Source organism: Quercus lobata, chromosome 3 (genome assembly GCF_001633185.2).
Source record: "Quercus lobata isolate SW786 chromosome 3, ValleyOak3.0 Primary Assembly, whole genome shotgun sequence".
Lineage (NCBI taxonomy): Eukaryota > Viridiplantae > Streptophyta > Magnoliopsida > Fagales > Fagaceae > Quercus > Quercus lobata.
This window is the reverse complement of record NC_044906.1, coordinates 2,483,632-2,555,720: the sequence shown is the minus strand read 5'-3', so window position 1 is coordinate 2,555,720 and position 72,089 is coordinate 2,483,632. Positions and strand designations below refer to the sequence as shown.

General features: G+C 34.2%; 1 protein-coding gene, 1 long non-coding RNA gene and 1 pseudogene across 3 annotated transcripts in view; 1 reads left to right on the top strand and 2 right to left on the bottom strand.

The window, feature by feature from the left end:
- Nucleotides 1-11,172, bottom strand: part of LOC115981550 — a 112,801-nt gene extending 101,629 nt beyond the window's left edge. The window contains exon 1 of the mRNA XM_031103764.1: nt 11,075-11,172. The gene's annotated coding sequence lies outside the window, so the exon portion shown is untranslated. The remainder of the gene's footprint in view (nt 1-11,074) is intronic.
- A 4,625-nt stretch (nt 11,173-15,797) lies between these two features.
- On the bottom strand, nt 15,798-21,482 carry LOC115979552. Of its 2 annotated transcripts, XR_004089089.1 has the most exons (4): nt 21,240-21,481; nt 18,432-18,787; nt 16,453-17,315; nt 15,798-16,196 (listed from the first exon to the last, which is right to left on the bottom strand). It is a non-coding gene; the product is annotated as an uncharacterized LOC115979552 (long non-coding RNA). The 2 variants fall into 2 exon arrangements; XR_004089088.1 differs by having other exon boundaries at nt 15,798-17,315; nt 21,240-21,482.
- A 15,022-nt stretch (nt 21,483-36,504) lies between these two features.
- Nucleotides 36,505-65,592, top strand: LOC115979785 (annotated as a pseudogene).
- The last annotated feature ends 6,497 nt before the right edge of the window (nt 65,593-72,089 follow it).

The window sequence follows — 72,089 nt, the reverse complement described above, 5'->3', positions numbered from 1 at the left end:
GTCTCTTCTCTGGAAATCAAGAATGCCATTCTTTTCCCTAAAGTCTTACAAAGCTCCAGGAGTAGATGGCTTACATGCTGGGTTTTTCCAACATTTTTGGCCCACCTTTGAGCACTCAGTCACGGAGGAAATTAGAACCATCTTTGCTTCTGGTGTGATGCCAGCCTATCTAAACCAAACTCTTGTTGTTCTTATTCCTAAGAGGGTTGGTCCTGAACTTCTTGGGCACTTTAGACCGATTAGCCTATGCACAACAATTTACAAAGCTGTGACAAAGATAATCGTCAATAGAATTCGACCTTTCATGCACTAGTTGGTCTCCCCCTTTCAAACTGCCTTCATCCCTGGTCGGAAAGGCCGTGATAACATGATAATAGCCCAAGAAATCCTCCATTCCATGGGGAAAAAAAAGGGTCACACTGGTGTTATGGCCCTTAAGATTGACCTCGAGAAGGCTTTTGACAGGTTGGAATGGAGCTTCATTAGGGAAGTTTTGCTCCACTTCAATTTTCCTTCTAATCTTATTGCTTTAATCATGGAGTGTATCTCAACCTCTTTTGTTGCAATCCTCTTCAATGGAGGTAAGCTTGAGCCTTTTCTCCCTTCGCGAGGTATTCATCAGGGAGACCCCATTTCGCCATATATCTTCATTCTTTGCCTTGAATACCTCGGGCTTCTCATACATGAAAAGATCAATAATAAGGCTTGGAAAGCAGTCAAGGCCTTCAGATCTGGTCCAGCTTTTACTCATCTTTTTTTCGCTGATGACCTAATCCTCTTTGGTCAGGCTTCAGTAACCACATCAAGTGCAATAGATGATGTGCTTAATCACTTTTGCCAGCTCTCTGGGCAGAAGGTCAGCAATGATAAATCCCGGATTCTCTTCTCAAAAAACACTCCCCTTGCAACCCTAGATAGCATTTGCAACAATTTGGGTTTCTTAGAAACAACCAAGTTTGACAAATACTTGGGCTTTCCTCTTAAATTTTCTGACCGAGGCAGCTAGGATTTTGACTTTACTATTCAAAGAACCCAAGAAAAATTGGCCCGTTGGCAAGCTAATTTGCTCTCTATGGCTGGTAGACGCATCCTAATTCAAACTTCTTCCATTGCAATGGCAGATTTGTGATGCAAGGTGCCCTTCTTCCCAGCAGAGTTTGCCAAGAACTTGATAGGGCTCATCGTAACTTTCTTTGGGCCTCCACTCCCAAAAAAAGGAAAATGCACATGGTAAATTGGGATAAGATCACTCTCCCTACTGATCATGGAGTTCCTGGCATCCATGCTTCCTGACCCAGGAATCTATCTCTCTTGGCCAAGCTGAACTGGGAAATTACAAATGATGATCATTCTCCTTGGGTAAGAGTCCTAAGAGCAAAATATCTCTCCAACCATGCAATTAATAACCCTTGGTCCTCCAAAGGGACTTGCTCTCGTACTTAGGCAGGATGTAAGGCTGCAAAACCTCTTTTGGACAAAGGTCTAAGGAAATTCATTCACACGGGAATTTCTACATCCTTTTGGAGTGATACTTGGTGCTCTATAGGTCCTGTCAGGTCCATCTTCTTTGGTCCCCTCAATGTTCATGAAGAGAATAAAATGGTTTGTGCTTTTATTGACTTTAATGGTTGCTGGAACTGGGAGAGCCTCTCCTTCCCCCCCCCCCCCCACAATCCTTTATTTATATTATTCAAGCCATCCCCATCAATCTCACCTCCCCTCTCGGTGACACAACTGCATGGTCTCTCTCAAGGGATGGCAATTTCAGCTTAGCCTCGGCCTACCTTTTAGCTAAAGGGTTAAATGCTTTGAACCTGCCTACTTTCACCTCTAACTGGATCTGGAAAATGAAAGTCCTTCAGAAAATAATTATTTTCATGTGGCTTTGTTCTCACAATAGCATCCCTGTCAGAGAAGTCTTGGGTTCAAGGGGTTTAACCTTAGATCAAGCTTGCCCCCTTTACCATAGTCAAGTTGAGTCAATAAACCATCTCCTTAGAGAATGCCCTTTTGCTATAAGTTTCTGGAATCAGCTTGGTCTTCCTTCAAAAGTCATTCAGTTTTTTAGTTTTCCTCTTCTTGACTGGCTTCACCTCAATGGTACCTCCACCATCATCTCAAAACGCCATCTTATGCCATGGAAAGTCATTTTTTGTTTTGGAATTTGGTCTCTTTGGTTGAACAGGAACTCTATTGTCCATCAACGGAAGTAGGCAGCCCCCCCTCTTATTAAAGATTGCATTGCAAAAGTTGCGGAATTTTTCTTCCTCACTCAAGGAACTAACTCCAGCAGCCATAAAAGAAACTTGGTCGTCTCTTGGGCCAAACCAAATCCTGGGTGGCATAAGCTTAACACAGATGCCTCTGTATTGTCTTCTTCAAGCTTTGTGAGTGGAGGCGGCCTTCTTAGAGATTCATGTGGTTCATGGGTGCAAGGCTTCACTAAAAAAATTGGCACTACTAACTGCCTTTTGGCTGAACTATGGGCCTTAAAGGATGGCCTATCTATGGCTAGAAATATTTGTGTTGAAAAGCTCATTGTTAATGTGGATGGCATTGAAGTTGTTAGTCTGTTATCTACCACTAAAGCCACCAATCGGCTAACCCAACCCATTGTGGATACTTGCAGGACCATTCTTCAAGCTTTCCAGGAGGTCCAGCTGCAACATTGCTATAGGGAGACCAACAAAGCCGCTGATTTCCTTGCTAAACTTGGCCATAGTCTGTCTGAACCTTTTGTTTACTATATGACCCCCCCTTTTGGTATTATGGAGGTCTTATCTAATGATGCGAATGTTGTTTTGTGTAACCGAGTCACTCAGGTTGTAACTGCTGATTTTATGTAATATATTTTCCTCTCTGTTTACCAAAAAGAAAATATATATATATATATATATAAAATAAAATGTAGGGACCAAAATGAAAAAAAGCCAAAATGTAGGGACTAAAAGAAAATATGAGCCATCATGTTCAATTCACACCAGTGTCATTCATCAGTGAAAATAGAAAATTCTTGGCAACTTCTTTTGAGTTGAGAGAGCCTTAGGGCTAGGCTGTATTTTAGAGAAATTATATAGTATTCTGGTGTATAATGTCACTTGTACGTCATTTTATTAAAAGATTTTCACTTATTTAAAATTACTGAGTCAGTAATTAGTTTCTATTTAAAAAAAAAAAAATTTAACTCAGCAATTTTAAATAGGTAAGAGTCTTTCAGTGGAATGGTGGACCATGTTATTTGTCCACCAATAAAACCTTATAATTTCTCATAATTTATGTGATACACTTGTTTACGCGTAAATTTATACTCAATTGTGAGATGAGTCAAGTTCGTAAATTTTTTTTTTAGAAGAATCAAGTTCATAGTCAATTTCTTCTAAAAAAAAAAAAAAGTTCATAGTTAGTTCATAAGAAAGTTTAATATAGGTGAAAGCACATTTTGGTCCCTAAATTTTCGCACGATTCCTACTTTGGTCCCTAAATTTTATTTTTACCGCTTTTAGTCCCTGTTTAGAAAAATGCCTTCTATTTTAGTCCTTTCCGTCAGTGCTGTTAGAGCACTGACCTACGTGGCAAACGAAATTATTAAAATAATAATAAAAAATTTTATTTTGTCATTAAAAAATACCAAGTCAGCATTTAAATTTTAAAAAATAATTTATTAAATTTAACTTAATAAAAAATAAAAAACAGAAATAAAAATAAAAAATCACATTAATTAAGATTGAAATGTGTCTTGAGCAAGAACAACAAGAACACATACTCAAACCCAGAAATTAAAATTCAAAAATTAAAATTTTCAAAATCATCACATACACATGAAAGTTTGGAGATGGTGTGGAGGAGAAGACGGAGGGAACTCCGGAGAGAATCCAATACTGACAATAAACGATGGTTGGTCTTATTACGAGTTAATAATAAGATTAAGATTCCTCTCATCAAAAATCTTTTGAACTCCCAACACCAACAGTCAAGTCCTTTCCCAGGCAGACATGTTTTCTTTTCTCTCTCTGTGTGTCTGTCTGTCTCTGTCTCTCTATTTCTCCATAGAAGAAGAAGAAGAAGAAGAGGAAGAAGAAGAGAATAAAAATCTATTGCAGTTTGCAGAAGCATCAGCACCTGATTCCTAATTAGAAAAATTTAATACCCCCATTAAATCGTTGATTAATTATTATTTATTGATTTCATCTTTTTTATCTTATCCTCTCAATTCTCTTCTCATCCAGGATAAATTCTTTTTTTTTTTTCCAAAAAAATTGTTGATCAAAAAGTGGAAGTGGCAGTGGGCAACCAAATTTGTTGAAAATGATGGTGCTGTTTCTATGGTTGACGGTGTTCGTTGTTGGGTTTGCGGTTGGGGCACTGACCATTTTGGGCGCAGAAGCAGTTGGAGAATATTTTTGCAGAATATTTTTGGATTGGTTGTGAGGTATTTTTGGATTGAATTGGTAGTTTGGAGTTTTAGGATTTGATGATTTTGCTGGGTTGAGAAAATGATGATTTTGAAAATTTTAATTTTTGATTTTTAATTTCTGGGTTTGAGTATGTGTTCTTGTTGTTCTTGCTCAAGACACACTTCAATCTTAATTAATGTGATTTTTTATTTTTTATTTAGTTAAATTTAATAAATTATTATTTTAAATTTAAATGCTGACTTGGCATTTTTTAATGACAAAATAAATTTTTTTATTATTATTTTAATAATTCCGTTTGCCACGTAGGTCAGTGCCCTAATAGCACTGACGGAAAGGACTAAAATAGAAGGCGTTTTTCTATACAGGGACTAAAAGCGGTAAAAATAAAATTTAGGGACCAAAGTAGGAATCGTGCGAAAATATAGAGACGAAAATGTGTTTTTTGCCTTTAATATAATATAATTGTAAGGACTGAAAACGTATTGGCTCCAAAACCGGGTTGGATCCAAACTCTAACGACCCAAACAATAAATTTTTAGAGCGTGGGTAGAAGAGCTAGATATATCCCAAAAGAAGAACGATTAGGCTTAGAGATTTAAGATGGTTTGACACAAATAAGATTATCAAACTTGCCCTTGGAACAAACTCAGTTCTTGTTCATAGGGATTTTCTTAAGACAGAAATTGTACAATACTTTCTTTTTCTCTCTTCTTTCTTTTTTCTTTTAGTGTACTCTTCCGGGTTATATGCTTGCAATCTTGGTGTCATCCTTACCACACACGTGTAGGTTAGATCAGGGGAACTCCTTCATGTCCGATTCAGCACCTCCTAAAACCATCAATCAGTAGCTGTAAGGCTGCTTGATCACTATTCAGGCATCACTTCTGCATTAATGCGGCCAGAGAGTTGGTTGGAAGGCATTAAATGCGGAGGTAGCAGCTTTTTGTAGATATTTGTTTGCCTTTCTTTTTTTACTCCTGGTCCAACGCCCTACCCTTTGTTGTGGTGTAACTCTGAAGTAAGTCTATGATGGTGTGACACTCAGATTCAACTCGGACACAAGTTGCCAAGAAGACTTTTGTCCTCGGATACTTATTGTACTCATCTCACATTGTCTCTACTCCTCTCTTAACTTTGTTCTCTTCACAGTATTATTTGGGCCTCCTCGGATGGTCAAATGTCCTCGGATATGGCCATAGGCCCAGTTATTATTGCTTTTAACAATACTTCCTTGTCAATTGGCCCCCACAATAATACATATTCTTTTTTGTATTTCTTTTTTGAATATGAAATTTTATAATTATGAAAATTAGTAATTTATATTTATTATGAATGTGTTTGTATATAGATCTATATATCATAATATTAGTAATTTATAATGATTATTGTAGGGCCCAATAATTTGTGGCCCTGGCCCATTTTTACGTTGGGGCCCAAGGCATGAGCCGAGGAAAGGTATAGTCGAGGATAGGTAACAAAATTCCAAATAATCTTGAGACGCAGCCGAGGATGATTCTATCCTCGGCATATCCGATGTCCCCATGGAAGAAAGGGCAAAAACGGTATAGGAACAGTGTGGGAAAAGATCTAAAAATATCTATGTCAATAGAGAAGGAGACGCTGGATAGTTTAACGACCAAGGACAAAGGGAAAACTGCCATTACTGCCAGTCAATACTCTGCACCTGGCAGAGTCATACTCTTCAACTTTTACAACCACCCCCAACCACTCTAGGTATGGGCTGACAGGACAGGTCTTAAGTCTTAGGAAAGTGAGCTTATACGTGGACGCTGGTGAGAGGATAAATGCCCATATAAAAGGATAAGAGAGGCAGTGTGAGAGGGGGGGGACAACCCGTCCTCCCAGCCATGGTGTCCTAGAAACAAGGAGAATAATAAGAGCATAGAGCTCCCCAGATTCCTCGGTCGAGATTCGCTGACCGGAGCCAACCCGAACTACCGTCCAGTGACCAAGACCTAGCCTTTCAAACCCACGCTCTATAAGTGATATTGTTTGGGCCTTTTTATGTGCGAAGCCAACATTATTATGGGTCGTTACAAATTGTGTCCTTACAATTGGCACCGTTTGTGGGGAAGGCTTGTGTCTTGGCACAGGTGGTGGGTTGAGACAGTCCCTCACATCATTTCCAACAGCCGGATGCAGTGTTCTAGCATAAAGTTCCACTAGGGGCTACGTTTCTTCACTAGGTCCTGCACTTCGTAGCGTCAGCAGCATGGATGGTTCTAGGGGCTTGGCTGAGAAGCTAATCCCCCTAAACCAAGGTCCCACGCCATAGCTGAGGGGTTAATTCCCCCAACTACTTAAAAATCAAGTTTTGGATAGAACCAAGGTATTGCATGGTCCTCGGACTCAAACCTATGGGAAAACCAACTACTTAAAAATCAAGTTTTGGACAGAACCAAGGTATTGCATGTTCCTCGGACTCAAACCTATGGGGAAACGAACTACTTAAAAAATAAAGTTTTGGACAGAATCAAGGTATTGCATGGTCCTCGGACTCAAACCTATGGAAAAGTCAGCTACTTAAGAAGAATTCTAAGTCGCTCAGTCCTCGGACCAAATACCAGAAAAGGGTAAGGCTATGAAGGTCATTAGGAAGATGGCGAAACGCCTTATTTCTCAGTGACCTGTAGGGGCTGTTCATTTTGGGTTATATATCCTCGGACAATTACTTCCTACACGACACCGAGCATTCGGCCATCATTTCGTTCAAGTTTGGGGTATACAGCCCATTTTCAGGTCGGTCTTATTGTACACGATAGCTCCAATAAGTTCATAATAACATCTTTTTTCTTAATAAGGGGTTTCGGCCCTAAGTATTGTTTTCTTAAGTCGGTATTATTATACCAAACAGCTCTAATAAGCTCATCATAATATCTTTTTCTTTTTTCTTAAATAAGGGTTTATGCCCTAAGTATCATTTGTCCAAATCAGCATTATTATGCCGGATAATTTCAATAAACGCAGAGCAAGGTCTTTTTATTAACTGGGATTTCAGCCCTAAGCATCGTTCGGAATGTAAAAATAAAAAAGAAATCATCTGGTAGACGTCTATTCACGGCATAATCATTTCAGAAAGAAGAGGTGGAATATACGAAATAAAGAAATGATGACTTTTATTAATATAAAAAGGTATTATAGCGTACAATGAAGGGCTTAAACAAGCCTATATGAAAAACGAATTACAAAAACAATAAAGAAAAAACAAAACAAACAAACAGCCAGAAGTCTTCTTAAGCTCTGCTTCGAAGTCTTTCCAAATTCTACCCCAGTGGCACCCATATTGAGAGGAGGACCTCCCTTGGTGGGAGAGGAGAAGAAGAGGAAGAAGGAAAAGCACCAGGATGGATCTGGTGATGGGAAAGAAGAAGAAGGGAGGTAAAATGAGGCACCAGTGAAGGAAGAAAGGAAGAAGCAGGGATACTTTGTCCCTGCGTCAGTCCTAACTCCTAACACGCTGGTGTCATGTTAGCTATGCTCATAAGAGAGCGGCTGGTACTGATAATGGGTGACCCCAGCTCTGTCGCACCAAAAGTTTGACGCGACGAGCCCCTGCTTCGGATTTTCGCTGAAGGGAGGATGAGAGGTATCTTGAGTCTCTGCCATCCCTGTCCTGACCGAGCCATCTGAAGTTTCGGAGGGACAGAACGCTTCTGAGAAGAATGTGATCTTTTCATCCCTCCTTCTACTTCAAATGTGTCACACTATAAGATTTGGCTATGCTGATAAGGAAGACTTTGAGCACAGCTTGAGGGTTGAGGCTTTAGGAAGGTTAAAGAGTCTTTACGCGAAGGGAATACCCTCTCGTTTGGCCTCTTATATGGAAGGTGAATTTGATGGCATTTAATCCGTACATATCTCCAAGAAGATCTGCAATTAAAGTAGCGTCTGTTCAACTCCCCGATGTCATCTGTAACTGTTAGATTTAATTGGCCTCGTAAAAGAAATTTATTAAAGACGCGTCTCATACACTGAAGCGACGGGAGTGCATCGTGTGTAAATCTAGAAGGATGTCTCGTAACCCGGCGCATTTCCTAAGCAGATGAAGAGACGCCGACATTAATGAAGGGCAGAGCTAAAAGAATCGTAATAAAGGCGTGGCAACATCAAAACCCTCCTCTCCGACCAAGAGGTCGGACAGCAGGATTTTGAGGGGCTATTGTAGGGCCCAATAATTTGTGGCCCTAGCCCATTTTTACGTTGGGGCCCAAGGCCCGAGCCGAGGAAGGGTATAGCCGAGGATGGGTAACAAAAGTCTTAAGACGCAGCCGAGGATGATTCTGTCCTTGGCATATCCGATGTCCCCCTTGAAGAAAGGGAAAAAACGGTATAGGAACAGTGTGAGAAAAGATCTAAAAATATCTATGTCAATAGAGAAGAAGACGCTGGATAGTATAACGACCAAGGACAAAGGGAAAGCTGCCATTACTGCCAGTCAATACTCTGCACCTGGCAGAGTCATATTCTTCAGCTTTTACAACCACCCCCAACCACTCTAGGTATGGGCTGACAGGACAGGTCTTAAGTCCTAGGAAAGTGAGCTTATACGTGGACGCTGGTGAGAGGATAAATGCTCATATAAAAGGATAAGAGAGGCAGTGTGAGAGGGGGGGGGGGAGGGGACAACCCGTCCTCCCAGCCATGGTGTCCTAGAAACAAGGAGAATAATAAGAGCATAGAGCTCCCCAGACTCCTCGGCCGAGATTTGCTGACCGGAGCCAACCCGAACTACCGTCCAGTGACCAAGGCTTAGCCTTTCAAAACCACGCTCTATAAGTGATATCGTTTGGGTCTTTTTTCGTGCGAACCCAACATTATTATAGGTCGTTACAAATTGTGTCCTTACAATTATGTATGTATATGAAATTATAAATTTCACTACTTAAATAGAATATAATGTAGCAAAATTCTAATGAAATGTTTAAATATATAATAAAATTAAAATTATATATATGTGCAAAATTGTAAGACTATAAAATCATGTGTGGCATAATGTTATAATATCAACTGAAAGTAAAACACTCTCAATTCTTTATATATTATAGATTATAGATTTGTAAACAAAAATATAGATTTTTTTTTTAAACCAAAATATAGATTAATGTTAATTGTATATAATACTATATATTATATATAAATATATAAAAATATATTAATATAAATGTAGTATGTAATTGTGTAAATTTGTAAATAAATTCCTAAGATATCAAATTATTATTTATAATTTATTGATAGTGTAAGTAGTAATTTTTAATGATACAATGCTAGTAAACCTAATTTTAATAAGTTTATAAATGAAAATGAATTTATATAAGTAACTCAAATATTATAATTTCAATAATAATTTACTTATTACTTTTTAGTATCGATTTGTGAAAAGATAAAAAGTTTTTGTCATATCAATTACTATATATGGGAGAAAAAAAAAGTCAAGTAGTTTGTGAACAAGTTGGAGCTCATTCGACAATAAAATAAATCAAACTTGAAATGGTGTGTTTTTGGCATCAGCATATTTACAAATTACAACTTCTTTTTTATCTGACATATTAAAACCCAAAATACAATAAATTTTTGACTTACCTGACCATATATGAAGCCCATTTTTATTTAAGGACCTTTGTAGGTTTAAAAACTATTTCTCTTCCTCATCCCTTCATAATCACTATGTGGTTCCATGAGGTGCTTGATTAAGGGAGGAATTGGCGGTTTTCTTAAACTAATTTTTCTATATCACAATGGTATTAATATGAAAATTATAGGAAGCACACCCTTGATCGGCATGGTATTCACTTTCTTCTTTTCTTTTACTGAAACATGGTATCCACTTGCAAAAAATTTCTACGTCATAAAATAATATCTTGTTTCATACACTAAATCATCCTTTTAACTTCATTATTTTTTTTGAGACTTTTTAACCTATAACGTTCGCTCCTGATGATAGTTTTTTATCATCAAACTAAGACATCAATTAGTTTTTGGTATAGGTGGGGATTGATCCCCAGATTTCCTATTCAATCATCAGAGAGTTTACCAGTTGAGATAACTGAAACTCACAAATCATCCTTTAACTTAGTATCGGAGAAAATTACATTCAGTTTTGCTACTGTGCATGACATCTTTTAGTCTAGTTCACATGAGAAAAACAATTCTACGACCCCACTTTTTACCGCAATTTGATTACATGAGTGACTATAATTGGTAAACGGTTTACGAAAATAATAAAATAGTTTTTTAATGTGTTAAAAATTAAAATGACATATTTTTGTAACTACTGTGCTCTTAGTCAACATTAGATGGGTTAAGTGAGAACTGAAAGAACGGTTAATTGTGTCTTTTACTATCTATACATGTGTGCTCTTTGTTACTTGTAGTCTTATTAAATTTTGCATTAACTAGTGCACCAAACTTTGACGACAATCCTAACTACTAACTTGGTGCACCTATGGTACACATTCATTGGTAACAGAATCTATCATGTGACGAGTTAATATAACTGAATACGTATTTTTGTTAGAGATATTTAAGATCTAATTATTAAATTTAGAAATATTTTTAAAAAAATGACGTGTCTTCACATGTGCATGCATTTCTTCTACAAAGTAATTATGATGTGAGTAAATCAGGTCAAGTGAAGTTACCAAAAAATTCAGGCCATGTATGAGCAAAGACCAAAGCAAGTCAAGACACACGAAGCAAGTCAATCCCAGCAACTACAAAATTTGACTTGTGGCCCTTCATCTTAACTGTTTTCGCTGGCCTGTTTATAAGTTGAAAGTGACAGTGTGTTAGCCTAATATGAGCTTATTTTCGGTAGAGAATTATGCATAAGACCATATAAAAAAAATAAAAAATTCTAATTATTCGTCAGGAGAGATAGTGAATGAACATGCATAGGACCAGTGCATTCTTTTTCACAGGTCATAAAATGGGCTTGGCCCACAACTGAAAGAGATAATGACTGGATATCCATTAACCAATTTTTAAATTTCTTTTCTTTTTCAATTAATTTCTAAATTTTAGTTGATCTGATACAAGCCAAAAGAAAATAGAGATTCGTTATTAAAAAAAAAAAAAATTCTTCATAATGATATGGTCACGTTGGAGTAGAATAGTCAAATTTCATAATGCAAACTGGAAGCAAACTATTGAGAGAACTATTCCCGGTTCATTACCCAAGAATATATACCAACTTCATCAATTCAACTCAACTCTCACAAGCCCATACACAGCTTCAAACAAACTCAAAGCCAGACCCAATTAAAAGGCACAAACTGACCAAATCAACTAAATCAGCCAACCCATATGACAAAAGTGGATATCCAATAAATCAAAACTAAGCAACCAAAGCCCAATGAAATCTTAAGTCCAACCTGGAATTAAGACTAAAAATACATCAAACCAAGTTCTCACATCCTTCACTGTTTTCATCAACCATCTTTTAGCAACCTGATCCGATAAATCAAGAACCACCATATGATATTTTGCAAGCAAATTTGGAGTCCTATACTTGATCGACTTGAAAGCTGAAACTCCATGAAACAAATTTGTGATAACATATATGATATACCAGGACAATTCTTCCCTAAGTAACTCAAAATTGGGGGTAGGGTGTTGAATGTAACCCAAGACAGATGACAACATCGGATTAAAAACAAAGGCATTCAGCAAAAAAGATTAAAAAGAAAGGCAATTTTTTTATACAAGTATTCAAAAATTATGGGGGGGAGAGAGAGAGTTAACCCAAGTTCCAACATTGTCAACTAAGAAGAGTTTCATTTTCTGCGTTTCCACTCTACCCAATTCTTGAATTTTTATTATTATATTTTTCTCAGTTTAGAAGCTTCATGAGCCAGCCTCTGTTTTCGTAGGCCTGGTGAATTGATATAATGCTGAACTTAATTCCCTGGTTCACTCCTCTTCTCGTACCGCTTACTCAAATATATAATTCAACTGCAAGCTGCATGTTTGCTTGTTTCCTTTCTCTTCATCAAATTGCCCTTAATTTTATAAAAAACAGAGATAATAGAGGGTCCAGATCTACAAGAACAGAAAAGATTTGTGCTTTCTTAATCTAATTTTTTTTTATTTACCTTACTCCTAATAGGGATATAGTTAAGAAAGTTCTATAAAATTTCTGTTTCTTGCCCATTCTATGCTTGTGGATTTACAAATAAAATTAGTCCCACCTCGTGTGACCATTTACCTTTTTTTTTTTTTTTTGGTTCTTCTTAATCAAATTGATGAAACTTGCGCTCTAAGGTTGCCGAGAAATTAACATATTCATGATCTATTTGACATGGCTTGATCACCGTCTCTCATATGCAAATGGATGATCGTTTGAGTCCTGATTTAAGCACATTCTCTTACGCTACTGAGCCCATTCTTGAGCAAACCAAAGCTTGTCCAACCTAGGTTTTGGAAACTTATTCATAGAAGGTGAATATTTGGAACTTGATTTTTTCCCACCCATTTTTGTACCTCTTAATTAATGATCAAATGGGTTGTCACTCCAAGCTTGAGTTGGGCTCTGGCTTCTTCCAGTGCTTGCTAACTTGAGATTGAGTGGACATGAATGTATGATTTTTGCAAAAATTTAAATTAAGCTTGTGCATAATTTTAATCTCACAAACTGAATGTATTGCAAGATACTTAACTAGACTTTGGATTGTTTGCCTTTTCAAATTTGATTTAAAAATAAATAAATAAATAAATTCAATAGATGTGGGGAAGTGATCTGTGTTAATCTTTTAGCTGCATTGAGATGCATTAAATTTGATAGATTCTGTAATTGAGCATAAGAATTGAGATAATACAAATAATTGATAGTTGTATATATAGTACAGCAGGCCGTTGCTTACTGACTCCAATCTGAGTATTTTTTTTTGGGGGGGGGGGGGGAGGTGGGTGAGGGGAATACTTGTTTTCAGTTTCATTCTCGTCCATTACCCATCATGTAAAAATCATTTTAGCAATGATTTTAATTGTACTATTGGCCGTGACATCTACTATTGTTTTCAATTCTCGTCCATTACCCATCCATAGGAATTTACACGGGCCGTGACATCTACTATTGTTGCTTTGAACTGTTTTTGTCACCATTATTTGGGTTTCTTCCTAGGAAACACGGGTGCGGTGCGACGACTTGGTAATTTTTGAAAAAGTAATGTGCTGGTGCGACGGGATATGTTTATTAAAAATTTATTAAAAATATTTTTGTTTATGTTTTCTATATATTGCTAAGCATATTTATTCATATAATCGTAAACATATACCAATTTAAAAGCAATAGTAGAGAAGGAACCTTTGGGATCAATTTAATATTTATAGCCGATAGGGGGATAAATTTTGCAAAATAATATTATTTTTAATGATAAGTAATTATTTAAATTGATACAATTACCAACTTATTCAAAAACTTAAAAAAAAAAAAAAAAAAAAAAAACAAACAAACAAATAAGACGTGGAAAGGGAACAAAAAGGGAAAGAAAACACTAGAGTCAAACAGTGCGTTTTGCCTTTTTTCTTTTAATAAAAAAAAACACTTATTTAGGCCCAAATCGAACCGATTCAAGGCTATTTTGGCCCGTTTTGAACCGAATCGGCCCGAATTGGAAATTGAAAAAAAAAAAAAAATTAAAAAAATGACGAATTCACCTCGGACACGGGCGCAGCCAATCTAAGACTAAATGTGCTTATTGAAGAGCAACCAAAAGCTGCATGTAAGATAATCAAATTAAGTAGGGGAAAAAGGATTTCTAATAATGGCAATTCAAATGGTATTTCAAAAGGATTATTCTAATTGTGGTGAAAATATTCTATTAATGTCAGTCGATTGCATATATTAATTGTCCCTGTATTCTCGGCCTGCTAATACCATGACTTTTAGTGATGATTGGTTTGCTATTTATCAGTCAATTAATGATTACATTATCTTGATGAGTAATGTGACTTGATAAAATTTTAGAACAATAAGTGTTTTAAGTTAAAATGCATTATGATATATTGTTTACACATCTAGGTGACCAATCACACTTAATACAAAAACCAGTGGTTGGTGATAACTCCTAAAATAAAGATAAGAAAAAGGGACTCACACACATGTACCCCTCTGTAGATACACAATCACACACGACTCACATCGCCAAGAACCCAATGTGCGACAACCAGGGGAAGAATCGGGCGTCCACACATTGTTACTTCAATTTGTGTTAAAAACATGACTACACTTTGTTATTTCAAAAGGTTTGCATTGTAATATTCGCCATGGCATCTACCATCAATATTCTGTAGAATCAATTGTATTGTTGAACACCTACATGTGTTTTATAGAAAAAGAGATTGTGTCCAAATTGAAGATATTCCAATGCTTTTTAATGGCATTGTGGCATTTTTAGCGAAAACCACGTGGAAAAAGGTTATTATATCATATGAGTCATCAAATTGGGAGAGACAATGAATGCCAAACTTGAAAGAGTAGAAATTAGTAATTATCGTTCATATTTGGAAAAAAAAAAGTTATTTTAATTATATAGGGAATTTTGTTTTTTATAGATTTATTGTGAACAAATACTTGATAACGGATTAGCAATTAGAGTTGAGAAATTAGAAAAGAGCATTAGCATTTAAGATCTAAAATTAAACATAAATCCCAGATAAAAATAGGAAGTTATGATTAGTATCTAGCTTTAAAATCTAAATAATGTTGTAATTAGTATCTAGCTTTAAAATCTAAAAATTATCTTATTGTTAAATCCAAAGTGGAATCCCCCTCCTCAATTATTGTAAGCAAAGGAAAAAAAAAAAATAAATAAATGATTATAATTTTGCTTGAAATATAAATATTATCCCCATTACCATCTTTCATTAAAATTTACACCCCTTCCATCATTTTGAAAATTAGATAGAGATTGTTGATTTTGATTTATCAGACTTATTTATTCCAGTTTTTTATAAACCACGTAATTAACTGCATTCTTCCTATTTTTCTGACTAAATTTTACTATTTTTTCTTTTCTTGCTCCCTAAAACATTGATTTGGATTTCAATTACATACAATTGTTTATGAAGAGAAGATAATTTACTCATGCATATTTTCTTCCTAACCATCTTTAACCAAAATTTCAAAACCAATATACATAATCATTTATTTTCCGCAACCATGATGCTAATAGTCAAGGGAGATCAAATTGGCCACGTTGATCTATAAAACTGCTTCTATGACAGACTTCTATTGTTGGAACCAAATTATCACCCTCTCTGATTCTATCATGTGCACGGGTGAGCATTTGCTCATGACTGAGAAACATTTAGAAGCATAAGCAACTCAACTAGACATTCATTATAACTATCATAAAAAAAAAAACATTTAATGATAGCATGTAGTCAATAACACTCATCAAAATAATGATAACATGACGCACAACTTCATGCAAATATGGTCTTTTTGCACCAAGAAGAGGTAGTTTATAAAACTCCAAAGAGGAATGCATCATACAAGTACAATGTTCTACAGGTACTTCCTTTTTTTTTCTACCAAACATGGCAAAACAAGAAATAGAGAAACACAAACAGAACAAACAACAAATGGATGAACTCTATTCATTTCAATAACCATAGGATGATGCACCAAATGATTTCAAGAGAAAGAAACACGATCCCCAATACTACCAACTGTAATTACAAGCCACATTCCCGCTGCTGCATTTTAAGGTTGATCTCCACCTTTAAAGTTCCAAACCTTGTGTAATAGAAATCAACATACTGAAGATAAAAGCATCAATCATTTTAATCGTTGACATCAAAGTATCATTGTTATATGTGTGCTATATGAATTGCATATGGACAAAATGACATGTATTATTTGAGAAATTTTTATGCGATTTATGAGGATTTTACTGTTCTTTAAAATTGGCTTCATATAATTCGAACGTATTTCTATTATGGTAAGTATCTAGTGGGAGAATGAAAAGGTTCTCATGTTCATGCATCAATGCATCAAAAAGATCAATATACTTACCCTTTCTCAACAAAACTATGTGTGTTGGTATTATAATTTGCCCTTCCAAAGCCATTGTATTGGTATTCAGGGCAGCCTTCCAATGCCATTCATCTTCTTTTGTTGATTGTACTCTTTCTAGCTCTGGTGTCCATAAGGGTCCATGACAAAAAGCCTTCACCTTAGGGCATTACCTCACAATTACTTCTTCCAAAGATGGGAACTCGAAAGAATGACTTCCTGAGCAAAAACTTGTGAGCTTTGGCAAGCAATCAAGTTTTAAGTATGTCAACTGGGCGAAAGTAATCACCTCACTTGCTTCACCTCCCCTTTCCTACTATTACTTCTGCTATCCTTTCGCATTCACTTACACTCATTTTCTTGACTTGTACCATACTTTTCGCTGTTGAGGATGTAAATAAATTAATCAATCCACGACCTTTCAATATTTCAAGGTTTGACAAATTTTGGAAAGACACTGAGGGGGGCACTAATTTTTTCAATTTTCCACATAGTGACAGATAAAGATTTTCTAGATTATGAAAAATTGGGCTTGGTTTTGTGTCTTCTTTCCACAAATGTTTAAACAATGGTAGGTCAAACAGCTGTAGTTCTTTTAGTTGTGGGAGTATCCTAGCATGTTTTTGCTGACCAAAAAGTTCTTCATATGGGAATATTTCTTCCCAGGAACTGTCCTTCACAACTACTTCCTCCAAATTATGTAATGTTGCAAGAAAAGTAATCCAATTAGGAACAGCTAGATAGCCTTCCACATGAAGGTTTTTTAATTTGTAATAGCATTCTTCCGAAAATTGGCCATGCTATATCTCCTTCATGTTGAAATTTTGACCCAATCTCAAATCCTCCAAGTTGGGGAATGGACCCTATAAAAAATCAAAATATTAAATAAAAGAAAATGGGAGTTAGTATCTAATTCCTTAACAATTTAGGCCAATCACTAAAATTCATAGTAGGGGCTACAAAATGGATTATATCAGTTAAGTTCATACCATTAGAAATATGGTCCCAACTTATTACTGGAATATATCTAAATGAAATATAAATAAATAAATAAAGTTAAAAGAAAATTTCCTAAATACTATTTAACAATTAATATAAGATGTCTACCAGAAATGATGCAGAAATATACTTTGTGAATCAAATGCAAGGTGGAATAAGAGTCATTTTATTAGAAAAGCATTTTAATCATTGAGCAGTTATTGGGGATCAATATTTTCCAGTTGTCAAAATTTATCACAGTGGTATTCCCATATTTCTAGACTCGTTGATGCAGGAGCATCTTGAACTTTTTTTTTTTTTTTTGATGAATTCCAATCCTGGGTGCAGCCAACTATGTGATGATTAAGATCTTAATTAGGTTCCTAAAGTGGTTGCATGGCAATTAGAGGCAACTGGAGAGAGTTCTGAAGTTGTGAGTTGTCTGCTGCAGGTAGTTAGTTAGTTATGCCATGTTCGTGTCCAAACCGGAGGTTGCACGCAGTTTCGAATCCAGCAGCCTATCCTAATATCTTGTAACTAACTCAGTAGACTTTTGGATAATTGTAGAGGCTGTACTTAACAGGATTAGGACTCTTAAAAGGCTGAGGCTGCAAGTTCCAAACAGTTGATATAAGTACTTGAATGTAATTCATTGTAATCAGTTTTGTGATTTGAATGAAAATAAGCCTTTGTGTGCTTTCTTGGAACTGTGTTCTTCCAGGGGTGTCTATCCACCTATTAGTTGTTCTAAGCAACTCTCCATTCCCTATTCCAATTCCAAACAAAATACTGTAGCCTATCACATTCCCTCCATCACATGTGGACAAAAAAACTAAGAACACATTTTATTTCAAGTATATAGATTTAAGAGCTTTACTGAGAATACTTTTTTTTTTTTTTTTTAATTCGTGTGTGAAAGATGAGTACTACTCCAAACAGGGTTATATATAACTTCTTGTAACCCTAAATATTTTAAAAGATTAATTAAATTAGCCACTTACCTCTTCAACCAAGAAAAGTGGCTGTTGGATGGAGGTCTCAAGTTGGCTTTGTTCAACTGTTTCTTCAACTTTCAAATATTTTGAAACAAATATCTCAATTTGATCACATTTAATCAACCCCAATACTTTCAACAATGGCCATTTTGAAGTATGAACCCCTCAAGAAAACCACTTGAGTTTGGGCAATTTCTTAAGCATCAGGAGAGTTACTTAAGGGAACACAAGTCCTGCTGCTGCTTCTGCACTATCTTCAAGTGCCACAACTTCCTCCAGTCCACATTTGACCATCCAAAGATCCTCCAGTTGCATGAGAAATCTAGCCACAGAAGCTGGAAACAAACTCTTTAAATAAACTCCTGCATTCCCAAATAATTATTCATCAATCTTCACAATATACCTGGTGAAAGATTAGAAATTAAATGTTACTTTTATATGCATAAAACAGCAGTAACAGCTCAGTTATCAGATACCTTGTTGAGGCTATGTTTCATTATAAATGCTAAAATGCATGAAGGTTATTTTGTTGCACTATCAATTACTTTAACATTCTTCTTACATTCTTGGACACTGGCACCCTCATTACAAAAAAAAAAATCTGGTAATCAACCAAGCCTCTGCAATATTTGTATCAGAAATTCAAGATATACATAAAACAGAGATTCCTCCCTAAATATTCCTGAGTTTGAATGTGAGATGACCTGATATTGCAGGAGTGTAGTTCACAAATCAAGTAACTGTTCTTTGAAAGGAAAAAGGGAAGATCACAAGTCCTAATTCAAACAATAGCCAATACTTCAAACTGTAGTCCTAGCCCCAGTCTTCAGTTGTAGTGCTCATTAGGCCTTTATGCAAACCACAAATGAACCTATTTAATAATTTTTACCGTGAACTCTTTGTTTCTATGTTGTTTTTTGTTCTCTGTGCATCTTTTCTTCTTTTCCTTAAAAAATTAAAAAAAAATAAAAAATAAAAAATAAAAAAAGGTAGTATTTAAAAGGACATGATATATAATGGAAAGGCCTGAATTTTATGTTAAAAAAAGCTCATGATGCATTCATCTAAAAGGAGGAAAAAAGTAACCAGAACACAAGAAGATAACTTTGCAATAGTGCCAAACACAATCAAAACATCAAATGTCATAAAATCAAGAGAGTGAGAGACTTTGGTCAACAAAGGAAAATGAAAAAAACCAAAGATATGTGCGAAGTAATTCTTCGTCAAAAGTAATTTAGACTGGATCATTATCATAGATGATCCTGGTTTTCATTTTTTCCCTGAACTATTTGTGCGAAGGACACATAATTGGAGGTTCTAGGGAAGAATGATAAAACCGATCAATTCAGTCCAGTTCTTACTATGTTACATGCATCCTAATGGTAGTTTCAAGCATTCCATATACAAACTTGGTAGAAAACAGTTTCTTACGCCCTCATAACTCAAAAGAGATGCAGTATGTTGATAACAGGGTGCAACAAACAGAAGATTGCACATTAGAACAATATAGGGTTTCTCAAGAAAAGCAAAGTTCACAAAGGCCTACAAATATGAAAAAGAGGCATGCAGGATTTGCACATACCAACAGGCAGCCAATGAGCTCTAGCTCAAATGGTACCTCTTCCTCCCCTTATAAGAGCAAGGAGGAGGGTGAGGTCTTGGGTCCAATACCCACCAGGAATATATGGCAAATCACCTATAATATGAATGTGTAAGTGTAACAAGTCAAGCTCATAAAATAAAAATTAAAAAAAAAAATTTAAAGAATGGAGTTCTAAATTAATGGATTTTTTTGTATGATGTGGGACCTCACCTCCCCCCCCCCCCCCCCCCTTTTTCTAATAACACAAGGCAAGGCCCTTTGGACCCATCCCTGGTGGTGAGTAAACCATGAGTACACGACCCCACCTGCTAGAACCGTGTATCGGGTAATCTAGGAGAACTCCTACTAATGGATATTGAATAAAATACTATTGGAAAACTAAAATCGAGGAAAAAATTACAAGGCGATTACTACTAAAAGTTTTTGAATGATGAATGAGGAAAAAGAGGGTGGGGAATGGATAGTAATAGGGTAAGGCAAAAAAAAAATTCAAAGATCAAATATTGAAAATAATATAGATGGAATATGGAAGAGATTACAAAGAAAGATATTGTGGAGAAAGAAAATTTACCCTCCAAAAAAATATAAACATATTAGTGAAATGCACCACAAGTGGCCTGTATAAGGAATCAGCTATACAAAAGATGTCAAAACAGACTATGAACTAGCTAGATTAAACATAAAGTTGAATATGAACAATGACAAGTCAAGGCATTAAAAACCTAACATAAATGAACTGAGGGGAGCTTATAACCTGAGTGAGATCAAAGGGACTACTTATAATTAAAAGATATGAATATCAAAGGGACTACTTCTCTTATCTATTCATTTTGTTTAGATTTGAGACAAAGGAAAAAGATTAGCATTAGTAGCTGTTTAAACATATATGGGAGGACTCAGGATGATTTTATCAATTAAGTATGCCTAATATGACATATAAATAAACAGAAGAACATTGTGGAAAAACATATACACATGAAAGGAGAAACAAGGAAATTGATATCAGTGTGGATACGGCCATAATCAATTTATCCACCTTTACTATGAATATAAGTGAGTAAGCAAAGCTTGAATCACAAGAGAGAAGTCATAAAGCATATTTCGCTAAATTTTTTTGATAACTAGAAAGCATATCATGGATTGCTTACAAAAATAAATACAACATACATAAAAGTATTCACAATCTACAGCACTCAATATTCAGTACTCACATGCAGGAAGGTTGGATATATCTGCTGTAACTGCACAAGAAATTCTGAAATTTAAACGAGCACCCCTTATGATTCCACATGGGAAATTTAGATGCATGCTGGTAGCTTGTGCTGCCTTGTTTTCAGCCGGAGGATTATAATTATATTGAGATAAATCTCCATTTTCAGGCGATGGATTGACTGACATGTGTGCAAGCCAACAAAATCGATTATCTTGCAAGACAAACATACCCTACAAGAAAAAACATATAATGTATAATCACTTTAAATATTTGAACTTACTCTATGATTGGTCTTCAAGTTGTCTATTTGCTTCTTGAAGAGCTCAGACCAGAAGACCTTGCAGATGAACTTGATTGCCTCTAGATGATCACTGAAACGAGGCCGCTCCATGGTATATCTAAAAAGAAATAGTATTTTTACTATTGCAGGCAGCATTTTATATTAAAGCATGCTGAGAACTATAGAGAGTATCAAATAATCACTAATATATACAAAAATAACTACATCAGTAATAAGTATCAAGATCTAAATTAACTATGCATACCCCTAGAAGTCCATGACAAGATTTTAGGAGCAAAACTAAATAAAACCTACTCATTGATGCCTTGATTGCAACCACAATCAAATAATCGTCCACGCATAGGGTGGTCAGTTGTTGGTACATCCCCGCATCAGTAACCACACAATTGGTTAGCAAAGAATCAAGCTTTCACCTTTAAAAGGCAAGCTTTTTTAAGATCACATTTTGCATAACATATAAAACACTTTTCAAAGAACTTCAAAACAAGTCACTTTCACTTTGCTTTCAATAAGCATTTATATAATCCTTATAGTACTAATGCTCAAAAGAAAAAAAAAAGTAATCCCATTTTCCCAATCCATATTATGTATAAGCTATTTAATCAAATTTCCCATTTGGGTTTGGGGAGGTGTACCGTTCGGAGAGATGGAGGTCAACCTGAAAGCCAATGGCTTCGATCCGACGAGCGGCGAGCTACCATTCTTCGATCGCAGTAAGAGAATACCATTCTCTTCATTCCCTCTCTCCCTCTCCCTCTAAAGTCTAAATCTCTCTCTCTCTCTTGAGTTTTGCTCTTCTCCGTTTTGTATGGTTTGAAATGGTGTTTCGGCTCAACTCTGGCCCAATGGTAATAAAAAGCCCAAAATCACAGTCCAAGGATAGCCACAGTTTTCTGTTATTTTTTATTTATTTTTAATTGTGGAACCCACCAGGATTGATTTGTTCTGGGCCAATTTTTGGAAAGCTGTTCTCAAATTTCACCATGCAAAATTGTCTTTTTAACTTTTATGAACAATTTGAGAGTTTTTTTTTTTTTTTTGGGTTGTTGTTTTAGATGGCAATTTTGGAAATAAGTTGATGGCATTTTATTAAGATTTTGTTGTTGTTATTGTTATTATTATTTTTAATTTTTTTTTCTGTAATTGATCTATTTCATCATATCCTCTCTCTCTTTCTGTTGCTGTTGCTTGTTATGTTGTAGACCTTGTAGTGGTTAGGTGCGACCAAAAACCACAAGACAAATTCACTGTTTGTTGTCACAATTGGAGCCATGCCACCACCATTTTCGAACTCTCTCTCTCTCTCAAAAACGACAAGAAATAGGGAGTGAATTATTTTTGCAATGACAACAAATTGCTTGATTCGTTTGGTTTTTCAATGATGACGGTTTTTTTTTCTTCATTTTTTTTTTTTTTTTTTTTTTTTTGGGGTTTGTTCAAGTAATTGTGCTTCGTTTTGGGTAGGTTGGACTTCATCCAACGATTGGGTTTAGGGGTTGTGACAAAGACGTCATTGGTGATGGTGTTGGATTGTTGTTTTAGGGTGGGGGGTAGGGAGAGAAAATAATTCTAAATAAATGGATTTTTGTTTGGCGTAAATGCACTTTTAATCCCTACATTTTGACTTTTTTTCCATTTTAGTCCCTACATTATATTTTTTCCACTTTTAGTCCTTAAATCAATTTACGCGTTCCATTTAAGTCCTTGAAGCTACCTTCCGTCACTAATCTAAGGGGCAAACTAACAGATGAATAAAGTAATAATAAAAAATTTACTGTAGCATGCCAAATCAGATTATAATTTAAAATATTTATTTTTCAAATTTAACAAAAGAAAAAATATGAGTTGCCCAGATCTAGGTTCATCTTCAATAAGAACACCAAAGAACACAAACCCAGATTTTAAACATAACAACACATGCCCAGATTTTCTTGCATTTTTCTTGCATTTTCTTGCCCTTTCTTGTCAACCAAACACAAACACAAATCAATCTCCAGCAAGAACACAAACACAAACCTAGCAGCAGATCTTCTCATATTTTCTCAAACCACAAAACCCAGATATACAAAATCTCAACTCAAACCCAGATTTGTTCATCTTTCAATCAACAACGAAACCTCCAGAAAATAAAATTCATAAACCCAGAAACCAAATTCATAAACCCAGAAAATTCAGCATAAAAACACCATTTAAAAAAAAAATCATAAATTCCAAAGCCCCCATCCTTAAACCCAAGCAAAATCATTTCTCAGTTCTTTTTCATTCATTGTTTAGTTGCCAAGAAAATGAAAGAATAAAAATTTGGACAGCACCATCAAAGTCCATTCAGTCTCCCTACTCTTTAGTCTCCATAGTCTCTCCAGACAAAAACACAAACACCTAAACTACAAAAAATAAAAATAAAAAAATAATCTCACAATGGAAAAACCCACAACAAGCTCAACGGGTCAACTCGTCGCGATCGGCGATCTCCACGGCGATTTGGAGAAGTCAAAGCAAGCATTACGACATAAACGACTCCGGCGACTGGACCGGCGGGTCAATGACCGTGGTTCAAGTCGGCGATGTACTCGATCGCGGCGGCGATGAGATTAAAATACTCCATTTTCTCGAGAGACTTCAATGGCAAGCGGTGAAAGCCAGCGGCAAAGTCATCACCATGAACGGTAACCACGAGACCTTGAACGTGGAAAGAGACTTCTTGTACATGTCGAAATCGGGTTGTGAAGAGTTTAGGGTTTGGGCGCACAACAACATGATGCGCCGAGAGCCATTGAAATCCTTCGTCGACATCCAACCCAAATGGAACATGCTTGACCAGATCCCCTTTTCCACCTTCTGTTCTTGTTCTTATGTTTCTAGTGTGTGTGTGTTTTTTTTTTCTTTTTAATTTTTAACTCATATTTTTTCTTTTGTTAAAATTGAAAAATAAATATTTTAAATTATAATATGATGTGGCATGCTACAGTAATTTTTTTATTATTATTTTATTCATCTGATAGTTTGCCCATTAGATTAGTGATGGAAGGTAGCTTCAAGGACTTAAATGGAACGCATAAATTGATTTAAGGACTAAAAGTGGAAAAAATAAAATGTAGGGACTAAAATGGAGAAAAGTCAAAATATAAGGACTAAAAGTGCATTTACACCTTTTTGTTTTGGGTGATAAAACACTTTTTGGCAACAATTTTGCCAAAACAAAAACTGAATACAAATTTTGTTTTACTATACAGGCCCTACAAAATACTACTATTCCATCATAGATAATTATATGAATAAATAATTTTTGTTCGCTAACATTTTTGTAATTCAATTAGTACTTTCTAATGTTTTCAATGAAAACATTTAGGGTTAACTGCAACCCACAACCAATTGGTATATATATATATATATATATATTTATCAAATAGTAAATACCAATTGGTATCTTTTTTAAATGAAAACATTTAGGGTTCGAGTTAACCCTAAATGTTTGATCGAATAGTAAATAAGTAGAAAGTACCAATTGAAAACACTAGAACCCACTTCACCTTTACCTTTAGTTATGTGATTTTTTTAATAGACATGCATCTTGTTTAAATGATTTAATGAATTATGTGATTTGATACACTTAAACAATCTTATGAATGTCATGTATCAGGTTAATTTAAAGGAGGAATTTGTCCCCATATATTCCAACTCTCATATTTGGTATTAGTTGGTAGTAATTCCTAGTTAGATGGATTATATTTTTCGTGGGAAAAGGGGTGGATGGATAATTATTATTAAGGTATATTAAATTTTGTTCAAATAATATGTTATTTACAATTCGATCAATAAACATATTTTTCATGCATAATTTTATACCACAAAAACTTGAAATTTAAACATTTATTTAATGATATAACTAGTGATTTTTGATATTCTTGAAATTTTGTGAGTATGAAAAATATAATAAAAATATGCAATTTAATGGTTAGATTATCGAAATTCACCTCCAATAAAAAGATATAGAAAGAGTTTAAAGGGTTTTTGTCCAAACTAGTTTGGACTACTTTGGAGAGAAATCTTTTCCTATTATTAAACCTTTGCAATCTAAGGGTTTTTTTTATTTATTTTTTTCAAACATCAAGGTTTAATTCAACCATTTTCTTAGCTAAAAACATAGATGCTTCTTCAGTTTTGGCAGCCTTACTTGCAATGCTAATTGCATTATGACACAAATCTTTGTATCAATTTGTTATATCCAACTTAGGATCTTCTTTCACAATGCAACCATAGCTATCTAGTACACATCCAACTCTCGCTTGCTTAGTCCACCACTTCAAAATGTATTGAGAAGGAAGTAGTTTTATATTTTGAATATCTAGCACCTTTAATGCATGACATCATAAAAACCAAGCAAACTCAAATTTGTTACAGCTGCAAACAATTGTTTGATCTGTAGAATTAAAGATAACCTTATGTTCTTGAGTATGCCCATACATGCAAACCTTGTACTAAAACAATGGTGAAATATCATAGCATGTATTAACAACCATGTCCAAAGACTTCTTATACTCTTCGTGAAAGAAATTAAAGATTTTGGGTGTGTAAACGTCCCTTGAGTAATCTAGAAGATATGATGAATAAGCCAAAAAATTCACTAGCCATTAAAACATCTCTAGGTATTGCTAATATCAATCCATCAACTTCCAAAATATTCAAATCAAGATATTTAAATTTAATTCTCTAAGATTAGTATATGATTGCTGTTCTAAGAATTTTTTGCCTTTCCAATTTCAAATTTCTGATTTGAACTATTAATCAAGCACCAAAGACAAACATCAGACATTGAAAAAAAAAAAAAAAAACAGAACTCAGCTTCATCAAGGTGAACTCAGTCATTGGAAAACTCTTCCAAACCTCAAAACAAAACAAACCCATAAACTAGAATTGAAACCCCATATTAAAATTAACCAAAGCAATTCTAAGACAGACCCATTAACCAAAATTGAAACCTTCATAAAAAATAGCCAAAGGAAAACTCTTCCAAACCTCAAAATAACACAAACTCCGCAACTATAATTGAAAACCCAAATCAAAATTAACCAAAGCAATACTAAGATAGACCTATTAACCAAAATTTAAACCTTTATTAGAAATAGGCAAAGGAAAACTCTACCAAACCTTAGAATTACACAAACCCAGCAGCTAGAATTGAAAACCCAAATCAAAACGAACCAAAGCAATAATAACATAGGCCCTATAATAAAAATTGATACCTAGATCATAATCAACAAAGAAAAACTCTACCAAACCTCAAAATAACACAAACCCAACAACTAGAATTGAAAACCTATAATGAGATTCAGCCAATACATACCATTGAATTTTCTTAGTGCCAGCCAACCAATTTGCGAAAACAAAGCGAGATAGAGAATTCAGAGAGCTAGATTCATTTATTTCATCTAATCTGAGTGAGAGATAAGAAAAGAAAGAGAGAAAGAGAAGAACAGAGAGGGAGAGAGAGAATGGTAGGAGTGTTGAGTTTTTGGCGGGAGTTCAAGAGTCAAAAAGTTTGAAACAGGGGAAAAATAAAAGAAGGAAAAGAAATAAACGGAGAAGAAGGTAGTTTCATTGTTAAGTAAGTAGACAGGTGGTTTTTTTTTTTTGAGAAAAAAGTAGACAGGTGTTTTAATTTTAAAAGAGGTACCTAAAGTAGTATACCTAAGGTACTATACCTAAGTTTTGCCCAACAGAAAATATGTACGCGGTAAATGGTGTGCATAGCTGGCACACTTAGTGTTGATGTAGTTGACAAATTTTTTAAAAAAATTAACAAACATTAAAAAAAATGCGTGAAAAAACAAAACAAAATAATTTCCCACAAAAGTTCTTTCATGTTCTGGAAATCAATAACTCATGTTTTTTACAACTAATTATACAGATCTTAAAACACCCATTAGCTTGGATTTACAAAGAACTATTTCACAAACTTGGCTCTAATCTGCTCAGATTTACAAACAAAAAGACAAAAAATTAGAGAAATATCTGAGCCTAAGATCTGAGGATACCACCACTGTCATGGAGATTCAAGAAGATTGAAGATTTTTCGTTCTACTGATCTAGACTCGATCTCTGCCACTAGCAAAGCTAATCAACATCAGTACAACAAATTTCCACTCATTCACGCAAGTGACTAGTAGAAAAAATCAACATCGGACCCATTCCTTGGTCTCATGGATGATAATGCAAAAGGTCAAAGTTATATATCCCAGTGAAGATTGGATTATGCCTATGTTAGAAAATTTTAATTTTTGCATTGGAATATTCTTGCTGTAATGTGCGACATACTTGGTTGTTTAGTGGAGGCGTTGTAAGTGCTTGATAAAATGCCGAAGCAGAATATCACTCTGAATATAGTACGCTAGGCTTCAAAGTTTTGTTTTTCTTCGTTTGGTTTCGTGGGAAAATATGGGAAAATTGATGAAAGTTTATTTTTCAGTTTTGGTTTTCTTTTCCGATATCTTTTACAATTAAGAAATAATTTTTTTTTCTTTTTCCCTTTTAATGTTGACATGGAATTTTTTTATTTTTATTAAAAAAAATTATTATATTTATGAGGAGTGCTATGTTCATAATATTTTTATAACAAATCATAAATGGTAAGTTGTTATTGGTTCTAATCTGAATCTATAACTTAAATTACCCATAACAACCAGTAATAACCCACCATTTAGGATTTGTTGTGAAAATATTGTGGACATTTCTCTTATTTTATTAGTTATGTCAGATTTAAGTTTGCCAACTATATTCATTCCAAAAAAAGTTTGCCAACTATATACACAATTTGCTGCCTAGGCATTTTCTATTAGTGAGTTAATAGTAGAAATTAAATTAATTGCAAATTGTAAATAATAGGAATTAAATTAATTGTTACCAAAATTTAGGACCAAATTGTCTGTGACCCCAGTATACAAGGACTAAAATAGCATTTTCAACTATATAGCTGAATTGGCACCTCCTCATGCACAAAATGCTTGGGGGTCTAGGGGGGAAAGAGTTCGAGCTGCGAGATAAGTAGCATGTTGTAATTATTTCTCAAAAAAAAAAAAAAAACTATATTTTATTTTATTTTATTTATAATTTTTTGGTACGCATTGACTTTCTATTCAAAATTTTAACCCCAACACTTTGAAACTCATAGTTCAATGACTCTCTATTTAAAATTTTAATCCCAACACTCTAAAACTCATAGTTCAAAAAAACCACTTGTAAAATTGGAAAAATTTTTAAGTACTTCTGAAATATGAATAAATTGTGCTCTCTCCTCTCATATTTGTGGTGAACCATACCATGAATGGACCCTATTATGGATCTGAGAGGAGGGAACATTATTCTTCGTGCTCCGAAAGTACCTAAAAATTACTCGTAAAATTGGACATTTTATTAAAAATAAAAATTATATCATCCAGCATCAGCCCAAACTTAGGGATAGTTTTTTCTATTGTACCCATTTAATTTGTATTTGCAACTCTTTCAAAATAACCAAAAAAAAAATAATATTGTCTACAATAAACCTTTTATTCTACGGTACATGTTGGGAGAAATTACCCACTTTTTGATAGGAGCAAAGTCTTAACTAATATTATTAACCAAGTGTGAATTTACCAACACAAAGGTATTCTTACATTTTGTTTGTTTTAACAATGATGTTTTCTAGAAAATGAGTCATTTTCCAAGAATCATTTTCAATAAAACTATCTCATTTTTCAATGTTTGGTAGTAACTTTAAATGAGTTGAAAAACAACCTCCTAACTTCCCTTATTTAGTTTGCTGTGAGATAGAGTTGTTTTCTAAAAAAATTTAGTGGAAAACAATCTCTAAAAATAAGCCATATTTTTTATGTTGACCAAAGATAGTTTTCCTTTTATTTATATTTTTTTATGCTACCAAACACTGAAAAATATGAAAAACTATCTTTACACAAGGTTTTCCATCGAAACAAACAGAGCATTATAAATAAAAAGAAAACCAATGCAAAGGTATTGAAAGTTAGCTACAATAAATAACAAGGCTATGCTACTAGCAAGATATATAAATTGGAATGCTATAAATTGGAATCCAATTATCCAAGGGTGAAATTATCAAACATACAGAAATCATCCACTGTTAGGTACAATAGGTTTAGGGTTACAAAAGCAAATGCGAAGCAGGAATAAAATATCATATAAGGAATTTGGATGGTAATAATTTACAAGTGGTCACTACAACAAATTTGTAAAGAAAAGTAAAGATGGACAGTAGAAACACTTACCTCTCTTTACTCCTCTGATTTAAGAGTCCAAAGCGAATGAATAGTTATTAGCCTTGAACACGAAGACCCAAATCAAAGTTTTGCAATGACGCGTGAAGGGTAGGGAAGTAGGCAGAACGTAGAGCGTGAAGAAAGGGTGGAAACAACGCATCCATAAACAAAAATTCTAGGACTACATTGTAAACCAAAATTTTTGTTACAACTATGTTCAAATGACAAAAATGTGAATGGTAAAGAAAAAGTGGTGAGTCTATGAAAATGACAGACAACCAGTCATACTCTACTATGTAGAATAGTTTATGACATTTTATACGTTACTAAAATTACTCATTAATAAATTACCCAAAAGAAAAAAAAAAAAAAAAAGCACAAACAAATTATCAAAATAAAAAGGCACAAATAAAAGAGAAAGATTAATGCTGGGGACATATAAAATGACACAACTTGTACCACAAGGACTCACCATCACACTTCTATCACTTACAACTCACCATGTTGGCGAATAGTGGCACAAGTTATGCCATTTTATGTGTTCCTAGCATTACTCAAAGAGAAATGATGTGACCAGCCAGATCCCACCTCAATAAAAATCCAAATAATAATAATAGTATAAAGGTAATAGTATGATTTTCGTGCTGGGGAGATAAATACATTTGAGAGCTTTCATGAATAATTAATACTATGCTCATCACATGAGCTCTGCATATGCGATAAGTGTATGTTTATCCAATAATGTTTACTTGTAAATTTACACTTAATTATAAGATAAGTGTATGTTTGGTAATGACTTATTTTCGATAGTTTATTTATACAGTATTGATCACAGATATAATTTTTTATGTTAAATGTGTGATAAAAAAAATTAAAATCTAGTTTATTTCAAAAAATCTAAACGCTAAAGCAATAAGCTTTTAGCTTTTAAGCAATTCACAAAGATTATAATGTATTTGTAAACAAAAGAAATTAGATTTAAACATACATAATATTATATATTACATGTATACTTATATAAAAATATATTTATATAAATTAATAGTAAATTTTGTAATTTTATAAACAAATTCTTAAGATATCAAATTAGTATTTATGATTTTTTGATAATATAAATACTCAATTTTTAAAGATACAATATTAACAAATCTAATTTTAATAAGTTCATAAATGAAAATCATTTATCTATATAACTCAAATAAGTAGTGTTGACTTTCATTCAAAATAAAACTAAATGGACAATTCATAATCGACTTAGTTCATTTATAACCCTATTTATGATAGAGCTCACTTACAACCATAATTATAATAGATTTGTGGCTTACATTTGAAAACCATCTTTATTTGATGTTCAAGTGACTTTGTCAGACCTCAGTGGCTGTTTAACAACTGTTTCTCTTCCTAATCCTTTTCAAAACCATCACATGGTTCCATGAGTTGCATGATTAAGGGTGGGCTTGGCTGGGCTATTAAACTAATGGCCCATTTGGATGGAGAGGGGAAGAAGGGGAAGTGGAGGGGAGTAGAATAAAGTTGGTTAAAAATGAGCTAATTTTGGACTAAGTCTACTCTACTCCTCCTCCCTCTCCCTCAATCCAAACAAACCTTAAGAAACCTCTACCCATGGGAGCTCTTTGAGTCCATTTCAATTACAGGTGGGCTACATGCCTGGCTTTGGTTGGGAATGGAAAACTATTTAATTTAAATTAAACAATTTTTTTTTTGAGAAGGAATTTAAATTAAACAATTAGTTCCATTTGTTTAAATTAAAGGTTTACTTCCTCCCAACTAATCTTTTTCCTATTAATTTATTTAGTATTTACACAACAGATTTTTATTTTAAGATGTCAAATAACCATATTTGACTTATATTTTTCTTCGTGTAGCCAGAGTGTGTGTGTGTGTATATATATATATATATATGATAAAAGAAGAGTGGAAGGTGGTTGTGGTTGTAGTGGTAGTGAAAGGTGGTGTTCAGTAAAGAGCTGATAATGAATTGAAAAACCATGCCTAACAGCTCAATAAAATTTTGGTAGGCAAAGTGAAAATTAAAAGAAACTGGTATACTCACAGACACAACACACTTATTATGTAAGTTATATTCCATTCTGAGTAAATTGGCTAGAAGGAACATACCGAATAAAATACCTTTGAAAATTTATAATTAGGAAGAGATTCTTATACCTATATCTCTAATTAACTAGCTAGGAATTAATCATATAGTGTTGATGCTTTATAAAGTGTTAAAGGGTGTAAAAGGTATCCAAGCACAGCACTGGTGATGGCCACCATACAAACAAACAGAAGAGGAAATTCGACTCTTGAGAGTCTCCTCTGATCTCTCCTCTTCTGCTCAATTCTGCTTGCAAGATAAGGAGAAAGAAAAATGCAAATGCCATAACTAAGAAGTAAATGACATGTTTAATACAAAGTAAAGCGATAAGACAGTCATTGAGGGGGGTAAGTGAAGCATTTGCACATCATAGAAAAAGTTGACTACATGGCTGCAATCAGTAAAACGCATAGCCTAGGAGTTCACTTTGTACAGCCTAATATGTAATACTATGCTATATATAATGTTATGAAACAGACCAATACATTATTGACTCTCTCTTTTGTTGTTTTTGAATTAAAGGTACCACCTGCTCTTTAGATACTTGAAAAGGCATACCACAATGGTTGCAAATGAAGCAAGTTTAGGAGAATAATTTTTAAAAAAATATTTACAAATCCAATGCCAAATCATCATCAGGATGCTTTTTCCTTTATGTTCAAGATTTGCTCTCTCTATCAATAATATAAAAATGTAACTGATCAAGAAATGCTGGGTAGAGACTAGATGTAATGAGCCCACTAGTTTCTATGGAAAAAGAATGAGAATTGATGTAATTCTAAGTAGTCACGCTCCACAAAGAAGAGTAGAATAGGAAAATCGAGAAAGAAAGTGAGAAAGTTGCATCTTACTTCAATGCTAAAAGGCTATGGATTGCATTTATACAAGTTTCTTGGAATTCTTATTAGGTCATGTTAATGAGTTCACTTAGGATAATTGTTAATAAACCATTTTAGGAAAGTTTTAACACCACTATGATGGAAAATATAAAAAGCCGTTAAAAAAATTAATTTCTTTATTATTTTCCAATAAAATATTTATAAAAATTGTTCTTAAACTAAGGCATCTATTAACATTTCCCATTCTTATTAGCCAAATAACCAACTTGGCTCCGTACCTCTTGAAATCTTACCACTAACTAACTAACTTGAGATTGTAAGTGTCCTCCACATTACAAGAAGCAAGAATTTTTAGTTTATCCTCAACAATGGCCACCACAGCATTTGCTTTTGTTTGTGGAAGAATATTAATGATCATTGCAATTTCCATTTCCTCATTGCCATTATTAGTAATAGGTACAAGAATCTTGGGAAAATAATCAAATGTTCACTCCACTGGATTCAGTTTGATTTATGGCATATTCATCCCCATGGTTGGAAAGTATAACCAATGGCTCATAAACCTCTTTATATTTCTCATTCCCATACAATTGCTCAACCAATGCAACAATAAACTACATGGTAGTGCCAAGTTCCCAACTTGTCACAACTCTGCCATCTACTTGCACTCTTTATTCTGTAGTAGTTGCACTAGGAGCTAATTTCTTTCCCATGGAAAATGGTGTGGCAATCGAAGGTTCCTCCTCAGGTAGCTTTTTTCTCTTGGACTGCTACTTTAGGCAAGATTCTAACTACAGATAATCTTCAGAAGAGGCATTTTGTTGTTCTTGAGTGGTGTTATATGTGCAAAAGGTGTGGGGAATCTGTAGATTATCTCCTCCTTCACTGTCCTATAGCATATGAGATGTGGAGTATGGTCTTTTGCTTGTTTGGTATTTGTTGGGTGATGCCACAAAGCGTAGTGGATTTGTTGGATTGTTGGTCATGCAATTTCAAGCGGCATCGCAATATCGCTATATGGAGGATTGTGCCGCATTGTTTGATGTGGTGTATCTAGCGGGAACGAAATACTAGAAGTTTTGAGGGATGCGAACGGTTCATTATTGACTTTCAGTCTTTTTTCTTTTTTACTCTTCTCGAATGGTGTTTAGTTTTACCTTCTTTTTCTTATCTTTCCCTTCCTGTTTTGCTTGATCATTGTGATTTGGTTTCTTGATGTTTTTGCCTCTTTAGTACGTTTCCTATGTACTGGGCTATGTTCTCTTTAATAAAATTTTTATGTTACTTATCCAAAAAAAAAAAAAAAAAGGTTGTTTTTGAGCCCTTCAGTAAAACCTGCTACCCAAGCGCCACAGCAGCAGGCAAATCACAAACTGTACCACAAATCCTCCTGTATGCTGCCTGATTCTTCACCAAGTTTCTAGAATAACAAAATCTCGAAGACTATGGATTACAAGTGTTTATAGAAGTTGCTTGCAAATCTTATTAGCCAAATAAGCAACCAACAACTTGTAACGGCTCCACCTCTTGCAATCTTACAACTAACTTAACTATTCTTGATTACGAGGCTAATGATATGATTACAAAAATTAATCTTATAGTACGTTTGGGTTCATTACACTAGGCAGATTTATTAAGGATTAGCAGAGCCACCACATCTGTTAATATTTCATAGAGATACACTATACACCCTAATACAAAAACCTAATATGCATAATAATAGGATCTTCTCCCACAGACAAAGTAATGAGTTTCTCAGAATTACAAACTCAGCACTATGAGAAAGATAAATTAAAGGCAGTTCTAGAAGAAAAGTTCTCCAGCTGGGTCAAAAATCCATTTTCCTTTCGTCTGAGTGATTCTTCTTAGAGGTGCTATTAAAAATTTAGAAGTACTCAAAGCTATACCATCCTTTTTTTCTTGGTAAAGCAAAGGAGGAATTCATAGATGCTAAAAGAAATTAGGGACATATGAGCTGCTGGTCTCTACAGAAAGGGTCAGGACCTAAAACTTTTAATAAACTTAATACACACTGATATGCAGTTAGCGAACATATAAGATTTTTATAGTTGATAAATCCCATTGCACTAGGAGGGGGAAAAAAGAAGAAGCATTGCAATGCTTATGGCAAAACTCACAGACTTTGAGCATACAAAAAGAAACTATAAGAAAAGAATGGAGTTCAAAAAGTTACAAGTTTCTCTTTGTTAGACTCTTATATCTTGAATGCTTGAACTCCTCTCCTCTATTAGCTTTGATATGGTAACTTCAGCCTACAAAGGAGATCCAAAGACTTGATCATGATAGAACAAGATACCAACCGTTTACTAAACATATTTATTATAAAGTTTATAAAACAACAAAATTGAACTGATATCAAAATACCATATAAAACAAAGGAAATATAAATGGTCATTCCACAAATGATGACTACTCTAACTAATCAATTTGTAATGCAAAAAGAAGAATCCAGTAAGCTCCTCCCACCCACTCATACAGCTTCAAGATAAAAGAGAGTAAAGAATTTGATATAATCAGCGAACAACTAACACACAATCATCCCCATCACCACAAAAGTTTGCAAGTTCCAAATATTAGATGATCCTGTTGGTAGAACAAACAATAAGGGGCCTGAGCCAATAAGGATTGCTAATTAGAACAATCTTCATTTTCAATAGGGGCTTCATCAAAATATTTCAACCTTACCTCCAATTGAGAAGCGATGGCAACAATGGACCCTGCAGATACATAGCAGATGCATAAGATTATATAAAACAAATCTTAATAATTCATTGGGAATGATAGTGAATGAACATGGAACTAGTGCATTTATTTTCAGAGTTCATACGATGGGCTAGCCCTACAACTGAAAGCAATAATGAATGGATATGCATCAACCAATTCCTTTTACTTGATTTCTAAATTTTAGTTGATCTGATACCAAAAAAATTGGTAGCGTCTAAAGATTGGGTAGCCATTGATGTCAATGGTTGAAGATGATCTGGTCTTCTGCTGCAATCTCAAAAGCATACCTTCATATGCTGCCTAATAGCCAAGAAAATGTTATATACTCGTGATAGGCCTGCTAATGGGGTAATAATATCGGTCTCCTATGTTTGTTCTGCATGGAAAATTTGGAGTGCAAGAACCATTTATTTTATGAATGCTCATATACTGAAAGATAGTAGCAGCTAGTATTAAACTTTTGCTTAATTAACTAGCATATAAATCATTCAAATTCTATGCTAAATTGGGTATTCTCACTGAAGCGAAAAAACTCCAAAACCACGACATACAAGCTAGATTAGGTTGCCTTCTATGTACAACTCTTGTAGCTTAAAATGCCAACTTATTTTCCGTATAAGATTATGTACAACTTTTTAAATTACCATCCAATCGAGGTACAAATCTACTTTTACAGAGCTTGTCTCTTAAAGAAAATAAGCCAATAAAAATAAACTCATCCAATTGCAGAAGGAAATCGATTTGAAACAACGATATTGGATTGAGACTTTGAGTTCAAGCAAGGTCCAAACTATATACCAACTTATAAATTCAGTTGTTGTAAGCTGATCCAATCAATACATGAATATTCCATGTCCATAGCATACACAAATGATTATTAGCAATATATTATTCAGAAAAAAATATTAAAGGTCATATAGTGTATGTCACATAATATACATGGTAAAAGTTTAGAAATTCAATGTTCCTTTTATATGCATATGCATACGGATATGGATATTAGCAGAACAGCTCGGTTATCAGATACCTTCTTGAGGCAATGCTTTATTATAAATGCACGACTGTCATCTTTGTATATTGCTGCACTAGTAATTACTTTAAACATTCTTGGCCACTGGTACCCACATTACTGAAAAAACAATCAGGTAATCATCCTAGCCTCCACAATATTTGCATATGATATTCATGTCATAAATGCAACAGAGGTTCCTCTTAAAATATTCTTGACTTTGAATGTGAGATGACCTAATATTGGCGCAGTGTAATTCAGAAATCAACTTTTGTATGAAAGGAGAAGGGGAAGTTCACGAGTCCTAATTTAAACAATAGCCAACAAACCCAATCTTTTGTAGAAGTGCTCATTAGGCCTTTATGTGAATGAAAAATGAACCTGTTCAATAATTTCTAACAAGCATGATTACAAGAAAGCATGCAAAAATTGTAGGGAAGAGAGATAGTGAGAGAGAGAGAGCATGCAAAAAGTTGTATTCAAAAGATCATGATTTATATAAGGAAAAACCTAAATTTTAGGTTGAAAACAGGGCATGGTGCATTTTTTTGAAAGGAGCAACCAAAGTAACCAGAATACATGGGCAAGATACATGACTTTGCAGTAGTGCCAAAGATAGTCAAACATATTAAAGTTGATCTATCAATGACATTATAGATATGTATGTCACATCAAATGGCATAAAATCAAGAAAGTCAGTGAGATTTTTGTCAACAAATGAAAATGAAACACCATAGATTTCTGAAAGCCACAATCAAAATCAGAAACCACTTTTGCAATGTGAAGTACTTCTTTGCCATAAGTAATTTAGCCTTGATAGCTTTCATAGGTGGTCCGGGTTTTCTCCTATTTTCCCTAAAATAGTTGTGCCAAGGCTGAAGGCACACATAATAGGAGGTTCTGGTGAAGGATGATAATTCAGTTGTTTCAGTCCAGTTCTCACCATGTCACATGCATCCTAATGGTAGTTTCAAGCATTCAGTATACAATAATATGGCTTCGTCCCTGGCTAGAGTGTCTCTTAGAAGTGCTGAAGGGTATAAGTGGTTGACTTGAATAAGTACATGGTCTCCAAGAAACCGGTACTTACCCAATGGTGACTCAAACAATTTTTGGCGTCTACGAAGGGTTACACAGGAGAATCCAGCCAGAACTTGAACTTTAGACCATGGATTCAGAGTCATCTGCATAAAAAATGCAAGCAAAAGTGTCAGATATTGACATCAAATAAAAATGCAGAACAAACAAAACCAAAGTTGTCAATGTGTAGTGTCGGCACCAATCTTGTACAGGGTGTCAATCTTTGCAACCTCATACTTGATTGCTTGAAGGCCATCGGGTTATACATGGGTAGACATTCTCCTTCTGCTCTGTTACAGCTTGGACCTCGCCAAAATACTCATATGCCTAAATCTACAAAAAGAAGAAGAAGAAGAAGGTATGACTAATCATAAGAGCAATCAAGGACTTAAGCAAGAAGTTACCTCCCATACAGTCACAAGGCCACCAGTGCTCTTTGTGGCACATTGGGAGAAGGAGAATTATACTATAATGTAGTATAATGGCATAGACAGCTCCACCTAATCATAATTTCCAACTCAATCTACGTTTTCAAGTGAGGGGAGAAACTGCAAGCTCACTATCTCCTATGCTAAGGATCAGTACACTTCTAATCATGTACAACATAAAGGTCCTTACGCAAAAATTCACATTTTGGCCTTCAACGTAAGCATAATTGTTTAAAAGCCAAAAGAGTCACATTTGCATCTTGTCCGCAAATCCTTCTGTTCTTGGACACCATCTACATGGATCTTGTTTCCAACTTGAGGGTCTTTGTTTCTCCAACATTTCCACAAATTCTTCAAGGAATCTCTGTTCTCGCAAGTTATGGTCTTCTACATTCAAGATCAAATCCGCACAGGTTAATCTTACACATGGCATAAACTGGGCAAATACAAAGGAAAAAGATTAAATGCAAGAAAAACCTAATCTTTGTAGCATGAAAGTCACATTCACAAGAGAAGATGTGTGCAAAAAACTTCATTCCAAAGTCATTCATGTGAACACATTGAAGCCTAAAATCAATAATGAAATGACATTTGGAAAATAATGCCAAGAAAACAAGGTGAAAAGCTTCCATGGCAACCCATTTATGTGAGTGTCTCGGCAAATTCTAGCTTAGTGTCAAAATTGTGGTCATGGTGAAAATGGCTAAAAGGCTAAACAAAAAAGGTCATGGCAAGTTGAACACAAGGATCAATTGTTAAGTGAATAATGAGCCCAAGCAAGCTTCTAAGCAAAAACAAAACCCAAAACTCAAAAATTTCAGGAGAAAAATTCTAGTGGCTTAAACATACACCTTGAACCAATCATCAAGAGAAAAATTCCAAACACACTCTCAAAGGACACGAAGCTTCACACCAACAAACTAGCCCTAAAATCATTTCATTCCCACTCAAGGCAATACCTAAGAATTTGTATCAATAATCTCAAGTCACCCATTACTTCAAAGAAGGAACTTTAAAAGTCGTAGTGTCTAAGAATGGGTTTTGCATTCAAAAATTTTCTCTAGGAACTTTAAAACTCCTATGATCTAGAAATGGGTTGCCATTGATGTTGGTCGAGGATGATCTGGTTTTCGTTGCAATCTTTAAGCATACCTTCATATGCTGGGTAATCGTCAAGAATATATTATATAGTCATAAAGACTTGCTAATAGGGTAATATTATTCATCTCCTATATTTGTTCCGCATAGGAATTTTGGAGTTAAAGAAATATTTGTTTTATGAATGCTCGAATACTAAAAGATAGTAGCAGCCAGAGTTAAATTTGTGCTTACCTAATTGACATTTGAACAGTTCAAATGCTATGTTAAACTGGGTATTCTTGCTGCAGTGAAAAAAATTTCAAGACCACCATATACAAGCTAGATAGGGTTGCAAAAATCTTTTAGCTAAAATGCCAACTTATTTTCCTGATAAGATTATTTACGACTTTTAACCCCATCCTTTCAAGGTACAAATCTACCTTTACAGAGCTTATTTTTTAAACAATATAAAGTCATCCAATTGCAGAGGGAGATCGATAGGAAACAACAATAATGGATTGGTACAGGACAGGTCCTCCAAAGTCTATCCCAATTTATAAATTCAGTCGTCGAAAATAATTTCTATAGTATGTGTTATTCAGCAAAAAGTAAAAAAAGGTCATACAATATGTGTCTATCTTCATAATATTCGTGGTGAAAGCTTAGAAATTCATTGTTCCTTCTATATGCAAAGGCACACATAATAGTAGGTTCTGCATGCATCCTAATGATAGTTTCAAGCATTCCATATACATAAAATCTTGGATGAAAGCATTCCCTTAAAACTCATTAGAGATGTAGTATGTTGATAACAGAGTGCAACAAACAGAGAGTTGCATACTAGAGCAATTACGAAAAGAGGTATACAGGATTTGCTCCTTGAAATTGGGAAGTGGCCTAGCATTCCCCTCTGCCGCTCACTATTTATTCGACTTCGGCCATGGAGGAGGTCACATTCCTCACCAAGTATGGGTCCATTGTGTACATCATCCATAGGAGAGATACATTTAAGGCTTCAAAAATTATGCAGCAAAGGGCCTTACCAATCCTAAGATTCAAGTTCTATGGAACTCGGTGGTTGTGGGGGCATATGGGGACAAAAACACTAATAATAGGGTCTTGGGGGTTGAAGGTGAAGAATGTGCTAAGTGGGGAGGTTTTGAATCTTAGGGTATCAGGATTGTACTTTGCGATAGGGCATGAGCCAGCCACCAAGTTCTTGGATGGTCAGCTGGAAGTCGATTCCGGTGGCTATGTTGTCATGATTCAGGAGTTTTTGCTGCCGGAGATGTCCAGGATAAGAAGTATAGGCAGGCTGTTACTTCTGCATGCACTAGTTTGTCAACATCCTCTATCTCTCCCCTTCATTATTTATATTTCGAAGAACTTCTATGTTTGCACCACTGCTCGTCTTCATTTTATTTGGGATCATGTGTTTTGTGTGGGGAATAAGGTGTATTGTTTTTGTTGCAGTTTTTTGTTGCTCTGATGTCAAAACTTGTTTAAAAAGTGTCATGAAATAGTTTTTTTTTTTTTTTTTTTTTTAAACAGTAATACGTGTTTAAAGTATTTATAATGCAAAAATCATATTTAGTACTATTTTTCAAATAACATATTTTAAAATGTGAAAAAATATAATTGTATGTTTGGTATATATATGGTTTTTTTTTTTTTTTTTTTTTTTAAGGATGAGGATAGTAAAAGTGTTATTATTTTATTTGAGGGGAGAGAAAATTTCCTCACCAGGTGGGGCCTACAGTTTGGTATGTGTATGTGTAAATAATCTCTTATCAAGTGAGGTTTATAGTTTTTAATATATTTATAACAGTGTTATTAAGTGATGTTATTTGAAAATTGAAAATGAGTGTAGAGTAATTCTCTAAATACAATGTTCAAACATCCTAAAATAAGAAACGTAATTCAAACACTCTTAAATGAAATTTCCTTTCAAACTCGTTTTTTTATTTTTTTGGCCCACAATTAATGTTTAAATACCGAAAATTATTGTTTAAAATTTCTTACCAAACAGGGCTAAGCTTTCTACATTTGCCAGTGTCTTTATTGTACTTGTTGCCAAAAAAAAAAAAAAAAAAAAAAAAAAAAACTTGATAATGATATGGACACGTTGGAGTAGAATAGTGAATAGTCAAGTTTATAATGCGAATTGGAAGCAAACTGTTGAGAGAACTATACCCGGTTCAAAAACCAAGAACACCAACTTCATCAATTAAACTCAACTCTTACACGCCCATACATAGCTTCAAACAAACTCAAAGCCAGACCCAATTAGAAGGCACAAATTGACCAAATCAACTAAATCAGCCAACCCATATGATAAAAGTGGATATCCAACAAATCAAAACTAAACAACCAAAGCCTAATGAAATCTTAAGTCCAACCTGAAATTAAGACTAAAAATACATCAGCCCATCTCGCTCTGAAATTAACTCATCTACTCAAACCACACAACCCCAACCCAAAAATCAAACCAAGTTCTCACATTCTTCACTGTTTTCATCAGCCATCCTTTAGCAACCTGATCCGATAAATTAGGAACCACCATTTGATATTTTGCAAGCAAATTTGGAGTCCTATACTTGATCCACTTGAAAGTTGAAACTCCGTGATAACAAATTTGTGATAACATATATCTGAGTTGTGTCGACATTTTTATAAGATTTTATTAAAATAAAAAAATATATGAAAAAACAAACAAACAAATATTTTTAATATAAAATTCAAAACTAACGAGTAACTGCATCACAAATAATCATTCAAAACTAAAGCATATCCCAATATCACAAATAATCAATCACAATATGTCAAAGAAAAAAAAAACCATAACAACTAATAAGTTTATATACCTAGAGTTATCATTTAATTAAATGGTTCAGACGAGTCAAACGGGTTCTATATGTTGAACACTATCACAACCCGTTTATTAATCGGGTTAGTCATGTCAACCCGAATATAACACGAACTCATTAAGCCTCAATCCATAACTTGCTAATTTCGTGTCATGTCATGTCGGGTTTGTGGGTTGTGTCTAATTTTGCCACCCCTAGATAGTGTTGGACTATTTGTGAGTGGTGGTAATGTTTTATTGGAAGAGAAAATGAGAATTGAATGGGAAGAAGAGGAAAATGGGGGAAAAACTAGGGTGATAAAATTATTTTCTTGTGTATACCATTGCCTAGACTCTATGTGAGTCACCAAGTAACTCCACGGTAGTGTGGTGATTCTCAATGTAAAAACACATATCATCCATCAATAAGAAGTTTAATTTATAGTTCCATTAAGAAGTTTAATTTATAGTTCCATGAATTAAACACCCTTTGTAGGGAGCAAGGCATATACGCCAAGGCAAGGTGCCTAATCACACTACTATAAACTGACAATGGAGGCTATGAGATTCAACCCTTGGATCTCTCTCCGACTAGAAATTTTAAAAGAAAGGTTTTTATAGTTTTCCATCAAAAACACCTTTTGATTTTATAAATGAAGATTTATAGATCAAACGTTAAGGGTTTCAAGATGAAGATCAAGAACCCTAATATGCTAGAAACCCTTGAAAACAAAATCCTAACCTCATTAGGAATGGATCTCTTTAAAGGGTTTCAATCTGTGTATATCTCCGTATAAACCGCAACATATAAAGCACTTCAATTATAACATACAGATTCAATAGAAAACAACACACGTTCATCATTCAAGATAACCAACAAGTATAACTGTGATGTTGTCTTATTATCATTATCTTCTGCTCATAATCTTGATACATATGAATCCATATATATAATAATATATTATAGGATTCCAAAGAATATTAAAGCACGACACATTAAACTTTAATATTACCAATATAAGTTTATGTGTTCATTGATAATACAATTACTATCAAGACACGGCACCATAACCAAGAGACATGATCATTGGCTTCATGGAATAACACGAACCTATATATATATATTATATATATATCTCATTTATAAAACATGGCATATATTATTCAATGTACACAGGGACGGAACTAGGACTCATACCGGGGGGGCAAAGCTTAAAACCAAAAAAAAAAAATTATAAAAATAAAAACTAACATCTATTTCATATTCAACAAAATTCTATACACAAAATAAATATTTCTTAAACATTTCATATTATAAAACACATCAACAAAGTATAACATACAAAATAAGTGTTTCTTATTTTGTGTGCGATTTTTGCTTAGTCCATATAAATTTTTTTAGTTAAAGGGGCATGAATTTTATTTATTTATTTATTTTCTTGTAGGTCAATATCTAAATATTTTAGAAGAGGAGAGACAAATATAGGGCAAATCTTAATTTTTTTATACCAGTTTTTTTTTTTTTTTTTTTTTTATGTCGGGGTGGGGGGGGGGGGGGCAATGGCCCCCCTCTGCCCCAATGTAGATCCGTCCCTGAATGCACACAAGGTTTATTGCATAAAAATTCTAAAACAAAATTATGCATAAAAATTACTGCAAAATTTTGAAACACCAAGAAAATAATTTTCTTTGATTCTAAAACTCAATCACATGTTATACAAGTATGATATTGAGGTTTGCTTTGATACAAATTGTTGGAAAAACTAGATTTGCATCTCATACAAAACCCACGGTGGACGCAACACAATGATCTACTTCATCCATGTGCGATGACATGGAATATCTAGAATTTTAGAAACAAAGAATAGAAAGGCGTATCTTGATGCAATGAAATTCAAAACAAAAGAAGATCGAACTTGGAAAAACCTTCAATCTTCACTCCAATTCCACATATGCCCAAGATGTGTGGTTTCTCAATCAGTTATGTACGCACTTATTCAAGAGAGAATATGTTTTGAGAAAACTGTATTTTTCTCTTTTAATCGTAAGTACGTTTATAACTGTCAAAAGTAATTACTTTATTTAATAACTCTTATTAAATAAACAACTGATTATCTAATTAGGCTAGCCTTTTGGGCCAACCCAATTGGACTTTAGTGTGTGGCTTGGGATGAGACTAAAGGGACAAATAAAGCTTTAGCTCCAATGGGCTTCAGGTTTATCTGTCAACTCTTGACAAGCCCAAAATTACCATTAATTATATTTAATATCACTATATAAATATAATTACACTCTAGACTTCATTAATAAAATTAAATCCCAAGACTTTATTATCTGAAAATTAACCCCTTCATGAAAATATTCGTAGTAATATAAAGTCATAATATATAACTGCCACTTTGAAAATTAGTACCTCTTAAACCTTGAGTACCTAGTTTGATCCTTTAAGTTATTCATATATTTTTACGAAATCAAATTTCATAAAATATAAACTTTAGTAACTTTTTACTAAAGTGGTTAGGTTTAACACTCTGAATAACCAAACTCATTAAAGTTATCTTAAGAGAATATTTTATATCTCTACAAAGAGACTATGAATTTTATCTTGAGAATATGTGTTCCTTTTGCACTACGTGTAGCTGCTCAACATACTGAGGTTTTAACCGTTGAATTAGATCTCACTCTTGATATATCAAAGTAACCTACATTTCATGATTGAGTTCACTATCCTCTCAGGATTGAGAGTTTTTGTAAATTAAAGTTATGAGATTTATTATTCAATTGACAGTTGTTAATAGAATAATTAATCTCACAGCGATCTAGTTCAATATGTCTTATATACTTAAAACACATCAACTAGAAGTGTCCACTTCCATAATCAAGACAAACCATCTTAGTTGACACGTTATAGTCATCACAAAAGAAATGCCCAATTTCATTACCACCTATGAACTAAGGTTTTGAGTTTACAAAAAACTTGTGATTTATACCTTCTGTGACTAAATCACATACTATGCATCTCAAGAACTATTTGATAATATCCAAATATTCATGTTACCATTATTTTAGATAATAAAACAATTTCATTATTTATAACATAATGTCATACACAATATTAGGGGTAGGCAAAACTTCACTGGAGCCGACCCGACCGACTAGCACCGACGACACCGTCCCGACTATAGCACCGACTAAATGAGCCGAGGCCGGCATTCGGACTTCGCCCTTCATTCTGATGCCGGTGCGGTGAAATCATTGGATTGAGACATTCGAAACCGAGACTGTGCCGAACTGAACCGATATAGGATTTGTAGTTCTCTTTTATGAAGTTAATAAAACGATGTCATATGTACTATGTATGGGTGTTTTAATAAAAGCAAAACGGTGTGTTTTATGCTTGGTTTTCAGATTCTCACAGTGTATAAGTTCATATTTGTCTCAAAGTATCTTTTAACTCTCTCTCTCACTCTCAGTCTTGAGTCTCGCCTGACGCAGAACGACGGTAAGCTTCTTCAAGCTTTCAGTTTTTTTTTTTGTCTTCCTGTTTTACTATTTTTTCATTTTCATTTGTTTGGGAAAGCTGAAAGCATGAATAAGTATTTTTAGTTGGTTTGAATGTTTGATTAAGTTTAGCAGCTAAGCCTCACTAAGTCACTGTACGCCTACACACTTCCATTTTGCAAAGCATTTTTAGTTGGTTTGAATCTCTCAAAGCAAAGCTTGTTTGAGTGTGTGAGTGTGACTGCTAGTGCCGTCTGTGTCTTTCTATTTTGTGGGGGGTCCAACGTCTCCAAGTAGCTGCTTAGTGCTTACAGAGTTACAGTTACAAGTTTACAAATTACATATATAAATATAATATTATATTAAGGTTGGATATCGATGCTTACAAAGTTACATATATAAATATAATATTAAGGTTGGCTGTTTGTTTTTGTAGCTGCGCTTACCTTTACGTATATAATATTATATATATAATATTAAGTATTAACTAGTAACTATTAAGGTTGGCTGTAGCTTGTTTTTTTTTTTTTTTTTTTTTTTTTTTTTTTTAATTTTTCAAACTGACCAAACCGACAGCAAAAAACCGTACCGCTATAGGTCAAAAAACCGACCTTAGGCAGTGTGCATCGGTTCCAATTATAAAAAAACCGATCCCTATCGGTTCGGTAATAAATTTGGAAAAAAACCGCCCCGGCCGAACCGTGCACACCCCTACACAATATCATACACAGCATTGTACAATAGGATTTTAGGGAAATAATCCTAACATGTCTTTCCATACAAGAGACCTAGTTTCTTCACTAAATGCACTGGTTTATGCTCTCTTTGCAGTTTGTAGATAAACAAAGTGGGGCAAGTTGATCAAGATCCATTTTCAAGAGTGGACCCACCACAAATTTGCATCGAAAACAATTATTAAAGAGTAGAGAAAACAAAACTAAACAATAGAACAAAGAGTGAAGAAGGAACAAAGAAAGGGGTTTTAGGTAGGAGGAGTTGAATCGGATTGAGTCAGTATCAACTTGAAGCGATTCCTTTGGTCTTGAGTTGAGTGTTGATAACTGGTGAGACTTGTCTATTTAGCCTTTTGGTTCTTGGTCAGATTGAAAGGTCTTCTCTAACGACTGAATCTCGCATTCTGGTTAGGGCTAGAGGAAATGACTTTAGAAAGAGAGTGAGTTAGGTCTAAATTGAGAAGCAGGAGAGGAATGTATGTTTTTACTAGTAATATCGTGTTTGTGTGAGAGATTTAGGACTAGATGGTATTGGGTTTGATTTGGGACTTAAATTTTCTTATCAAAAAATTGAAAAAAATTCCCTTTGAGTGTTTGTTTGGAAAGAAAGTTTTGAAGGTCCGGGAATTTTTTGGGGGGAAAAAAATTCAATATGTTCATGTTGAAAATTTATGCAATAGATTTAAATTTTTTTTTTTTTTTTTGGTTTTGGTTTTTTTTTTTTTTATAAGTTGCATGGGATACTTAATAACACATGTCATGATTTAATTGGCTTAATAAGTATAGGTAATAACTAACATGACACTTAACAGACACATCAGTCAAAAACTAATGGAGGGCTAGCTAAAAAAATTGTATTAAACTTCCAAGTGTAAATTTCAAATTCTGAAATATTAATGTGTAAAATTTAAATACTTTTAAACTTCAAGGATACTTTTTTTTGTTGTTGTTTTTTTTTTTTTTTTATAGCCCAAACACCCCCTCATGTTCTTTTAAGTGTAATAAAATGTGGAGAGTCAACCCCAATATTCCAATACTTAGTGGTGCATCGCAGGAACAAGCCTAAAGTGCTAAACAACAAAAGAATGGATAAACATGCAAAGTGCATTAAACTAGAACCATTTTACCCATACAACAGGGATGAGATTTTTTTTTTTTTTTTTTTCCTTTTTGAAACCTCAGGGTCAGGGATGAGGATTTAATAGAAGTGGAGAGAGAGAGAGAGAGAGGGGGGGCTCTACTATATTGCCACATTCACCCTCAGACCTTAATATTCTGATGCTCTTAAGTTGCTAAGAGGGTTAAGTGTAGTAAAGGAAATAATGAATGAATTTGCATGTTAGATATGATGGGGGCTTTATAGCATGCTTGAGACGTCTTTTGGAACTGATCTTTTAATAATGAGTGAAACTATGGGTCTCTATGTTGTTGTTTTTTTTTTTTTTTTAATTTTTTTGAAACTTTGGCCTCTATGTTTTTAAAAATATGGTAAACCTCAAATTTCTTTTAGCTTAGGTAAAGGAATGGATTGTTTTAGTCATGGTTAAGAAAAAATATTAACTAAATTTAGCTGCGCATTCCCAGCTAATTGCAGCCCTCGAGGAAGCTGCTTTATTTGGTCGAAAATAAAATGTTACAAAATAGTTGAATTGGGTCTCGAAAAAAATTTGAGCTCCGCCTGCACTAGGTTGGTAGGACCTTTTCAAACTAATTTGAAATACTAAATTTAGCTTGCAAAGGAAATCCAAAGATTATTTTATTTTATTTTTCAGATAGGATTAAAATTTGACAAAAATCAAGTTTTAGTATAAATAGGATTTGAATCTCAATATTTTATTCAATGATAACAAACTTTATCAATTAAGCTTACTAGAACTCACAAAATTTGACTGTTCTTTTCCCCATGTTTTTTACTATAAATATTTGCTTTTCTCTCTTCCATTCTATCTATATTTTGATACAGTGAATTCATTCTTTACTACATATGAAAGTAAGCTATTGTCAAATCATGTAAATTCTTGATGTTTTCTCTTATATGTAGTTGTGTCTATTTTTAGATTCTTCGTTCATATTATTTATTTTAATACAAATTTTTTAAAAGTCCATATTATTTTTACTAAGAATCTTGTGTGAAAGTGCTATTCCGAGATCTTTTGATTCCTTTCCTGCAACAACTTGCGTTATTTTACAAGTAGTCTAAAGTTATGAGATTTGACTAAATCCATTAAAACAGAAAGTTATTAAATAGAAAGTGCATGCAATGAGTGCTTTACCCGAAGGGCTTTCTTATTATTAAAGTAGGGCCCTTTGAATAAACATGCTAGTGTGAGATTCTGGCAAACCCAATCTACACATATATAATATGTCCACGAGGTTCCCCAAAGACTTCACATATAAATTATGAATTTCTATGTGAACAGTTACCTTCTAAAATTTTTCTATATAAGGGGTGCCTACACATAAGCTAGTTTAGCTAGAAATATTGAATCTTGGTGTTTCACATCATTTTTTGATAGAGTGGCCTTTAGTAAAGTCTTTGCTTTGGGCTTTAGTACTTTTTGTTCAAATTCATGAGCACAGAGGTTGTATTGAGGAGGAGAGGATAGGTGTTAGAATTAAGGCATTTATGAAATCCAATAGTAATTACACGAACCACCTTCTTTTGTCATGGGTTAATGGGAACTGTAAGGGCTTGGATTTGGTGCCTGGGCCCAATACTTATGTGGTTCTGGCCCAAATAGCTCTGGACAATGAATTTATAGAGAGTAGGTTACAGAAACTAGGCCCTGACGAAGTGTGTGCTAGTTTACTTTGGGCCTTACAAAAATCAAAAATAAGAAAATCCCCTTCATGTCCATTAAATATACTGTCCGAGGAGACATATGGGGTGTATCTTTGTATCTGTTCAAAGGCTATGGTCTTTCTCCTCTTCTCCTGCTCTAAGTTCCTTCCCTTTTTCGTCCCCTTCTTCATGGGGACTCCCTTCTCTTATATAACCCCCTTGAAGTCATCAAAACCCTACACTTGTTAGTCATTTGGACCTTCACTTGAGTGCCCGTCCCATCGGACATCTCCCCCATCTTTCTGTGAGTTGTAGTAGCTAAGGTAATACTGTTCGCAAGTCCTCTCCACATTAATGCAGCTAGAAAAGTAGCTACCATACATTTAATGTGGTAGCTGTAGTCTCTCCCGCGACATCCTATACTCTCTTCCTTCTCACAGGCTTGTGGGACTCATTCCTGTTACTAACACTCGTAGGAGTGATTCTTTATTGCCAGTAGGATGTATGTTTGAGCCATACTTGATACGTCCGAGGAGACGCTTCTCCTCGGACCTTCTTTTAAACGAGTTTGGGCCATAAGAATTAGGCTGAGATTCCGTTTGGGGGCCTACACCTTCTCCTCGGACGTGGTCGAATTCTATATGGGGCTCAAGGCCCACTGTCTGATTTGAGGACTTTACCCCTACAGGAACAAAGAGTGAATGTTGTGATTGGGAGGGGGTTAGGTGTAGCACCACCACAGATCATGTGATTAAGCTCTCCCTCTATAGCAAAGAGAACAATTGTAATATTTGAATGCGTGTATCAATTATTTGAGTAATATCAATTGTAAATTTGTGATGAGATTTTATTAAAATGACAATCTCCTTAATAGAACACGAAATTTAAATAACTCATTTGAAACTTAAAAATATTTAGTTGTAGAAATAAAAAAGGAAAACATAATACACTATAAAAAAAAAAAGTTCGAAGAGTAAAAATCACTTGAAAAAAGAATAATAGCTCTTCTAAAAAAAATATAATGTCAATTAAACACACATATTTTTTCCCAAAAAAAAAAAAAAAAAACTCAAAATAATAGAATGATATATTTGTAGAGATAGAAAAAAGGAAAACATAACACACTATAAAAAAAGGTTTGAAAAATATAGATCACTTGAAAAAAGAATAATAGCTCTTCTAAAAAAAATATAATATCAATTAAACACACCTAATTTTTTCCACAAAAAAAAAAAAAAAAAAAACTCAAATAATAGAATGATATATTTGCAGAGATAGAAAGATGGAAAATACTTTTAGAAATAGTTCAATTTTCAAGGAGAATAAATTATTTTCAATAAATTTTAGAAAATTAATTATATATTATACCACACTAGCATGTAACTCCATGCAAACGCATGGATGCGTTTAAAATTAAACGAAATTTTTATTATAAAAATATAAATAATTAGTCAAATTAAATTTTTTTTTTTAAACCATGTAACACATGCATTCATGCATATATATAAATACATTTAAAATTAAACACAATTTTTATCATAAAATATGGATAGTTAGTCAATTTATTTTTTTAAAAGCAAATGTAATTAGTCACTGTGGGGCCGGGAAACTTATGATCCGGCTCGCGCTCTATTAGGGCTCAGGGCCCATGCCGAGGAGGGTGTGCGCCGAGGACGAATGATGAAAGGCCGAGGTGTCAAGGGAAACAGCTGAGGACGACCCTATCCTCGGCACTCCAGGACTTCAAGGAGAAAAGCAACTTCTCAACGAAGGTTGCCCCCATAAAGCCCCCTGAAGGAGATACGAGTGGAATGGGACCCACGTGGGGGTACGGTGCAAAACTGATTCAGGGTAAATACGTCTCCTCCACATTAAATGCACCCGCCAGCGTCCTGACCATGTTAATGAGAAAAGACTCCTGGACAGGGTGACTTCGATCATCGCAACTAACAGAAAGTAAGGAGGGACAGCTGATGGGACGGGTACAGAAGCAGACACCTGTCTGACTAACAAGTGGAGGGCTAAGATCAACCAAGAAGGGCTATATAATGTAAATGTTAGTGCGCCAAGAGAGAGGCGGGGAAAAATGGCCAAAAAAACTAGAGCCTCCCAGCCCGCCTCCAGGAGAAAGACTCCTAGGGCGAACACGATTTAACTAGGTATGAACACCACGAAAAACCCACTGTCTGGTGACTAAGGCCTAGCCTTTCAAACCCACGCTCTACAAATGATATTGTTTGGGCCTATTTACGTGCGAACCCAGTATTGCGTTGGGTCGCTACAAATCGTGTCCTTACAGTCACATATTAAAATTCTTATATAAATTTAATACTACTTATGACCATTTTTTTTTTCTAATTTTTAATAAGATAGAACGTGTGGTGATTTTTATTTTATTTATTTTTTGAGAAACATGTGGTGATTTTTATTGAGTATATGTGATTGTTTTTTTTATAGTTTATTAATTTTAGATTTTTAGTATTTTGCACTCATTAACTATCTTGACACAAAGATTAAAATAGCTTAAGTAGACACATGACACAAGCTTAAGTGAATAATTATGGTGTAGTTCCCACATAAATTTAGATATATGGTGCAAAATTGGATTATAATTTCAAATTCTAATTCAATTTTCTCTAAACTTTACCTATTAATATATATATATATATATAGATGATTTATAAATTTGAATATTTTTTAGTTATATGATTATGTTATTATGGTTTATTATATTGGACTCATCGTTTTCTACACTAAATTAACTAATTTGGCACAAAAATTTAAAATTTTAGATAAGATGGGACATGTAGTACAAAATTAAACTCTGATTGAAATTCAGTTTTTACACTAAATTAACTCATTTGGCACAAAATTCTAAAATTTAGATTGGATGACATACATGGCGCAAAATTAGACTCTAATTAAATTCTAATTTGAAACTTAAGTAGATTTTCTCTTTGCTTTACCTAATATTATATATATAGATTACAAAGTAATTATATAATTCCACTTATAGCATGGGTCTGCAACTAGTTGCTATAAAATAAGACTCCAAGCTTTCACTAATCATATATATTTTAAATTTTATATATGCAACTGTAAGGACTCGATTTGTAACAACCCAAAAAGGATATTGGGTTCGCACGTAAACAGGCCCAAACAATATAATTTGTAAAGCATGGGTGTTAAGAACTAGATTAACTTTCGTAGAATGAAAAGAGTTACCCTCATGTATATTGAAGGCTCAAAGCTGGCACAACAATCGGTTCTTTTTTCTCTTGTAATAGATACAGTTCTTTTGCTTTTTCCGTTTTTCTTCTTCAGTCTTTGCTTTTTTATTTTTTATTTTTTTTTTTAATGTTTCGATCCCCCCTTCTTGCATGTTCTTCTTTCAGTTTATATACCACCCTTTGTGTTCCATCCTTACCACACACGTGTAGGTTGGGTTCAGGGGATTTCTTTCTGTCCCATCTAGCGCCTCCTGGAACTTCCTATGGGCAGCTGTAAGGCTGCCTCATTACTGTTCAGGTATCACCTCCACATTAATGCGGCCAGAGAGTTGGTTGAGAGGCAATTAACGCGGAGGCAGCTGTAGTTATAGATATTTGTTTGCCTTTTCTTTGTTACCCTTGGTCTGTTATCCCATCTTCAGTGGTGACATAATTCCGAGGTCCGATTATAACAAGACTGCGTCCTGATCGTCCTCGGACGCATACTGCCGAGGAGTATGGTGTCCTCGGACGAATACGGAACGCTACTTTCGTGATATTGACTATCCCCCCTCGATAGTTACCCTTACGACCTGACTTGGGCCTCCTCGGACGGATATGCATCCTCGGATGGGCCACAGGCCCAACGATCCTGACCTTAATGCGCCTGTTGATTGACTAGCCCCCACAGCAACAAAATTTAACTGATATCAAAATACCATATAAAACAAAGGAAATATATAAGGTTATTCCATATTTACATGTATGAAAACTACTCTATCACATAAATAAATAAATAAATAAATAAAAAAGAACTACTCTATCATAGTAAAAGAACTGAGCCTCTGCTGCCTCATCACCTGCTTTATCAAGAGTCAAGACCCTCCATAAGCTCTGTAAAGTTTTATGAGTTTCATATGCTCTTCTCTGTTGTCTTTCATTTTCTCCTTGATGAATGAATGAAAGTCTTCTTTAAAAGTTTATCAAAAAAAAAAAAAAAAAAGATGAAGAAATTTCCTTAAAAAAAAAAAAGGTAAAAGAAAAGTAAATGATCTAATATAATCAGGAGGAAATAACACACAATTATCCTTGTCAGAGTCATCACGACAAATGTTTGCAAGTTCCAAATATTAGATGATCCTGTTGGAAGAACAAGCAATAATGGGCCCGAGCCGATAAGGATTGAGAAGAATTACTGAAGACCATTTTCATTTTCAATAGGGACTTACTCATAAAATTTCAACTTTTTTTAAAGCTTGATTAGAATCGCCTACCATTACCCGTTGCATAAGCTTATTGGAAATTTGAGCTTAACCCATAATAGCAAATGTATAAGTTTGTAGAAAACAAATCCTTTTTATTTTATTTTTGCTTTTGAGAAACTTGAGAAGAATTTCTATTAAAAAGAAGAAATTAGAAACAAATTACATTTGGCCTGAAACAAAATCATTAAATATCTAAATCAAATAACTATTAGAAGCATTAGATGTATATGGTTAGATGATTAAATTTACCGTATCTTAGCTTTTTTAAGCTTAAACTTTTGAGACAATCAGTAGTTTAATATGCTGTCAGCGTAAAAGTCATGAGCATTACGTGGCAGAACCAAAATTTTAGTTTAGGGGAGGCAACTTAGGCAAGATTGAAAAAAAAAATACTAAAAATGTAATTAATCTAAACATATTAATCGATAATAATAATTGTGGGGCCAAAAAATTCATGATCCCGACCCACTTTCCATTAGGGCCCAAGGCCCAAACCGAGGAGAGGTGTTGCCGAGGATGTGCAACGAAAGTCCAAATGGCTTAGAGATATAGCCGAGGACGATCCTATCCTTGGAATCGCGAAACCTGGAAGGGAAGAATGGCATGCCATTAAAGGCAGCCCTCAAAGAGCTCCCATAAGAAAGGACAAGTACAGTAGGACTCGCACGGGGTACAGTGTAGGAACGGTTCAAGAAAAAGCTGTCATCTCCACATTAAATGCGCCAACAAATGTCCTGGCCACATTAATGGGAAAAGACCCCTGAACAGTGCGGTTTCGGTTATTACAACTAACAGAAAATGGGGGAAGGTGGTTGATGGGATAAGTACTCGAGTAGTTACTTGCCTGATCAACAAATGGAAGGTCGGGATCGACTGAGAGAGGCTATATAATGTAAGAATTCATCCATAAGAGAGGGGGGGGGGGGAATAAGAAAAAGAAAAAGACATGATGTATCGTCTCCAGGACTATTGTAACCTAGCGTGAAAAAGAATAATAGGTACATTAAGCTCCTTAGACAAGGTCCAAGGATCGGAGCCACTCAGGCCGAGCCGAGGATAAAGTCTTCTTAAATAAGTTCAGTTCACCCCTATGCGATCATCACGAACACCATGGTTAACGACTGTCCGTTCACCAAAGTCTAGCCTCTTAGCCCACTTTCTACAAATTTATTGTTTGAGCTTTTAATGTTAGAACCCAGTACCAATTTGGGGATCGTTACAAATTGAGTCCTTACAATAACAAAACAAATAGACAATTACAACTACAAATATATATATATATATATATATTTATTATTAAAACAAAGAAACAAAAATAATCAATCATAGTTACTAACAATCAAAGTGAGGAATTAATTAAATACATAGAATTTAGACATAATTTGATTGCTTAAAATAAATTGAGAAAATAAATCAATCTATACAAAATTTAACTCTGGGACCTACTAATTGAATTGTCATACAATAATGAGTACACAATTTTTTCACAATTGTCAAAATAATGGATTGTGAGTTGTGAAGAAAATAAAGTAGTGGGTCCATGAATGTAAGATGTTCACTGCTCATGATTAACTATTTTCGAAATTGTGAAATTTATTGGAAAAAAAAGTTGTGTTTATAGCATTATAATTATAATGAGAAAAGAAAAAAAAATTAGAATAGGGAAGAAAAGTAATAAAAAAAATACTTGAAATAAATGCTACTTAAGAACATTAAAATAGGCTATAGTGTGGTTGTGTCATGTGTGAGGGAATTGTGAAGTTTTTTTTTTTTTTTTTTTTGGGATGCTAGGACCGTGTCATAATAGTGGGAGTGGTTTTTCTATTTTTTCCAATGAAATGGGCAAATTACCTAAATATACATTACATAGCAGGTATCAAGGCACTTTTTAGAGAAGTTAAGAGGGGCAATTGCCTTGCGTCCCCCCGGCTCTGTCCTTCCCACGCATTGAGTCACACCTATTAAATGAGAAAGTATATGATGTTTCAGGAACTCCACATCAGCATCTAGTTGGTGTTTCTAAGCCCAGTAATAAAATGACATCTGTCTAAAAATAACATGTAAGCGTATAATACTTTTACACCCAAAAAGACGAATATACCCCTGAAAATTTTGGAACCCCGCCTAAACACCCTTTTCCCTTCAGCAAAATCAAAAGTCTCTCTCTCTATCTCTACTCTCTCTCACCGCACCACCATCTGCTCACTGCTCTCTCTTTCTTTCTTTTCCAACTCCAAAGCTCCACAACCACTACATAGCATCGCCGCCGGAGCTAGGCTACCAAACTTCACCAATTCCAACGAGACCGAGCTTTGTCTCTTCGGAAAACCCTAAAATCGTATCTCCTTCTCGTTGCTTCCAACCCTCGACGACGGAGGCTTTTTCCCCTCTTCCAACACCTAAAGTCGCAAGAAGGTTTTCTTGTCTCTCCTTTTCTGTTTATTTTCTGTATTTTGCACATATTATTTGTATTTTTTTTCTTCTTCTCGAAATTACAAGGGTCAATCTTTTTATGATGATTGATTTGGCTTCATAATCTCACCTTACAAGGGGTCTACTTTTTATAACCAAGACTCACATGAAAGATTGACCCTTGTAAGGTATGTTGTGGTGTGAGATTTGGGTGTTTTTGTTTAGGAAAGAGATGGGTCTAATGGGGTTTGGTGTTATGGTGTAAGATACGGGTGTTTTTGTTTAGTGAAGAGGCAAGTCTGATGTGGTTTGGTATTTTGGTTTAGTTTATATCCCTATTTTATTATCAATGTTTATAAACTTACTTGAGATTGAGCTGCCTAGACTAATATTGATAGTTCCTTGCAGATAATGTGTATATATTGCTAGCAGTGTACTTTGTAACTTGCACATAGTCTATATTGCCTCATCAATAAATAAAGAGGAATTTGGTATATTTCATTAGATACATTTGGATTATTTCAACATCAGTCATGTTTATCATTGGCTTTATATACTCTGTTTCTTTTAGTTTGCATTATAGCACTACGTGGCACTAGTTTCTGTTATGGAACCTTGTTGATTTTATTTTGTATGTTGCTTATTTCAGTTACTAAATCATATTGTGTGAGCTGCCTCCTGAACACCCTATCTCTAACATTAGACCTCCACGAGATTCACTCAATCTACTCTTCAGGTCTGTTGCACTTCTTTGTTTTACATTTATACAAATGTAATTGTATCTGTTGTCCTCATGTCAAATACATAATATCTGTTGATCAGTGTATGAATTGAAATTTGTATAATGAACACAAGAAGGGACAGGAAAAAGGTTTGAAATTTTTTTATTTGCTACCATGACCATGTGCCTTTGGCATGATTATTCTTAAAGAGGGAAGTCAGCCTTTGTTGGTCCAAATGGTAAGACTCATTACACTTTGTATACTAACACAGAAAGGTGTTGATCTATTGTACTTTTTATGGTTATCTATCATACCTGAGCTCCTTTTGTATATACCCTAGTTTTTTTTTTTTGGGTAAGTTGTAGACCCTTGTAGTTGTTTTGGTGTTGTAATTTTTATAGATGCTATAGTTGTATTGATGTTTTACTGTTGCTAGGTGTGTTCTGAACTATTTTGAACGACTTGATTTCTTGTTTTTGTTCGGCTGCTGCACCCTATTGCTTTTATCAATTTAATAATTTGCAGGAACTCATGCATGACTACTTGATTTAGCATTCTGATTCTTACTTTGTGCACATGCTTTGGTGATGATTTGATTGAAGCAATAGTCTGTCAATAATTTTTATGTTTCTGTGTAACTTTGTACCACAATCATTAGAATGGATTAATGGAATGTTGGGAAATAATCAAATTAGATGTGCTCTTGCTAATTATGCATTTTGATAGGATCCTTTTTGTATATGCTATATCCCCTTTTTAAGGGGTGGTCTCTAGTTGCTTGTGAGCAGCATTGGAATGCATTAACAAATGAAGGGTAGCTTTCTTTTGTGGTTATTCTTAAAACTTCTTTTTTATTTTATTTTATTTTTTATTTTTATATATATATATATATATATATATGAAGTCTTGAACTTTAATTTGGTTACTTTGTTTGAAATAAAAAATCTGTCAACTAGTAACTAGATTCAATATTGTCTATTGTTTGTGGGTGTCTGTTTTCCATTAAATTTTAATTTAATTTGCTTTAGTATTAAGAGTAAAGTGACCAACTAACCAACCTTGAATTGGTTTTGCAGATTGTCTAAGATTTTGCTTGTTTATAATGGCTGTCATAGAAAATAAATTTCAGTAGCATATAGTGGTGCTGGAGCAGCCACACATAAGCAATGGCCTAAGGACTATACTTAAAGACGTGCTAGACCTAGCAAATGAGATTGACCAAGTTTCATTTGGGTTAGGAGAGATGTAAATCAAGTGGCTTATGAGCTTGCTAAGTGGGGCTTTGTTTACAATTGGAATGGTTTTGTAAATTGTGGTCTTACTTGATTGTATGACATATTTGATCATGAAGGATGCTCTAGGTTGTACAATTTCAATTTCGTTCTTTATAATAAAGCTTGGTTTATTGTAAATTTTTTTTTTTATATATATATAATGGGTGATTTGGTCACACGCCCAAGTTGTAATTCATTTTTTTCTTGGCTTGACGATAATGGGGCAATTATTCTTACTTGTGAACTCAACTATTGTAAGACTTGAGTAAAAGTGGAGCAGCTTGTAGTATTGTACAATTCTCCCTTGAAAAAAAAAAATCCCCTTCATCGCTTGTAAGAAAACTAAAAACAAAAAAAAAAAAGGTCTAGCACTTGCCATTCACTATATCATCAAAATAACAAAAAAGAAATATTCTAGCACGAAAATATTGTCATTCACTATATCATCCCCTTAATTGGAACTCTTCATGAGTGCTATCATTCATCCCAATATAGCACTAAACAATATCACACCTGTAACAATCTAGCATTACAATTCCACCACCATGCACATATTGAAACTAATATAAAAGAATAAAATGTACTATTACATTAAAAAATTTCATCATTTGCATATAATTAGTCTTTAACTAGAAACTACTCAAACATACACAAAATCTATCATGTTTGAGTAACTTCATTAGTTACAAAATTTTTCCAAAATAACAGCAATAATTAGTGTTTGGCTATGCAATCACTTGTCCAAATTTTCAGCTATTCTATCTAAAAAATTGGCAAGTCAAAAATACTATCTAAGATGTTCCTCCACTGTGCAATAATGTCGAAAATGCTGTCCCAAAATGCTGTCCTTTAGCTGTGCAGAATAACGTCCAAAATACTATCCAAAAGAGCTTTTTGTCCAGAATTTTATGCAAGGCCCTAAAAAAAAGAGAGAACAATATTAGGGGAAAAAAATGAGAACCCAACATTATTTGCACCACCAAGTTCTTTTGATAAAAAGTAAGACTTTGTTGCTTTTATATTTGAGCTAACCATTGTGCTAATTATATTCCCATGAGCAGGTAGCACATTCCTTCCCAGTCTCAAGTTACATCTTTCTTCCAGAGTTGCAAATTCATGATTGCGTCATTAAAGTGTGAAACACTTCAAATATCTTTTTTTACATCAAACCGGATCCTAGCACAACAACCCATTCTTACATCTAAATTATGATACTTTATAACCTAGTTTGAACACAAATTCTCGTTGCATAATAACACCATTATTCTCTCATTTAACCACTTTTCAAATGCTAAATCCCCTTTTTAAAGCATACAATTTATACGGGTTATATACTTCTTCAAAACTCACTTGCATTCCAACTTTAAATTCATCACATTCACCCAAAGTTACATTTTCAAAATTTATCATTGTCCCCAATTGCAACAAAAGCATTTTTTGAAAAGTCCATGACTAGTCGAACCTAATTATGAAAAAAAAAAATTGAATGAACATAATGAAAAGATGACTCAAATATATATAAAACAACATAACATTAACTACCATAAAGTCATAAAAAAGAATTGCTGCCAGCCACCCGCTAATCCTCAGCCATAAACAAACATACACTCAAGTGAGCTTTACACCGATTATCAAAATATCATAATTTTTCATAATAACTCAACCAAAGAATTAAACTAGGAAAATGACAGAAAGATAGATTGAATACCTTAGAGGAGACTCTTAGGAAGAAACTATTTATCAAAATTGATTCCTTCAGCAAAAACAACGGAACAAAAGCATCACATGATTCACATCCATCCCTACACCATGAAAAAAAAAATTATTACAAGTAATGAAACAAATTGTGAAAATTCCAACTATGAAAAGCAAATAATGCAGGTCACTGCACTAGTTGGGTGAGCTTATTACTCAAGTCAGATTAGGTATCTTTTCTGGAAAGTAGTGATTGAATTTATTGGTCTAACAGTTTGCATGCAGGATGCACACCAAAATCTTGTTTATAACAATTTCTAATATAAGAATTATGAATTCTTGTAGGACATATTTGTATTGTTAGTGAAATGTGAGTGTATATGTGGATAGATGGATAGTGAAATGTACATGTAAAATTGGTATGGATAGACACTGATCACAAATGGTTTTTATTAATCCAGAAACAACTTAAACTTAGCTAATCCGGAATTGCTCAGACTTTGGCTATTCTGATTCCTCTGTTTATAAATCCCATATAAATGCATCATCTAATCAATATTTTCACTGAAGCATTTTATCAAACAGTAGAAGTTTCCTTTCTAGATATGAATGTATATGTCAATTTAAAAAAAAAAAAAAAAAAAAAAAGACACATGTAACCATAAAATTTCAGAAAATAAATTCAAAAAGAGAGAGAACAAAACATTCCTGCAACGTCTGGTGTTAGAAGCAAAGAAAACTTCTGACAACAACAAAACAAGACACATGTAAACATAAAATTTCAGAAAATAAATTCAAAAAGAGAGAGAACAAAACATTCCTGCAACGTCTGGTGTTAGAAGCAGAGAAAACTTCTGGTGTTGGTGGTTGGAAACAACGAGAAAGAGACAGCTTTGGGCGTTTTCCGACGAGACAAACGTCGGTCTCGTCGGAACTGGTGATGATCGACAGTGTATCTCTATATCCGACGGCGATGCTAGGCAGCGGCTGTCAAGGTTTGGAGTTGAGAGAGAGAAGATAGAGCCATGGAGGTGCTGGTGTGCTGTGGTGGTGTAGAGAGAAACGGAAGGAGAAAGATGAAAATTTTGATTTTGCAAAAAGGGGAAAAGCAAGAGAGGGTGAGTGTGTTAAATTTTTTCCGGCGGTGATGATAAGCAGTGGCTGTGGAACTTCGGAATTGAGAGAAAGAAAGAGAGAGAGAGAAAGAGAGCAGAGAGGAGAAAGAGAGTTTTGATTTTGCTGAAGGGGAAAAGGGTGTTTAGGCGGGGGTTTGAAATTTTTCAAGGGCATTTTTGTATTTTCAGGTGTATAAGGTAGGGTGTGATGACATGTTATTTTTAGACAGGTGTTACTTTCTTATTGGACTTAGAAACACCAACTAGATGCTGAAGTGGAGTTCCTGAAACATCATATACTTTCTCTTATTAAATGGGAATTGAAGCCTATATATAAGGAGAATTGTTAAAAGTATTTAATTAAATAATTAAATTTACCATATTTGAATAATTTAAACTTTTGGGTCAATATGTAATTTAACCATAACCATATCAAAAATATCGTTTGCTTTGCGGGCCAAAGCATGGGTTGTGGTATTACCGTATCTCCGGACATGAGTGAACATTCATCGCTGGAAAGAAGCAGCAAAATTTGTATTTTGAATAAGATTACCAAAAGGAGCTCCATTATTCTTGAGAACTGTCACCGGCCAGGCGGCCAGGTTGATTCAGGCTTAATTTATTCCCCTTGAAACAAAGCAGCCAAGGGAGTAAAGCAAATAAACATTGATCTCCATCTGAGTATAACAAATACTACTTATTCACTGGGAAAGATAGTGAATGACCGTGGACTAGTGCATTTATTTTAAGAGCTCATATCATGGGCTAACCCTACAAATTTTTTTTCCTGAATAACTTCATTTATTGCCAACCGAAAAAACAACTGAATAACCCTCCAACTGAATTAGATAATAAATGGATAGGCATCCGCCATTTTTTTTTTTTTTGATACGATACTATAATACGATATTAGATCTAGAGAAGGAAAAATAAAATGGAGATTCGTTGTATCGAAAATATACCATCAATTGAAACCAAACCATCAATTTTATTAAAACAAAGAAACAAAAATAACAAAATAAATAGACAATTGCAACTACAAATATATATTTCATATTATTAAAACAAAGAAACAAAAATAATCAATCATAGTTACTAACAATCAAAGTGAGAAATTAATTTAAATACATAAAATTTAGACAATTTGATTGCTTAAAATAAATTGAGAAAATAAATCAATCTACAAAAGTTAACTATGGAACCTACTAATTGAGTTATCGCACAATAATGCGTACACAAAATAGAATAGTGGACTGTAAATTGTGAATGAAATAATGGATTGCAAATTGTGAACGAAATAGAGTAGTGTGTCCATGAATGTAAGTTGTTCACCACTCACAATTAACTATATTTGCAATTGTGAAATTTATTAGGAAAAAAGTTGTGTTTGTAGCATTATAACTATAATTATAACGAGAAAAGAAAATAAAAATTAGAATAGGTAAGAAAAGTAATAAAAAATACTTGAAATAAATGCTATTTAAGAACAGTAAAATAGGAGATAGTGTGGCTTTGTGAGGGAATTGTGAAGGGTTTTTTTTATTTTCTTTTGTGTCAAGGCTATTTCATAATAGCAGGAGTGCTTTTTCTATTTTTTCCACGGACAGGGGCAAACAACTGAATAACCCTCCAACTGAATTAGATAATAAATGGATAGGCATCCGGCATTTTTTTTTTTTTCAATTGATTTCTAAATTTTTATTTGATCTGATACTATAATACGATATTAGAATTAGAAAAGGAAAAATAAAATAGAGATTCGTTGTATCGAAAACATACCATCAATTGAAACCAAACCATCAATTTTAACTCAGATTTTAGAAATGCTGACAACCTTTAGCTTTGATTGAAGATCATCTATTTTTGTCTTCACCTCCTAGATATCTTTAACCAAATTCAACTCGTCAACATTCTTTACGGTTGAGGCTTTGAGAGAAGTGAACTATACCCGGTTCATTATCCAAGAACACTGGCCCCTTCATCAATTAAACCCAACTCTCACAAGCCCATGCACCCTCAAAAAACTCGAAGTTAGGCCCAATTCGAAGGCACATCCCCAGTCAGCCTACACACGCAATCACATCAGTTTAGGCCCAAACTTAAATCAGCCAACCCATGTCAAAAATATCAAAACAAAGAAACCTAAGCCCAACGCAAACTGATAGTCTGACCTGAAATTAGACTTATATCAAGCCAGAACCCACTTTGAAATTAAACTCATCATCTACTCAAACCACACAAGCCTAACCCGAAATCAAACCAAGTTCTCGCATCACATCCTTCACTGTTTTCATCAACATCCTTAGCAACCTGATCAGATAATATAGGAACCACCCTATGATGTTTTACAAGAAAATTTGGTTTTCTAGGCTTAATCGACTTGAAAGTTGAAACTCCATAAAAACAAACTAGTGATAGGATATACCAGCACAGTTCTTGGCTGTTGACCTAAGATGTTGAGATGAAGCGGCCAAGGCAAACCCAAGCGTGCACTTGGAAGCATTGAGGAGCAGAGGAGTTCGATTCTGTAGTTATACGACATGTCTCCCGCTCTTAAACTGCAAGTCGTGTAAATTAAGATATGTGTGTGTTTGTAATTGATCACGTGAAGTAATTAAGTAGCACGTGCTACTGATTCAGTTTGTTAGATTTGTTAATAGCCGTTAAGACCATCAGCATTGAAGAATGCTACTCTATCCTATTTTATCATCCCAAAAAGCTACTTTATCAATTATACCATATCATTTTACAATACACCCTACATCCAAAAACTCTATTATTTTACTTTTTCATTAAAATATTATTTTTTAATCTTTCTTTATTATTTCTTTCACATCATCACTTTTTTTCAACTAAGGGGTGGAATAAAATATATATATATATATACATATATATATATATATATATATTTTTAGCATAGTGCTACAGTACAATTCTAAGTTTAGAATTGTACTTTTTGCAATAGTGAGGTATAGCATTTTTTGATGCAAATGTTTTTTAGCTATGAAATGCCAAAAAGACCTTAGATATGGCATTAGCGTTGTTCAATGCTAATGCTCTAAGAGTGAATGAGTTAGTTCTACTTTCGGATTTAGATAGCAGTTGTATATAAACTCAATTGTAATCAATCAGATTCAGTCTCTCAAATCCTAAATCCCAGTTGACTCTAAAAAAAAAAAAAAAAAAAATCCTAAATCCCAGTTTCTTTCTCAAACTCTAATACAAGACATTTGACAAAATCAAATGAAAAAAAATAAAAGTCAACTTTTTATATTTAACACTAATAATAGGGTCTTGGGGGGTTTGAAGGTGAAGAATGGGGTGGGCTAGCCACCAAGTTCTTAGTTACTGCTGCCCCCACTAGTTTGTCAATATCCTCTATATTTCTCCTTCATTATTTGTATTTAAATTTCGATTTTAGAAATTCTACTTCATTTTTATTTAGGACTATATGTTTTGTGTGGGGAACAATGTGTATTTATTTATTTTCTTCTTTTTTCGGGGTCGAATTATGTTTATCTTAGTATCTAATGGAAATAATGCTAAACTTAAATTCTCTGGTTCACTCCTCTTCTCTGTACTGCTTACTCTAATAAATTTTGAATTGTGAGCTTAGCCACCAGATAATAAAGGGGCCTAACTACAAGAATAGAGAAGATTTATGCTTTCTTAATTTGCTTTTGAGTTTATTTTTGTTGTTGCATTATGGTATTACCTATGTGTAACACATTAGTGAATGTAGTTACCCTTTACTGATGTAAGAGATAATAAACAAAAGTAACTTCTAAGTTTTATTTTTTATTTTATTACCTCACTGCTAGTAGGAATATAGTTGAGAAGGTTTTTAAAAGTTATGTTTTATCCATTTTATGTTTGTGCCTTTGTGGATTCACAGGTACAATTAGTATCTCCTTCTTTGACCATGTACTTTTTCTTTTCTTTTTTTGGTATTCTTTATCAAAATGATGAAACTTGTGGTCTAGGGTTGTGAAGAAATTAATCTATATGATCTGTTTGGCATGGCTTGATCACCATCTCTCACTATGCAAATAAATGAATGTTGAGTCCTAATTTAAGCCCATTCTTTTGAGATGCAGAGCTCATTCTTGAGCAAACCCAAGCTAGTCTAACTTACGTTTTGGAAATATGGGGTAATCACAACTATGAATAATATTTGGAACTTGATTTTGTCACTTTAAGCTTGAGCTGGGCTTTGGCTGTTTTTAGTGCTTGGTGACCTGAGATTGAGTGACATGAATGTATGAATTCTGCGCAAATTTAAAGTAAGCCTGTGCTTAACCTTAATCTCACAAACTGAATATGTTGCAAGATACTTGAGTAGCCTTGGATTGTTTGTCTTTTTAATGTGATTTAAAAAATAAACAATAAAAAGGCTACATTGATGTGGGAAAGTGTTTTTTGTTAATTTTTTTAGTTACATTGGAATGCATAAAATTTGACTGTAATTCACTATAAGAATTGTGATGATACAAATAATTGTCAGTGACATATAAAATTTATGAAAAAATAGTCAGTGGTACATATATAAAGTATAGCAAGGTGTAGCTTTATTGACTCCAATCTGAGTGATTCTACTATTAGGAACACACGTCTTTGTAAAATATTCATTTTCATTCTTTTTCATTGACCATCACATAGAAATCATGTGAGCAATGGTTTTCATTGTACCATTGTTGTGTTGACCTATTTCTATCACCAATATTTAGGTTTCTTGAACAACCAGAGTTATCATTTAAAATTTAAATAATAAGACAAGTTTCATTTAATATATGTTTTATTCATAGGTTATGTATTAAAGGCTTCTCTATTTAGTTGACTTGGTTTCTTTATGATGCAGGTTGCATGGCAGCCTTGGAAGCAGAACATTACTTGCAAGAGATTGAATCACGGGAGGGTAAAAGTGATTGACTACCTAGGATGTGCCTGGGGTTTAACATTTAATCAAGGACAAAAAAATTGTCTTCAAAACAATGACATTTTAGCATGTCACTATTGGATATGCATTAATAGATTTCTACATTATGCCACATCAACTGTAATTTTTTATGATTGATTGGCTTGGATAACCTGTAAATCATAAGGCTTAGCTTTTTCTCTTTAGGTGGCTTTTAATTATGATGGTTGTAGCATTTTCTCTTGGATCTTGGCTACTCTGCTGGTTTCTTGAAATATATTCTTGCTTTAGCAAGGAGGGCATTCCAATACGAACTAAGGAATTAAAACTTTTTAACCAGGTTTGTAAAGTACCTGAACTTCAACCGATCCTATTGGTTAATTACTCATCTTTTTGTGAGAGAGCATGCTAATTTGAATTATGGCATATAAACGGATTTGTGTTTTGGGTGAAAAAAATATTTTTTGGCAACAATTTTGCCAAAACAAATATAAAACAAAAACCAAAAAATAAAATTTTTTTTAATACCAAATAGGCCCTACAAAATACTACTATTCCATATTAGAATTTATGAAAAAATGGTTAGTGGTACCTATATAAAGTACAACAAGCTGTAGCTTTATTGACTCCAATCTGAGTGATTCTACTATTGGGAACACATGTCTTTGTAAAATATTCATTTTAGGACCAAGATGGGGGGAGAGAAAGGTTTCTGCTTGTTTTTGTTTCATTCTTGTTCATTGACCATCATATAGAAATCATGTGAGCAGTGGTTTTCATTGTACCATTGTTGTGTTGACCTATTTCTGTCACCAATATTTGGGTTTCTTGAACAACAACAGTTATCATTTAAAATTTAAATAATAAGACAAGTTTCATTTAATACATGTTTTATTCATAGTGTATGTATTAAAGGCTTCTCAATTTAGTTGACTTAGTTTCTTTATGATGCAGGTTGCATGGCAATTGTACTACTCTCTCCAGAGTATCTTAATCCACTTTTATCAGAAAAAGGCTTTTGATGTGCAAGCACTTCGTCAAGTTTCTTGGAGGCAACGCGTTCCACTTTGGCATTAGCTTGAATTACTTCAAGCTCGAGAAACTTGATCTTGGAGTAGGCCTCAATTAGTTCTTCATTTAGTGCTTCAGCTTCACACTTTGTTTACTTGTATCTTACAAGTATGCTCTTGTAGTCTTGTTCTGCTTTCTTCATTTTTTTGATGGTTGCCTTAGCCACTCTAGCATACTCTCCGATTTTATCAAGAAGAGAATTATAAGATTCTTGCAGTTCCTTGTTTCCTTCATCTTTATCATCTGATTCTTCCCCAATTCCCATAGACTCTACTTCGGTGTGCTCACCAAGTTCTTCCACTAGAAGGCTCAAATCTTCTGATAAGTCCATGGGTGCAATGGTCATAAATGTGAAGTAATTTCCTTCTTCATCACATTTTTCTTTCGAATCAGCATTTGAACCATATGAGTCACTAAGGGTAGTTGCAAAGACTTTACCCTTCGCTTTCAAATACATGGGGCATTCTTTCTTCATATGCCCATGCCCTTTGCACTCAAAGCACGTGACCATTTTAGACGGTGAGGAATCTCTTGAATCCTTCTTCTTGAAGTCTTTCTTATCCTTCTTGAACTTTGAGAATTTGCCATTCTCAAAGGACTTTCCATCTCTCTTGAACTTTAGAAACTTACAGAAGTTCTTAGCAAGATACGCCACATCTTTTTCAACCTCATCCTCATCTGAGGAGTCTTGAGCTTCCAATCTCTCATTGACTATCTTGAGAGCAAGAGATTTGCTCTTCCTTTGAGAGGGGAGAGATAGCTCATAGGTTTGAAGAGAACTGATGAGTTCTTGAATTTTAATCTCATCAAGGTCTTTGCTTTCTTTAATGGCAGTGACCTTTGCACGGAAACTCTTTAGCTATGAACGTAGAATCTTCCTCACAATCTTGGAGTCCTCCATCTTTTCTCCAAGTTGAATTTCCCAATCACCGCTTTATTTAGCTTCCCATAAAATGAGTCGAATGACTCGTCTTCACTCATCTTTAGCTCCCCAAAATGTGTGGTAAGCATTTGCAACTTGGTTTCCTTCACCTTTTTGGTGCTGTTATAGGTCATCTCCAAGATTTGCCACGCCTCCTTGGCAATTGTAACATGAGAGATCCTGTGAAATTCGTTAGGAGAAACACCACAAAAAATAACATTTAAAGCCTTGTTATTAGCATTAGCTTCCGCAAGAGCTGCCTTATCCCATGTGGATTTAGCGGTCTCTGCCCTAGTCCATCCTATCTCGATAGCGTCCCAAACACTATCATCAATAAAACATAGAAATGCCCTTATACGAACTTTCCAAAAGGCATAATTGCTCCCATCAAAGTATAGAGGAGCATTAAGTGATTGAGATCGATCCATCTTAAATGGGTCTAGGATCACACTTAAGTAATGAAATCACATCAAGTGTACCTGCTCTGATATCAATTGAAAGCTCGAATTTGTGTGAAAACACAAGAGCTATTTAGACCCCCAAATTAAAATTACAGCTCAGTTGATTTTACTCTAAATTAAACTAAGTGCAGAATAGAGTAAATGCGAGCGGATAAACAATATAACTACTCTAAGCCATATTAATCAAATTACAGCAGTAAAATGAAATCTAAAAGAGTGGGGAAGAAGAATGCAAACACAAGATAACATGCTGATGTGTTATCGAAGAAGAAATCGAAGAACTCGGCAAAAAACTTTTCCGCCGTCCTCCAAGTGGTAAATCGATCCACTAGAGAATGAGTTAGAGTACACGAATAACAAAAGACCCTCCAAGCCTAGTCTACCCCATGTACTTGAGCCCTCCAAGCTCCTTCTATCAACTGACTTAACAAAGCCCTATCTTCTCTAACTCTCCAGATCACGCAATTCAGCCCAATCCACCAAACAAATGGCTTCTTCCAACGCTTCCCGGTTGCATTAAAACCTCACTTTACATTCAAGATGACTGTGGTAAGTGTTTGGGCTATCAACCTCTTAAGGATTTGGAAATGGAGAGGAAAGATTGAGGAAAACCACAATGGATTGTGTAGAGAATTGTGGATATGACAATCTCTCAATCTCAAGGGTAATGGCTAGGGTTTTCTTTCTAAAAAACACTCCTCTCAATATGTAGGTAATGTGGGTATATATAGTGTGGGTAGACATCATGTGTATTAGATATGTCAAATTGGCAAAACCGAATGTTTCATGGGTATTTCGCGGGAAGGCTTTACTCACGAGACACTTGCGAAAACCAGTTGTCACCATCTGTCATGACTCTTTGCATTCCAGTCATGTGCTAGGCACATGCTTAACTTCATGGGAAGGCTTCTCACGAGCTACCTGTGAAAACATCTTTGATCTTCAATGAGTCTTGAGTCTTCACACTTTCTCTCACACATAACCCTTATAATAAAATCCCACATAAATTACAGGGTACAAAAGATTAAACAGAATTACAATCAAGTTTGGCACGAAATTAAAGCTAACACAAATTAGTTGTAAATCACAACTTTACAGCATGGATAGCCAAACTAGTAAAAGTAAAGTTTTTTTTTAGTTAGTTTAGCTAAAAATATGAGGAGAGTGATGTGAATGCCTTAAGAAGAGTATTTTTCTCATTAATTCACTATTTCTACCACTCATCATATTATCTTTGTGCCTAGGAGAAAATGCAACAATAGTGGTTAACAAGCAACCTATCGTTGTGAGTATTATCAAAACACATCGTGTGTCATGGTTACAAAAAGACCCCAAACACATGCTTTATTTATTTATTTCTTTTTTTGGCAGGAAGAGTAGGCACAAATAAAAAGAATGATGGAAATTGAGAGATGACAAGCCAATCTATAGACATCACATACCTAAATAAGGATAGTTTTATTTTTTATTTTTTTTGAGGACCCAAATAAGGGGATTTAGTTATTGGAAATTAAGCTCTATTTTCTTGCATAATAATCATTTTCCACATCAAAATTCAGTAATAATGTTAAGAGTCCTATACATCAGCTATATCTCTCGGTGATTTTTTCAACGGAAATGTTTAGAGTTCAAATCTCCATTCTAATGATCAAATTATTAAAAAAAAAAAAATCATTGTAATGAGCTATGTACATGTAATTTCATAGAATTCCTTCAAAATAAATAAGAACAAAAGATGCGGTAGATGAATCAAATCATAGGGAAATAAATAATTCGGATACTACTGTACTATAATTTGAACTTCAGAAAAAGAAAATAGAGAGAAGCAAAGCAATAGGCAACATGATTACTAAAAGCACGTTCCTCTCTTTTACAACTCTGACTTAAAATAGTGCAAAACAAAATTAGCAATTGGAATGAATCAAGAAACCAAGATCAGAGTTTCGCAGTGAAACATTAAGTACAGCGAAAATGGCAAAGTGTGTAGAGCTTGAAGAATGAATTATGAGGAAAAAGCACACGGAACCAATAAAAGCATCATGGGGAGAGTTAAAGGCACAAACAACCGATAAAACTATTTAAAGGCAGATTCTTTTTCTTTCTTTTTCTTTTCGAAGGCCTATAATAAAGGCACATTCAACCAATCGAAATGAAAGCCACCAAACAAAAGGCAAATGATATGGCCCACCAGGTAACCAACCATAAACCGCAAAGAATAATGATAACTAGGGCTGTCCATCCAATCCGAAGACCCGATCTACCCGAAGATTCCGACCGGATCCGACCCGAAAACCGGCCGACCCGATCAAGTCACCGGTCGGCGACAGGTCATTTGTTCCAAAAACCGACTCTAGCGGGTTGGTCTCGGTTTTCCTCCCCAAAACCCGAAAAAACCCGATCCGACCGTTGTACTAAGATTTCCATCAAAAAATTTCCAGAATTCGGCGGAAGTTTCCAGAATTCGACAATTTTTTCCAGAATTCGGTGATATTTTCTAGATTCTGGCCTCAAATTTCCAGATTTTGGCAACAAACTTTCATATTTCGGCGACTTATCAAGTAGATCTAGTGATATTTCGTCCAAATCTAGTGAAATCTCACTGGATCTAGCGAGATCTCACCAGATCTGGTTAGATCTTCGCCGGATTTAGCGTTTTTTCTCCTGAAATCAACTATTTTGGCTAGATTTTTCATCGTGGACGGTTCCGACCGAACCGACCGTGTTTCCGGCTCAAAACCGACTGCGCCAATCTGACTCCCTCGCCTGTCGGTGGCAGGTCAGGATTTTCTCAACCCGATTCTATCGGGTTTGTCTCGAGTTGGGCACAAACCCGACCTGGACCGACCCGTGGACACCCCTAATGATAACGGTTTTTAATTCGTCACAAACCCAAAAAAAGCAATGAGAGCAAAAAGCTCTGTCCCACTCACCAAAGAAAAGATATTATTCTTACTCAATATCACTGAAGTAGGAAAGAAGATTTAGAAGAGTTAATTTCCTCGAGGAAGTAAAGAATATTTGAAAATAAGTAACCTTTAAATTAGAGGCACTTTTATTTTTTGAGTAAAAATTAATAATTTATATTTATTATAATTTAGAACTATATTTTTAGTTTTCAAACAAATAAAAATGATAAATTTTAGAGATAAGCTGTAACTATAATTTTTTTTTTTTTCGAACGTGAAGGGGAAAAATTCTAAATTTTAGGAGTTCTCTTTTTGAATTCAAAATAAAATTTGTTATTTGACATATATGACCTTATTTCTAAATGAAGTTACCCTTTATTAATGAAGGTATTTTTGAATTAAAAAAAAAATCCAGTTGAAAGAGGAGAATCCTCTTATATATGGTATAGATTATTCATTTAATAAATATATAAAAAAACCAACTTAATGATAAGATATTATTTTTTAAAAATTAGGATTCTTTAAAATTTTTAAATTAACTCAACATTAAAATTTTAAAATTCTAGTTGTAAGGACACAATTTGAGTCCTAAACCTAAAAAGTAAAAGGATCTAGCCTAAAGAGCCCAATATAATGAATTTGTAGAGAGTGAGTTGGAAAAGTAGGTTCTTATGAGTTGGGTAGTAATTATAGTGGATCCAAATGACAATAAAGTAAAGACAGAATGGTTTTATCTAAAGAAGAATCGTCATCAGCACAGTCCGAGGAAGTCAGTTTTTGTATATAACTCTTTTAATTTGATTACAAGTACAGTTTTTATTATTACAATATTTCTCTCTCTTAATTCTCCGATCCCCTTCCCTCAGGGTATCCTTTCTTTTTTATACTCTCTTCTTCTTTCATCTCCATCTTCCACGTGTAGACCAGGTTGTTGGTGTTGATCCTTATCCCATTTGCCCCTTCCCGAAGTCTTTGGGAGTAGTTGTAAGGCTGAGAATTACTGTTCAACTATCACTTCTTCATTAATGCAGTTAGAGAGTTAGTTACAGAGTATTCGATACTGATTATCATTTGAGCTTATTACTAATATCACATTTTACTTACAAATAACTACTTATTATATTAGCAGTTTGTAAAATGGTTTGTAGTTT